Source organism: Struthio camelus, chromosome 3 (assembly GCF_040807025.1).
Source record: "Struthio camelus isolate bStrCam1 chromosome 3, bStrCam1.hap1, whole genome shotgun sequence".
Classification (NCBI taxonomy): Eukaryota; Metazoa; Chordata; class Aves; order Struthioniformes; family Struthionidae; genus Struthio; species Struthio camelus.
This window is the reverse complement of record NC_090944.1, coordinates 89,500,252-89,566,485: the sequence shown is the minus strand read 5'-3', so window position 1 is coordinate 89,566,485 and position 66,234 is coordinate 89,500,252. Positions and strand designations below refer to the sequence as shown.

The window sequence follows — 66,234 nt, the reverse complement described above, 5'->3', positions numbered from 1 at the left end:
TACCCATCAATCACACAGACAATTACCACATCCTGACATACTGCAGAAGTGGCCAGTTTTTAATTCCATGTTTGTTTTAAACATATAACTTATGTTTCAAAAGGCAAATATTCAAACAGAACAAAGCTTTAAGCATTTGTTCCTTCTTTTTTTTTTTCCCCCTGAGATTAAAATCCATTCATTTCAATCAAGTCATTCAGAGGAGGGCTGTAAAATGAATGACATAATTAGCCACTTAATATAGTGCATATGGAATCTTAATTCCAGCTGAAAATCAGAGAGGCTTTTCTGAGGCTGTTCACTGGCGAAAAAAAATAGTGGCATTTGAAGACAGTTTTTCATGTTAGGGCTGCTTTTCAGGTCCGGATTCCCTAGTGCTCTAAGCATTAATGAATGAATCTTCTTGACTTCCATGGGAAGGTAGCATACATGTCATTACAGGTGGAAGAAGTGAGGAACACAGTGAGACTAAGGAGCCAATTTTGCCAGGTTACGTTACAATCACAAGGAACTGACTGTCTACTCTTCTTATTAAATACTTTGGGAGCCAGTTTGGGGGACAGTTTTTCTGAAATTCCTTCCAAGCGGCTCAAGAGCAACACTCAAAAATGGAGGCACCTCCAATGAGTCAGTAGTTCTGGAGGTACTAAGTCATACACCCAAAGCGGTATGAATAAGGTGTATCTGATCCAGCAACAGTTTTCACCAGCGCCTGCTGACCAAAGCAACGGGATGTTGTGAGTGGAGCTTAAAAATTAATCAGGATAAACAAATAAAACACCCCTCACAGGAGAGCTTGAAGGCACCTGGGCAGTTTGCTATCTGATGTACTTGACTGTCTTTGTAACCGGTCCATCCTGTCTAATCCTGCTGCCCTCACCCCCACCCCGTTTCTGTTCTGCTTGTATTGACATACTCTGCAGGCTTTTAACAATGTTACTGAGTCAGGTAACACTAAAAGATGACCCATTAGCCAGTTAGATTAAATAAGAGACACTAAACAGCAGATAATAGCCAAAGGGTAGGGGATGAGAACAAGTCAACATTACTCAAGGGGTTAGCAAGATGTTCCAAAGTGTAATCTCAATGTTCATTTAGTTAAGTAAACATACAGTCAACCCCCATTTGCCCAAGCCTTGATTACATGAAGTAATCATTTCTCAGGAAAAAGGCCACATTTCACCAGTGTGGATCACTGCAATGAAATACTCTTCCCCAACACACCTCTTCCCAGCTTCTGGTAGCAACTCCATTTACCTGCACTGCTTTCACTACTCATCCATTTCTTTCATATATATTTGTCGTTATTACAGGGGCCCCAGTAGGAAGTGCTACGGCTTTGTTGTAAAAAAAAAAGGCCCAAGAAAATGATGGAGAAAGAGGGAAAGGTTAAAAAAGCATGGATTTAAAGAGTCTATACCCCATATTACCTCAGTTGTACTCTTTCCTTTCTTTCTTTTTGTGTGTGTGTGTGTGTGTGTGTGTGTGTGTGTGTGTGTGTGTGTGTGTGTGTGTGTGTGTGTGTGTGTGTGTGTGTGTGTGAAAACCAAAATAGCGATATTAAAATTATGCTTACTGGTACAATTCTTTCTTTTTCTATTCCTTTTATATGCAAGGATTGAACTGATCTTTGTAAACCTGATCTGCTCTTTATATTTGGGCTTGCACATGGCAGTTTTTATTCTTTCCTAGTGTCCCATCTCGTTCTGAGTGAGGAGGTGAAGAGGAACTTCCTGATCCAGACTCATGGAAACCTTTGAGGGTTCCCTTATTCCACATTATGTCAATTACACGCACTTTACTAGTTGTGTAACTCCAGTCACTGGACATTGTTCCCTGAACAGCCTAACCTGGCACCTCTAGACAGTGGGAAAAAATTTTAAACTGAACGTGCTTAGCAAAGCAGCAGCAGGTCTTTGTAGAGATCAGGAGCATCTAAACTCTGTTCATGGGGCCACTTTCCCAAAGAGCTGTCTGAGTTGAACATAAGGAACACAGCATCCTGTATCACTAGTAGCACATTCAGGATGGAGGTTTTTCTTCCGTGCCCCATGGGCAATACAAATCAGCAAAGTTGTTGGCTTTCCAGGGGAGAGGTACAAGCCTTGCAACACCACTGGAAGCCCTTTTCCAGGGCACTTGTGCAGCAGCTTAGGCCAGCAATTTATAGGGTCACGTGCCAATCTTCTACTGTGATTGCTACACAGGACTGATTGGGAAACAGGAGGGAACAGTCCTGTTTTTCCAGTATTCCAGCTCTTGGCCTCTTGGGGACTTGGAGCCACTGCTCTGATCTTTTGTGTAACCACACTGCTGGCCTTGCACTCAGATTCCCTGTTAACCTCTCAAGTCCCTCAGCATTTCACATTGCAGCTCTCTGGTACAGTCTTCACCTGTTAATCAGCAGGCATCATTGCACTGAGAGTGAAATGCAAACATTTTATTTTTAGATATTTAGAAAGGTCCCATTACAACATCCTTCATATAACAATCAATAACATGCACAGCAAAGGCCTGCGCACAATTAAATAGACTCACTACGGAGTTAAACTGTACAAGACCTCCAAAGTCATCCGTTCTGACCAATGCCTGAGCCAACACAGAGGCTGGCATCACACTCTGATGGTCAGCTTATTTGGAAGCAAATGCGAGACCCGCCACCAATGCCTGGCAGTCTTGGAGGTACAATATTACAAAGATTCATAAAATGCATCTCAGAGTGTCTTGCTTCCACGCACCATTTTTTCTTCCCTTTAATTATTTGATAGCTTTGACCATAGTCAACAACTCTGACCTTGGAACGAGAATAACTGTGTCACAGAGAACACGGTCCTTCTAAAGTTAATGTGGCTACAGCGTTGCTCTCCCACATCTGTCACACACTGTGCCACTGCACATGTGGGTGGCCCCCGTCTTCTTTGTGCATGCCCTTTTCTGCTGACGGATCACCTTGACAGGATGCTACCCTCCACCTAGCTGCTGCTGATCAGCCATAATGGCACCTTTCCAAGAAGAGAAACTGATGAGCCATCATCTTTCCCCAGGCAACATCAGCAGGGCCCTGGCTTGATTGCCCTCTCAGAAATGCTCTGCCCAGATGGAAATTCCCATTTGGAGAAAACTCTCCAAACTGCAAGTATCTTAAGGACATTACTGGGCAAGAACAAATGGCCGAGTCTGTCTCCTCACTAACTTGACTTCAGGCCTAGTTATTCCTATTGTGCTTACTGCAGTAGCTTACCACTGTCAACAGGAGGATTTATCAGGGCAGCCAAGAGCTGAGTGACTCAGCACAGTTGGAGTTTATGGACTCCATGAGGATGGACAGACAAAAATCGGAACGGAAGACAGCGATAACAGCGGTCAGCCTGAAACTGCTGCAGAGGGCAGCTCTGCCTGCCTGGTGGGTAACACTCCCCAACCCACTCTATGAGGTACAAGACGCATGCAACCTGGCAACGTCAAGTTTTAACATGTTTTCCCGCAGTATTAAATCTTGAACTACAGGCCTTGCTTGCCACCCTTGCACCACACTTCTACCCTCCACATTACATACCCACAGCAATCTCCTAACCGCCCTCCTGAAGAGGTCAGCAAAATGGGGATTAATTTAAAAAACTGTAGAATGTCTTGCACAATTCATATGCTTCTCATAATGGCAGGTGTAAGGAAAAGTAATAGAAAAAGTGCATGAGGTACGCTCTCAGTACTGGCTGGCTGGAAGGACACTGCTCCTGCATATTTTCCTGGGTTGCCATTTCAAACAAGATGCTTTTAGTGGGATTTGTATCAACCTGCTTTAGATACCTACATCTGAGCCAGTCACCCTTCATATTCAACGAAGAGAAATAGGCATGTCTGGGGTATGAATCATCTGATTTACTTTATACATCTTCTTTAGACTAAGGTGAATCACACCCTAGAACTGCTTATTTTTCTCCATTGACTGTAAAGAGAATCAAGATGAATACTCAGATACAGGCATCTACCTTTGGTCAGATGACTCTAACTCTGCATCTTGTGCAAACCAGCTTCAGGAAACATCCTCTGCACAGGCAACCACTACCCTGCCTCTATCCGTCACTCACCCATCCCATAGCCTAAAACCAGCACAGTTGTTCACTCATACACTCACCCCGAAATCCATCGCCCACCCAAAGCCAGCACAGACATCTGAACATCAGACTTTGCTAGAAGAATCTACATCAACTGATGGGAGAAATTAGTAGGAAATATATTATTGTATTGAAGGAACTCAGAATGGAAAAGTCAAATTGGAATAACATGCATGGAGAGAATTATCTTAATTGACACAGAAGGCCGGATCCTATGAAAACACTAAGTTTGGGGGCATGGGGAGGTGGCTGTTGTTTCCATTGGCAACTGTAAAAACAAGCTCACACCGCAGTTTTTTCAATGAAATAAAATGGAAATATTATCTTGCTTATGATATATTCATTACCCACAATTAACACCAGGCCTCATAATACCTCCCTGACACTACTTCCTTTACCTGTCAGGGCATTTTCATAGACATCCTTTATGGATGTCCTTAAGGTTCAGAAAGTCTCCCTGCATTCTGCTCCCATACATGCCCTCCGGAGCACTCCCTTACCCTCAGAGGTGTCCAAAAATACTGCACACACTTCTCACGAGGCATGTACTAGCCAGAAATAACCGGTGTTTCCATTAGGAATGGCTATCTACCCCTTGATCTTCCAAGCATTCACTGTACCCACATTATTCAGTTACACAAGGGAACATTCATTTGCTCCTTTCTCCAGCGTAAGGAGCCAGCAAGAGATTTCCTAAGTCAGGGCACAGGAGGACGAGCTGGATTTTTGAGAATGACAGAAGGAGTCATAGCACCGTTCATATCTATTAGCACGCACCTATAAAACATCCAGGACAAATACAAGTTTTGGTTAAAAACAAACAAAAGAAAATGTATAACTTTGATGAAGTATTAAAAGATCCTTTTATTTTTACAAAGACAATTTAAAACATCTGGAATCTCAAATAAATCTCTGTATGCAACATTTTAGCCCAAGTTCCATGATATCCATGGAATTTCCCCTGCACTTACCTCTTAACTCAGCTGCCTGGCTGAGGTGAACCAGACTTCTTCTCCGTGTTAGGAGGAACAGCTGGACACAGACCTCTGCTCTGTGTGGACAAACACTGTTCGCTGATGAGCCATTTTTTCCTATGAAAACATTTGGCTGAGCAGCCATCCCAAAAAACAGGTCTAAGTTTCTAATTACTCTGGCGTCATGAAAGGACATACGGAGGCCACTGTTTTCAGGCCTGGCATCGCACTCATGTGCTGCCATAGCACCTGTCACCCTCTCTGTGAAATGTATGAGCTGACCCATTTGCAGAGGACCGGTTTCAAAGTATACTCTGAAAACAAAAGGCAATATGGCCAGTGCTAGGTCTGTAGCTCACTAGTACAGTAGTTGCCTCCAGCACTATCACTTTCTCTTCCACCAGAGAGGGAGACAGGTGAACCTGAGGCATCTCTCTGCTTCAAATTCCAGCCGAAGGACCTGTGCTAAACAGCAGAAAACCATTCCTTCCTACCTTGGCATTTCCTTGGGCTGCTTCTGACCTTCTCTGCTTATTAGCAGCAGAAAGTTGCACCTTATGACACCTGCCCAGAATACCGAGCAACTGGCTTAACAAGAGGGAGTGATGGGGAAATGCTGACTACCACTAAGTCCCTGTGGAAACCTCTCCCAATGGACGTACCTGCAGACGCTCTAGCAAATTGGTGTGAAGGTACATAGCCTGCCATAGCTGCATCCAGTGCTAATCCAATGGAATTTTGCTGCAACGCAAATAGAGGCAGGGATATTGTCTAGTCTTCCAATGACCAGTTTCAGTGGGCCATTTCAGACCGTCCTGGAACAGATCAACTCCCATTAAGCTGGTATACTTAGACCAGGTAAAAGAGCATGATGTGACAAACACATGCCAAGCTCTGAGGACAGCCTGCTTCAGGCAGTCATATTTAAAACCTGGTCACCATACACCCTGAAGCCTCTCCCAGCCATCCTGGCATCACATAGGGAAAGAGGAGATAAAACATGCAGATTATACAGGGCTTTGTAGATTGCCATCGATGCTGGGAGGCCTACTCCTACGTCCACTGAGGTCAGTGGCAAGGTTTCCACTGACTTGCCTGGAAGCACGGGCAATGAGTGTTGAACTGCACCCAGAGACAGGGAGGGAGCACACTCAGAAGGCTAATAGGATGAACACAGCTCAAAAGCAAGCTGGCACCCACCTTCTGCTGCTGTAGCTACTCAGTTACTCTAAGTAGTACTCTTGTGTGACAGAAGTTTCAGAGTATCACTGGGATTCTCAAAGCCTAGCTTTCAGTGGTAAAAAAGACCTTAACTTGCAGATTTCTGGCACTAGGAGACAGTTCATAAAAATTCAAATCTATTCAAGAGATGACCTTCATTCAACTATCTATTTGAATAATGACACAAGCAATCAAGATAGAGCAATTGTGTTTTCAAGGCTCTATTTCTGAAGGTTTTGCCATGTATTTAACTTTACCTCAGAAAATGCCCTTTGTAGAATACAGGAGTCTTGTGTTATATATAGAAGTGCATGATAGCAAGAGACAGACAGGAGCCACAGGGCTGACAGTAGGGAAGGGTCAGGGCTTTAAAGAAAGATTTGGGGTTTGTCTCACTCGATGATAAATCTGGGGTTTATAATAAGCACATGAAGAGAAGGAAGGGGGTAGTTCTGGGAGGGATGAATTATGAGCTCTGTCTCAGAAAAGGAACCATTTCACTTTTTCTTGCCTGCTCCATGCCACTGGCCCTGCTGCAGGTGCTGCCCCTCCTGCAGGTGGACCCACAGGGCAGAGGGAATCCCCCCAGCAAGGGACCGGAGCCCTGCAGCATCTCCTCCTCCACTAGCCTCTGCAGCAGCCAAGTAAGGCAAAAACAGCTACATCTGGAGTCAGTCCTGCCTGCCACATCTCTGTTCACTGTGGCAAGCCCAGCTGCTCAGCTGGGGCCCTGCTCCTCTCTCTTGCCAGGTGGGTAACCCATAGCCAAATGCCCCTCGACTTGGAAGTCAGCACTGTCCACCTGCCTCCAGCATATGACCCTGTCCCAGTTTTGGATTACTCCCGTGAGCCATGTTTTTTCCACCTCCCTTTCCATCCTTTCCAGAAGAGCAGTGCCACTGTCAGAGGTAGCATAAGGACAAGGGTGCAGCAAATGCCCATCAATAGCCGTCTCTGACATCGAGCAGCAGCAGATCCGTAGTGACACTGGGGTGAGGACCAAGCCGCTGAGCAATGTTTATTGCTGTGTGGCATTCACGCATCACTGAGCCCATGGGAGTGCCAGTTCTCCACCCTCCCTCAGACACCAGGGGCAAGGTTTCAGCCATACTGCCTGGGGCTGCCTCCCTCCTGCTGCAGCCCTATAGTGAAGGTCCCACATTGTCTCACGTAAGGAACAGGCAGATTGAACTGAGTCACCAAGTCTATCTAGAGTAAAACTAGGCAAGCAGTTGGAAACCAGCCAGGTGGCAATCATAAGCACAATCAAGCACATGGCTTAGGTGGGAGCACTGGTCACTCTTGGAGATGTATGTACATGGGCGCATGCAAAAAAGCTCGGCTCCCAGTCTGAAGGACTCAGAAGTTTGCTCGCTGCTAAATCAGGTAGCTGAGGAAACCCTCTCCTACCCTGCAGCCCCGATGTAGCTGCAGGCAGAGACCTCCTGCCTCTGTTCGGCCCCCAACGAGTACCTCCTTCCCACTGCTGCCTGGCCATTTCAAGCATGCTGACACCCCATGCAGCTTAAGGAAACAGCTCTCTGTGGGGTACTACGCAGGAGGCAAATTCCACCACTGGGGTCAAATTCCTTGAGCAAAGAATTTGGAAGTCCTTCAATATTAGATAAAGACTGCAAAATAACAGAGCTCACAGTCCCCTTGGCAGGAGTGAGTTTTAACCAGCAGAGCTTCTTTCTGATCTGACCGTCTTGGTCAGTGGATTGTGTGAAATGCATCTGACAGTGATAAATTAGCATGAACATTTAGCGACACTCCTTGACCAAAATTAAGTTACTCGCCAAGTGATTTCTTAGAATGACTTCTTCAGCTTGTTCTTCTCAAACTATTAAATTGCAAGTGCGTGATTAATTACTACAGCAACTGCACAGCAAACTTAAAATTGTCACCTAAGGAAAAAAGGTCTTTAAGATAGGAGATGTTTACTTTCAGCTAAAAGGACACATGTGCTAATTTGGTAAACTCTACCTTACTTGCATTTTGATTTTTCAAGTAGAAAATAGCTGCTGACTACACAGAAAAGCAGAAAGGTGAAAATGTCGTTGGATAAAAACTCCAGCTATTTCTCAAAATTGGCACTAACAAATGTTTTCCGGAAGCTAGAGGTCACTGCGCACACAATCCTAGAGCTTTCAGGCACTAACCTGAAGTTATTGTATTTAACTTGAATTCCTAAAGCAAGGTCAGATCGCCTATTCCAAATGTTAGCAAATTCCAACTAGTCTAACATGCTTTCATTCTCTCCGGTGGGACGCTTCAGAGGCAAAAAAGGAGTGGTTTCATGCAGGACTGTTGCTTTCTCGGTTCATGCAAACAGCAATCACATTGCAGACATGCTTTTTGCTTCATCCAGATCTGAATGTAAAGGCCTTTTTGTAAAGGCCTGAATGTAAACGACCTTCCCCCAAAATATATTGAGCATGGTCTACACAGATGTGTAATTTTTTAATGTATAGGGCAACGGGAGACACCAGATACCCTGTCACCTAAGTGTTTTTGGAAGAGGAAAAAGAGCTATTCAGCATTAAAGATTCAGGAATGTCTGTTGACATATTAAGGAAACAACCTCGGGGGACAGCTGACATGGCTCCAAGAAGCATTACCAAGGGAACAGTGACGCAAATGTGTTCCATTTTTACAGGCTGGCAGCTCGCCAGGTTCTCTCGCCTGATGTCTGATGTAATGCTAATCCCTCTCCGGGTTAGCGCTCAGATATCAAGCATAGCAGCTCACTCTACTGCAATCAATATAGCACACTTTTTATAGAAGAGCCTATAAAAAAAATTCGGCTCTAATATACTAGGAACACGTACAGTGGAGTAACAGCAGGGGAAATCGAATGGCTAACCCGGAATTCACCCAGTGTGTGCACATGCGTGCAGACCCAAACTACACCACGAATGAATGATGGCAGTCTAGCAAGGGCCACGCATTTCAAAGTGGGGGCTGTTCATCACATTTAACAAGCACCATCCAATTCCTTTACTAAAGTGATGCATAAGTAGAAGAAAACAAACAAAATGGGCCTGGAAAATAAAATGTGCTACCAGTTACAGCACTGAGTAAAATGATCCTTTGTGTAATGATGACAACACTTTGCACTTCTGTGAACACCAAAGGGCTCCATGGATATTAATGAAGCTTCATGGCAACTCTGCAGGGCGGACGGTAGAGCCAAGGCACATAGCACTGAGGCTGAGTGAAGGACTCGCAGCAAATCACTTCATTCAGCGCTCAAAACCTGTCAGCCTCAGAGTCCATGTGACAATTTCTTTGTTAGCTGCCACCAACACCAGTAACTTAAGACAAGAAATGAACAGAGAAATATTCAGTTGAGGAATTCAGGGATCCTGAATTACCATGTAATTATCTGAGGAGTAATTTGGCTTGCTCATAAGAGAACGACAATGAAACCTTCAGTAACCTCTAGTGAATAACATCCCAGCTTTACACCTGATACAATGGAAAGTCCTTCCAGTCCTTAACTGCACCCTAAAACCTCTCTACGGCACTGGCTTGGTACTAACTGATGATACAGCTTACTGGATCATCGACCTACCTCCTATAAGCAATAGCCTCACACCAACTTATTTCACAGGACACAGCTCTCATAATTGTGAAGGTTTCTGAAGTGTCTTTTTGCCTCAGAGAAAATTTTGAGATAAACTGTGGGTAAAAAAGTAGACGAATTCCAGCCTGTATCCAACACTTGGTGTGATGTGTACCTTTGCAGGCCAATGCATTGCTTACTTCTACTACTCCTTTACCAGATAAAAATTTAAGGGGAATTTTAGGAAAACAGCACATTAAAATAGAAGCTAATGTTCCAGTAATATTAGTCCTTTCATTAACTCCTGGCAGACGTGAAAATAATATTCACTTCCTAATTAGAGGTTTCCTGAGGAGGTCTGCTTCACAGACCAGCCGGCTAGCTGAGGTGGTATTGTGCTACTTACAGGAAAATCCAGCTTCACGGCCTACAGAGACTGAAAGGGCAACGTGCTCAGCCACATCCTTTCCCAAGCCACACTCAAGGCAACTTTTCCATAGCAGCCAGGGTCTATTTGACCAAGTAGCTGCCCCTGCCTTTCACTGTCACCAAAAATGGAGAGAATCGGTGTCCTTCCACATTAGCCCACAACTATTCAAAGCCACTCCGTGACGTCGAGCTCCCCTGACATGCTTACCAGCACCCAGCTGCCATCTCACACATCTGTCAGGCATTTCCATGCATTTCTGTCTCCCTTTTGCCAGGAGCTGCCATGGCATGATGCTGTTTCTGGCTGCCCCTCCTTCTGTTGCGTTATCCCCTGCCAACTGGGCACCAGCCAAAGCAGCAGTAGCTGCGGGCTGCAGGTGGGAGGCTGGGAAGCGTGGAGGGTTTTTGGGTCCCTCCGACAGGCAGAAAGATTCAGGAAACAAAAGAGGGAGGGCAAGAGCTGGGCAGAAAGTACTGATAAGAGCAGGGCAGATGTGGGGAGGCAAAAGCAGGGGGAGGATAGCGTTAGGCCTCGTAACCTCCTACTACTTGACATCTACTCTCTCAAGCCCCAAGAGACACAAAACCTCACGTTCACACTCTTTTCACCACGTCCTCTTCTCCCTCGCAACCCCAGTCCCTGCACCCATCACCAGCACAGCTCCTGTTTACCACTCTGCCTCCTTCAGCTTCCACACCTCCATGTGTGTTTGACATGCACGTACATTCATCCTTCCATGACTTCTTTAGTCATTGCATAGGGAGGGAACTCTTTTTAGATGGAAATAGGATTTCCTCTCCAATCAGAGATATGTTTCACAGAACTCCACAAAACACAACACAAAGTCCAAGCACCACTGTGGTCCTGGTCTGCTTGAAGGTGGCCAGGCCAGGGTGATGGCACATGCTTCTGGGAGGGCCAGGGGAGCCAGCAACGTTGCCTGTAGGCCAACTACATCTTCTCAGCGGGGTTTCCCAGCGGAATGAAAACAGATGCATACTCGTTACAGTGCCTCTGAAGACAATCTCCAGCCTTTAGCTGTTTCATAAAAGCTCCTTCCATATTGTGCCAGCAGGACTCCTGACGGAACCCATGAAGAGCATGCCCAAACCAGCCCTTTGCTTTTGGGAATTTCTGAATTTCAGAGAGAACAAAAAGTGGCAACTGTCTGTAGTTTTCAAAAATAACATACTTTAAATGAATCAATAGTCTTAGTGCAACAGCCTCATAAAACAGACAAGTGGAGAACATTAATATAATTATATTACCCTCTCTCTAATTTGTGAGGAGGCAAAATGTTTGATAACCAAAGAGCCTTTACTTTTAAACAAATAACTGAACTGGTTTTGCTTACACAAAAGTAATGGAGGAGCCAGAGTATATTTCCTTTTCAAAAAAAGTAAGAAACAGGTAAACAGGTTAGAATCTTTCAAGCAAGAGAAGACATAGGTTAGTACACCATATGCGCAACAATGCTCCAGATATGCCTTCGGTTTGTAGCATATGCACACGTGACAGTGAGGGAACTGCAGGCCCAGTCTTCCTCACTGGCAGTCAGAGATGACCTCATGGAATTGTGCTACAATGCCAATGAGCAAAGAAAATCCAAGCCCTTCCTATACAATCTATAGGACATTTGCACAATTTTTAACATATGTGTTTATATTTCCTTGATAGTTTGTGAAATGCTTAAGAACAAACACATTTTTTAAATGTTGATGTAATTATAGTTTGCTGTGCTTGAATTCTGAATGGAGAACAGTCTCCATTATTTTTTGCACATGTCCATACTACATTATATTAAAAACATATTCTATTCAGTCAGACGTGTGTTGTGTGCTTTATAAATACTTTGTGCCGTTGGAAACATTCATGCTTAGCATTTAACATATTGGGGCAAAAATCTGATTGCCATCAACAAAACGCAGAGAACCTCCTTTGCATTAAATGGTCTACGTTCTGATCATGGGAGGTGATCAGCAGGGGATCATGTGTGGCCAAATGGATCGGTTCTGGATGGACATGCAGCTCAGCTGGGTTCCTCAGAGCCCTGCAGAGTGGTGGGCTCTCTTCTCTAGGCAAGATACAGAGTCCAACTGAGAAGAATGAAAACAAGTTAATACTCGGGTCTAGGTGAAGCTGTATAATTCAAAATACAAGATACATATCAATTAGTGTGAGTGCCCTGCAAGGTTCGTTGCCTCCCCAGCCTCTCTCACACTTACAGTGTGCTCCGGTAATCTCTGACAATCCAACTACTGTGACTCAGGTGTTACTGCACAATCTTTCTTAGTCAAATCACCCCACTTCATTGGTGTAGTCCCGGAGTTATTCAAAGAATTAAAATAAGCTCATCATAGAGGGTCCTTTTTTTAAAAAATGTTCATGCAAGGCTGATGTTCATAATTTCTAGTGAACAATTAGTAAAACTCAGTGGTTTTGCAAGGCAAAATCCTTAGACAAAATTCACAGGACTGAGAAGATGGCAGCTTTTCATTCTCAAAGCAAAAATGGTCCTATGTTTTCAATGCAGGAATCATCCTCACCCAGATCACTCCATGCAGCAGCTGGGGATTTCCACATTTTTCCTATGCATAAGCAAAATAACTCTGGGGTGTGGATGGGTCTCCTCTTCCAAACCTTCTGATTCTGTTCCAAAACGAAGGCCCCATCAGGTGCAAAATAAACTCCACTTCCCAACTAGAATAATATGTGCACTATATGCGGAGCCCGAGTCCGTGAGCAGGTGGATGGATTCCTGTTGGTTTCATATTAACGGACGGGGCAGAAAGAAAATGCTAGAGTGTTATGTAGAGCTTCCCTTTAGGTCATCCTATGCCACATGAATATACATGGGCAGCTTGTGAGTGATACAAGTCATGCTTCAATGCTTGATGACATCTTGATGCGACAACAGCATGGTTCGACAGCATGAAGGAAATACTGTTGATGGAAATAGGCATTTAGCAAATGAAGAACTCGCATTTTTTTTCCTGAAGAACACTGAAATGTGAACATCGTTTCATGAATTCATGGGACTGTGCCTCCTTTTATTCTTGATGACTATTGTGTGGCAACTGACAATAGTTTTCCTCACTGATTTTCATATTATGCTCTCCTTTTTGGCATGTGGTTCCCTGTTCCAGATACACAATGGTTGCGGGCAGGGCTGAGGCATCTGAATCCCCCTGTGAGCCCTGCCAAAAGCAGTACCTGCGCTCCCAATCAGGTGATGTGGTCATGGTCTGTGCAGGCTCCCCACCCTTTCCAGCTCATCTCTTTCATACCAGGGCTGCATCCATCCCCACATGTTCTGCTGGATGGAGAACAAGGCTTTTCCGAATGTGGAACAGGAGGATCACAGAACCTAAAAGTCCTGTTTCTACAGCTAGTGAAGAATCTGCTTTAGCCCAGAGCACTTAGGTCTGGGTTTTATTTCACACTCCTGCACAAGCATGAACTCCCTAGAGAGAGAGTTGCTCATTCTGCTACAACAAGATTCATGCAACAGTAAATGAACTAACCTTGGTCTTAACAGTAGTGCCTGCGTCAAAAGGTATATCTCTTACTGTCCAAACACCCAGCAAGGAAACCACTTAGCCATATGCCATAAATTTAAGGCATGGCTTGCTGGAGAGCTGCACTGAGAACTGGCCTAGTGAAAAATGTCCAACTACATTCTCAAGGAAGCCAAAGAAAATGACACTTCCTTGTCATACCTATTATGCATTCTTGCTCCGGTCTGCTGCATGTGACTGCACTATTAAGTTCCCCGGCCATCAGAGAAGCCGTGCACCCATCTGACTAGTTGGAGCCACTCCACCCTAGGTCGTTACACTATGCAATTATTACTCCAGACTTAAGTGACACAATAGAGGTGGGAATCAAAAGCACAAAAACTCCTAACCTCTGATCCTGTCTCTAAAACAGAATCCCTTGGCGGTTTTAGGCAAGGTACTTAACATCTCCGCCTCAGTTTTCCCATTTGCAAAAGGGGGCTAATAATACTCAGCCACCTATTCCACCGCGGAGTTCTGAGGATTCATTACTAGTGTAAAGCAGCTAGAAGATGAAAACTTGCATATAAGTGTCAAGTGTTATTACAGTTACCCAGTATTAGCTTCAGTCTTTGAGAACTGCTTTCCTTTTTAAAGTCAGGGAAAATATTCCTTTTAGTCTACCAGAATTAGTGTGTTCTGCACTGCATTTCCTACAAAACTGGGAGGGAGACTTGGGACTATGAGAGAAATGGGGAAGAATACATCCCCTTGGATCCCAATGTACCTTCCACATCCTCGCTGGAAGCTGATTTGAAAGTGCCCAACACTCGGTGCAATATGCTGCAGTCACAAGGCAAAAACTTTATTCTTTCAAGAACGTTTTATGAGCCCCAGGATTAAATCAGCTCTAGCAGGGATGGTTAAGCACAATGTGGAGAGTCTGATTTTCCCCAGAGGCAGAGGAGTCATTCCAAGCTTTTCTTCCATTTGGTCATGAAACTTTAACAAGAAAATACTGAGACCCCCCTTATGGCACACCGCTGGAATATGTACATTAAGACAAACCAAGGGGAGCATTTTGTTTGACCAAATTATTTCCTTCTATCTCAAGTGAATTAAATGTTAGATTTTAAATGACAGTTCCAGCACGGCAAATGACGTTTATGGCAATGCAGTCAACATTATGCTTGGTCAGCATCTTTAAACAGACCCACGTAACCATGTTTGATAATATGACAGTGATGGAGAACAGGAGAACTGGTCATTCTTATACCAGCTGTGCTGTGAGTACAAACTGCAGTAAATGAGTGCAACAAACAAAAGGACCAGTTCAGTATTTGCAAATGCTAAGATTTTTGGAAACAAAGGAAACGATTTTGTCACCATAAAAAAAAGGCCTTTTATGATTGCTCTGAAAAAGCCCCCTGCTATGAACTGCTGCCACTCCTAAGAATTCAGAGTATGCAGCTAATGCATATGGCTCTGCTTCCAACTTCGTTAATACGAGATTTTGGCACTGCAGGAGCACCTCATGTACACACTGAATCCAGATCTGGCCTAAGCACACAACTGTGTTTCTGTTGAATTAGCCAGAGCGCACAATATGGTATTTATGCTGACTGGAGGACAGATGTTACCTATTCGGTATGATATCTGCCAGAATTTGTCAAACGTTTGAACCAGCACATTAAGTTTGTGCTAGTTCAGTGCTTTGCAATGCGGGGCTATGATGTTCTGGTTCAGCATAGGGCACTTCATGCCAGATTTACTGTCCCATGGAACTGTAGTTTAAGACACACAGTGCAGTTACCATGTCTTGCTTACATTAACTAGCTGTGCCCCCTCACTGTAAGATACTGTTTAGTTCCCATATGCATAGCAGGGATTATATAATTCCAGAGAAACAGCTCTCCTTTGACAAGTACCCAAGGGCTCCAGGTTTCTCAGTGATGCAGTAATTGCCAGGTCCATGTGCCTCCTGGATTTAAAATGTTTCTGTCTCACTTGAGTAAGTAAATAAAAGGCACCGAGTTAAAATAAGCAAGGCATGGAAAGAAAAGGGTCAGATCAAAACAGAACTCTACTGTCCACTCCAGCTTTTCTGACTTCCCATTGAGTGGTGCGTAGAGCCAAGCCACCCTGCACTGAGTTGCTCCACTTTCAACAAACATTGGTCACATCTCGGAGGATCAGAGCCAGCTTTGGGATGCTGAGGCGTGCTGGCAGGAATACTCTGCCGGGATCCTCCCTTCTTCGGTGTCCCTCCCAAGCAGAAACAGAGCCGAGCACTGCAGAGCGGGTGGGGAGCTGCAGAAGTCTGTGAGCCCCAACAGCTTGCCCAGGCAACCCACAGGACAGCAACACGGACACTAGGGATGTCAGCATCCGAGATATTTTCTAGAAACAATTCCCTCCGAAGGGAGCAGCCCTTCAGACAAAGTGTTGTGACACACTCTGATGATTTTTAGTCTATTTTCTTTTTCTTTTCGTCTAATTACTTAGTCATGGAATCCAGAGTAATTGGCCATAGCTGGCCAAAAGAGCAACAGAAACAAAATGCCTCTTGGGACTTTACAGCACAATGTTGGACCAGTAAAAAGAAACTTCACTAACCTAAGAGCAGTGCAAGTCTCTCTGTTTCACCTGCTTTCTCCCATATCTCTGTGTTATTTTTCCTCCTTCCACCTCTGATTTTTCTCATCTTCTTCGTGTCGTTCTTGCCTCTCTTGGTTCTTATTCCATCTTCTAAAACTACTTTGTTTCTTTTGCTCTTCATGTCACTCCTTTTCTTTTCATGTGGTGTTACATACTTCTCTCTTTTTTTTCCCCAGTTGTTCCCATTCATTCCTTGCCATCATTCTCCTCAGTTTCTTTGCTCTTGCTTGCCAATTCTGCTTTGCTGTTCTCTCTATCCCATTCCCCCCTGCCTGGTGTTTTCTTCCCTTCAGTTTCTGACTGCTTTCCCCTGGAGAAATTCAGCTCTCTCACTCCAACTCTGATATCTTCCTGTTCCCCATTCTTGTAATCCTTCCCTTCCTTAAACTTTTTGTTATTGTCATTCCCTCTCACTTCACTTCCCTGCAGAACTCCCATACCTTTCCCCATGGGCTAACCGGCAAAATGTCTCCCAGAAGCCAGGGGCGCCACAGAAGACACAGTCAGGGGAGAGACACCTATAGTCAAGAGACTAGGCTGAAGAGAAGCTCTGTTTGCACAGGAGTGAATTCATGGGGAGGTTATTAATTGTATTTATCAGTTCGGTGTGGTTTTCCTAAGAACAAAGGGTGGGTCAGCAGACAGGAAAATGCCAAACTTCTCAGTTTCTCTTTCAGACAGCTATGCCTGTTACATCACCGTTATTAATGCTCCCCTGCTGTCTCAAAAAACATTGTTGGTGGTGCATAGACGACAGGCTGCCGGATGCCCCTTCCCTTGCCCCTCTTGGAGGTGGGGATGGTTGCTGCGGTCAAAGGCATGCAGCGGTAGAGCCAGATCCCCCTTCCACTTAGGCTGGTATGCAGCTTGGAGCCGCGTCAGCGCTTTGGATGAGATGCTCTTTCCTGTGGCTAGAAGTTGCATCAGAAGCTCACCACAGAGGACAGCTGAGCTACCAGCCATCAACCAGCTAGCAACTGGAATGGTGCTTGTGCCATCCTTCCACTGACCTTACACAGGTAGTTCCCTGCCATGCTGTGAGCTAATCCAAAACTGGGAGAGCCCCAAATGTAGAACCCAAGTATTGGGGCAGATTACTGGCCAGATAACAAATTATGTTCAATATGCTTTTAAGTTGCTATGATATATCCCCTCTGCTAATGGTCAGCTTCCACGCGCTCTTCAAAGTGAAAAAGTCTGGAAACTAGCCGAGCTAAATCTTTCCCAAGCGCAACATCACTAAGTCAACAAAGCTGTGGTGGAAACACATTTATCCCATTGTTAGGGATGGGAGAGCCAAAAATGACAGGGATGTTTAAGGGACAGCCACAAAGATCCCTAGACACAGGGCAGCCAAGTTGAAAGCTCCAAAGGCCGTTGCCTTGCAAGAGCAGAAGCCAGGCACAATTGAGCAACTTTGCTTTTCTGCTTCATGTCCTTCCCAGTCCTTTCCTTAAGAAATGTAGGGATTAATACTAATTCCTTACGGACGCAGAGCCTAAATTCAGGCAAACATATATGCAACTGGCAAACAATACCTCCATTAAATACACAGAGAAGCTCAGACGCCGAAACAACTCACCTCCAAGTACTTCACGTAAGTCTCACAGGGAGGCTATGGCAGAGCCCAAAATAGAGCCCAGACCTTCTGACTCCAAGCTGTGAGCCCTAACAAAAACACCAGTCCCCCCGCACCAGCCCTCTGTTCATACACTACACTGACCAGACTGGAAAAGGCATTCAAAATAAATAAAGCCCACTTCTTGTGCCAAGTTTTAAAAAACATTTTCTTGACATGGCGGGTTGTTTTTCTCTCGCTAGACGTTAGGCAGTCTCCACGCAGTGAGACAGCTTTCCTTTCAGAATCCTCCAGGAAACACAGTTGTCTCCCACATGTTACACTTAATGTAACTCAAACAAATGTTTTAGGAAATTCCCCCTAATTCAGTGAAATTGTTAGCTTGGCAGTGGTGCACTGGAAACAGGACTGCAGGATTGTGTCGGATTTCTTTTCTTTTTAAAATGTGCAGGAGAGCTCGGGCTTAAGACGGGCTGCTGAGGAAGACAGAAACTCATGTTACATATAAAGGATTTGGCAGGCCTGAACACAGAAATTTCCAGAAGTGTTTGCGTGGCAACAGCTCTGTGCCATTCCACATTTTTGAGCTATTCTGGCTGGGTGCCCAGCCGACAAGAGAGTCTTGTATCTCCACGCAGCTCACTGGCTTCCCTGAGGAGTTTCCATACTGCATGGCAACATTGGATAATCTTATTTGTGCCCCAGAAAAACTCCTGCTACTTACACTGTTACTAAATACCAGATGTGCTTAATAAAGAGTAAGTGGAGCCAAACCTAGGGTAATCACATAACCTATCATTAACATTTTCTAAAAACAAAAATGCAATTGGAACACCAGATTACTGTTTTGCTTTGTTTGCTTTACGCCCTATTACTGGAACCCCTAGGGTGCTGGGAACAGAGCGCGGTAGGAGTAGACAGCTCTGGCACGGCTGATGACATTGTTTACAATCACACTCCTGCACATCTGAAACATGTGTGAGAAAGTAAAGGCTAAGCAGATTTCCTTTGCACTCAGCACAAGAGCCGAGAGGGAGGGGAAAATTGCAGCAGGAAGTCTACGCCGAGTGAGAAAGTGCTGGAGTCATATTTCTTTATCCTGTGGAGGTGGCTAGGGGGAAAAGAAATAGCAGCAGCAGCACGAGTTTGGTCCTTCCTGACCTGCACATCCCCAAATCCCTAATGCACAAGAATGCAGAAGTGGGCCTTGTTCCTTGAGATTTAATGACAACCCAAATCCTCCAAGCCCCTTTAAAACACATTTTTGTGTGAGTCAGGGGCCTAGTCACCACACAAAACGTGTGCGCACATTTATTGTGGATTTAAATGGATGTTGCACATGTGCATATCTGATGCTGACCAGACCCTTGAGGAAAACAGTTAAGTCATGGCAATGGCGAGCGAATTCTGCTGGGGCAGGCTCTTAAAAGAAAGACACAAACGCACTGCAGCATTTATAGCCTCTGTGCAAGCCCTCAAAGCGGAGGCCTGGTGTGATTCAACTCAGAGCCTGGAAGAGCTGTGAGTCACCCTGTGCAGAGGGGGGCTACTCTGACCGAAACAAGATGTGGCTGAACAAGCCAGTTTCTCCCACAGCTGTTTCTGCAGTTGACATAGAGGAATGGAGTTAAATGAACAGAAAAAGAGTTTGTAACTTTATTTTAGCATCCACTGCTAGCCAGATGGAAGAGAAGCCTGGCAAACACACATTACCAGGATCCTCCCGAGGGAGGCCATCCCTCACATGTCTGCTTTCTTTGGGTTAGTGGAAACGAAGGTGACTGGGGACGGGAACAGCGAGAAGCCCAGACCTTGCTTATTATGTACACAAAGCTGGGGAGCAGTGAGTCATCCTCATGATGCAATACCCACAGCGGTGCCATCGCTCTAGTCCCTAAAGGAAAACTGTGACCCACATCAGTGGGAGTCATAGCTACGCAAGGGCAAGATATCTGATCTCAGGAGCCAGGCCAAGGCAGCGGGGTGAGGAGGTCACAGTGAGTGTCAGCCCGCCACAGCCTGGGGAGTAGGAAGGTGGCCACCCCCAGCACGCACAGCTCCCAGTGTGGCTTAACCCCAGGGCTTACCAAAGGCTGTCTTCTACCTGCAGGAAGAGAAAAGCCAGCAGGGCAGGGAAGCACAACAGACTTGATCCTGCCAAGGAAGCCAGTAGTCTGCCCCCTCCCCACTTGGCCCTATTTATTGTATGTGTTTTGCAAGGTCAGGCCCAGACTCTGTTTCACCTCACAAATTCAACAGCGCTGGTCTTAAAGGTTGAGGCAAAGTAACTTGAGTCACCCTGCCGTCCTGTGTTGCCCCAAGGCCAAAGAGATGGCATAATCCTCTGCTCCCCGAGAGGAGCCAGCTGCACAGTAGGAGAGAGAGAGCACCTGCTTCTGCTTGGTTCAGGATTTTGCCTGATACAAATATTGCCAGGTTGGCCCTTAGTCACTGGCATCGGAGGCTTCAGGCAGCAGACTATTCGGGGCAGCAAAACAGCTGTGTCTACACTGCCTACTTTGCCTACACCATGGTCCTGGAGGCCTGGGTGTGCTGCTGCCACCCCTTTGAGGTTGGGCTGAGGACAGGCCTGATCTGTGGAGGAGTGGAGCACCCTTCACAACAGGGACCCCAATCGCCTGGGTCCTCGCCCATGTTTCTCCCTTCCAGCTACATCCTCTTCCCTGTCCCACCCTTTCCCATGGCTGGAGTGGCCCTGGCTTCTCAGCCTTCAGGGGCAAGGCTCAGTTTTGCATATGCTCCAGAGAGGCCTTAAACAGGATATAAATATGGGCTGCTGCACATCCTTGTGTGGTATCATGCTTGTTGCCAGCACCTTCCCTGTCTTCACCACCTGCCGTAATTTCCTGGCTGAGCACAGCCCAGAGTTAGCACTCTGTGCGAAACAGCTCGCCAAGTCAGCACAACTTGAATCTGTTCACAGGACCATCGTTTCCTACCAAAAGTCCTCCAATCAGAGGTGAGTGGGTTTATATCTGCCCAGTAGCATACGCTCTTATGGCACTACAATTAATGTTGGACAGATAAGAATGTGCTCTCATCCCTCGCATTTCGTCATACTGAGCAGTATCCCTCTCCTCACCCAGTGCCAGTGAAGGCAGGAGAGCTGAGCTGGCAGGAGGCAGGCGGAGACCCCTGCTCTAGCCTGTATGGCAACATACATACAAGCACCCCAGACTGGCCAAGCCCAAGCACCCCCAAGGACTCCCACTACCTCCCTGCAGTACCAAACACTGCTGACGACAGTGATAGGTCTGAGGTGGGGTTCGGGGCACTCCTAGAGAGTGAGGAGAGCTGTGTGTGACCTGGAAGCCAGAATCACTCAGAGCAAGAGACAGCAAGCCTGCTCCACCCATAGCAGACGCACAGAATGACCAGCTTCCCCAAATTAAAAACCTAGGACACCAGTGAAATATCCAGTAGTTCACTCCCTTGGCTCCCATGTGCCTACTGCCTGTCATCTAAATGATTTGGTATCAGTAAGCTGCTGGTTTATGGGAACCTCACCCCAGCAGCTGTAGGCGGTGTGTAATACAGCCAAGAGGAAATTAGGTAGTGGCTCCCCAACACTACATCAGTGTTTCCACTTCAGGCTTTAAGGATCTTCTAAAAGAGTCAGGAAACAGCACAGCAGAACAATTAATGCAACTGCATAAAGATGCTCCTTCTCTCCCCTTCCTGCTGCCTAGACGCCCTGGTCCCCTGCTGGCCGCTCCATTACCAGCCACCTTCAGGCAGCTGCCTCCCTCTCTGCCTCCTCTGGGAGGCTGAGGAGACAAGGTGCAGACAAGGCACAGGGACTACAAGGATCCGGGTGCAGGACCTAGAAACACTGTGTCAAATGTCCCTGCCACACCACCCCTGCATAGACCATTGAGTTCAGTTTGTAGTTGAACCAACAAAAGGATGTTTTTCCTGCAGTCGCTTCCAGGATTCCAGCAATTGTACTGTTCTTTGGAGTTTGGTTTATCTGTTTTGACAGGGAATCCATCAGATAGTCCTGAAAGCAAATACCTAACTCCATCCCCAGTTGGCAATTGGAAGTTCAGACTCCTGCCAAGCAGTCACGGGGTACTCCACAAACAGCTTGCTTCACCTCTCCACTAGGAAACAAAGTCCACTGCCAACAGCAGACCCCATTCTGTGTCCTCTGGCTCCAGTTCCCATAGGCTCAGACTCATACGAGGTTAAGCCCACGTTGCTCAAGATTTTGGTGAAGGCCTCATTTCTTGGATTTAGTGTCTCTCTTTTCTGAAAGAGAAATCTTTCAACTTATTACTGACATACTGTCTGTCACTATAATCTCTTCCTTGCTATGCTTCATGTTCAAACTTGCCGCTCAAGGATCACGGGGTCCCAAGAGCCCATGGGACAAGCCCAGCCCACTTGATAGAAATATCATAGGCAAATTTAATACAGAGCGCTACTGAAGTTTACTTATCTTGAGTTTTACGGTGGAATTGGATGTGTATGAGGTTTTTATCTTCTACTGTGGCAGCGTGTAGAGGCCAGGCAGAAGTGGATCTCCATTTGGTAAGGCATTGTACAGATCTAAAACATGGGGCAGCCCTTGATGCAGAGAGTAAACTCTCGTGATACAAGATAAAAAAGAAATTGAACAAGGAAGCAGAGAGGACATAAAATGAGTTTGCAAATAACATCTTAGCGTGATCAAATAGGTTAGTTTTGAGGGCTTTATTAGGACACATCTAAGGAAGAGCTGTGAGGAGGTCATGGGAAGGAAAGAGCAGGGAGGGTAGATGAGAGGAGGCTTGGAGGAAGAGGAAGACAACACAGACAGGTCCCGCTGTATCTTCTTCTGTTTCCCAGCAGCCAAAGGGCAGAGAGGTACAAGGGGCACAAAAGGGGTTCCCTACATCCTCGGTTGAGATGCAGGGGGTGACTGCTTCATCACTTCAGTTCTCAGCTGGTGAGCCTCAGCTGACCCCTTCTTCCTCCTCGCCATGGGGTTCCACTATCTATTTAAGCAACTTCTGCTAGCTTCCATCAATTGGAGCCAAAGCTGGACAAGCGGGCAACACAGTGTCAGGAAACAACTCCAGACTAATGCACATAGGAAAGATCTGCTAGAGCTCTCCAACACATTGACAAGTTTTATCTTATCTGCTGCCAGTCAGGACAAAGAGCTGGAAGGACAGTGAGGGTCAATCAGGCACTTACAAGAGCTCAGAACAAGGGAATAGCCCACTACACCAAAGGACATCGTATCTGCAAATAAGGGTGAACTCCAAAAACATAGTAATGGAGAAAATAAGCTGTTTCTCTTCCCCAGCTCTGCATAAAAAAGGCTCCCCACTGGCCACATGAGCAACCATGTGGAGGTGTCATTCTCCTTCTTGAGTTCCCACTGTCTCCTGAAGGAGGGAGGATGAGCAGTAAGCCTGTAAGTATTTACAAGAAAATGGCTTAGTGCAAAGTGCTTCTGGGCACAGCTCAGTTGCCAGTAAAAGGTATAATGAAAAGCACACTTTCTTTGATGAAGCCTCAGTCGAGTGGTTTATGGGTAAAGGTGAATCCAGTATATATCATATTTGTCTGATGGTAAACAGAGACCATTTGTGAAATCCATCTGACTAGATCTTCTGAGAAAATCTTCAAGAAACATCTGTGAATTTTGAATCACTCCATTGTTGTCAGGGTTTCAGCTGGAAATTGTTCTGGATGTGAGAGAATGTTGGGTCGTTAATGGCTTATTTCTTATTAAATGCTTCAAGTTTAGGGGCTTTGAGCATATGTAGATATTTTTCTCATTTGCAGATTCACATGAAGCAAAATATTAGGTGAAGATAAATAACAGAGTAGCTTGTCTTTTGCCTGAGTAAAGACACAGGTTATTACTGTGTTACGAAAATAAGTTAAAATATGTTAAAAGTATTTTTGGCCCTCTAGAACAGAATGACTATTACTAATCCAGGTTAATAGGACCTCAGATTTACCTGCTCTAGGCCAAGAAGGAAGTTAGGCATTTGGGCTAGGCACTGGAAAGAGACTCAGGAAATCTAGCGTAAGCTCCCGGCTCTGTCCTTGACATCCTATCATTTTATCTCTATTGCTTCAATACAGCACAGTATTTGAGAGCACAAAAATGAACTGATTGTTTGTGTGTTTGCAATTAGATGTGCTGCGGAATTACCCTTTACATCCCATCAGAAATGGCAGGCATAATGTTTCTCTACCTCTGTGGAGGAGATTCAGCGCTACCTGGCTTTCCGTCCATTCAGCCTGGAGAGAGCAGCTTCACGCGCCAGAGAAACCCTGAAAGAAAATGCTGAAAAGATATAAAGGTTGCTTCTGCTAAACACCCTCTCCAGTCAGTTCTGCTCAGATGTAAAGCTTTACAGGTTATCTCTGAGACTTCATCGGGGCAGGGGGGAACATAGTTTTCCTAATTCAGTCTCCTCTTGTTGGACTTCCCACTAAGGGCCATCCATCAGAGCCCATGCCAGCTCAACCCTCTGTGAATTCAGCCTTCTCTCACTTAGTTATCTCAGCTTTTAAATGATAGTAAAGTCATGGTCATGACTTAAGCCACGGTGAAATAAGGGGACTTCTACTCTGAAACAAGAACCTCTTTGAGCACACCTCTCGAAATAACAAAAGGTGTGAAGTAAAACTAGCGTAGGCATTTGAGTGCTGTGTCTGCATGTCACGTAACTGTGATGTTGGCTTAAAGCTGGGAGTAGTAAATTCACTCATGCAAGCTACTAAATGAAGTTCAGATGCCCTCTATAAGAATTCCCCTCAGTCTCTGTGTCTTCCTTTAGTTAATTGGTGCACACCTATGGGTACGCCAGGCTTATTTCTCTTTTTTCCTCGCACACACAACCTTGAAAACAATCATGAGCAACCACCAGCCTCACCATGTGCTGCAGGGCATGGCTGGGAGAGCCCAGAGTCATCAATCTCACCCCCTCAACTCTGTGGCTCAGCCACGCATGCTACGGTACACTCACAGTGGCTGAGGGCTGATTACATCAGGGATTTGGGGGTGATGCATTCAAAGAGCTGTTTCACAGGCTTACCCAGGGATTGCCGTGGCTGACTCTGCTTGTTCACATCACCTGTCCTGCCTGGAGCTCAGCCCCTTGCCCGGGGCTCACTGTGATTCACCATGATGGCTGCTGGGACACAGATGCGCTTACAGCAACTCCACCAGGAATTTAACTGCACTTCCCCTATGAACATTGCCACGTGGAAGAAGCCACTAACAAGCTGCTCTCCTAGTGCCCGAGGGGGACAACAGGCTCAAGTCCTCATCCAGCTACGTCTCTTCAGTGTCACATTGGGAAAGAGTCAGGAGCCTTATTTTCTGCTCCCATCCATGGAGGTTCTCCCTCCCTTCCCCACTTCTGAGCTGCATCCTGCTAGCTATAAAACACTTGCAAAAAATGGTGTCCAAACACCTTTGAGATAAGCAACTTGCAACTCACTGGAGCAATAAGTTATGGGCGATTCTGCAAGATTTGGCCCAAACATAATCAATTGTTCTTGGGCTTAGTATGACTAAGCCCAAATCGAGGGCAGAACACCTACCATCAAGCAAGCTAACAAAGGCACAGTAAGAAAACATCCCACCTCTAAAGTTTAGCATTTAAAGAACCATGACTGGGGGAAAAGGAAATAGTTTTCTTCCCATGTTACTGAGGAGGATCTGAGGCAGAAGGCTATTGGAATCTCCCAGTATCACATAGGAAACATGTGGCATGAGCAGGAAAAAACCCAGATTTCTTCATTCCCAGGCTCACGGCAACCATCGTGCTAGTTCCTGCTCAGTATTGGCCATCAGGATCCATTCTGCTTTTTGAAATGGCGGCTAGTGTTTTGTGGCAGCTGCCTATATTGCTCCAATAAGCAGCATCTTTCTTTATTTTACAAACTCACTTCAAGTTTCCTTGAGTACCCTGCTGACACAGGGTGAATTTCTGAGACTAATCTTTCCTCGCTTTTTCCAGAAAGCAAACATCTGGGACTACTGAGATATCATCTTGTGGCATTGGCTGACTTTATTCTTTAACGAGTTTCTGTGTAACAACTTCATGATGTTTTTCCTGGGAGGACAACCGTCTCATCTAAAACCTTGCCTCACATATTCCTTTATAGAAGTACTTTTTATGCTAAAGCTCTTGAAAGAATTTCCTTTCGTGCTCTGTCCCCACCTTTCTCTGTTTAATTCGTCCCAAATGTCTCTCTGATGCTTAACCTGCAGGTCGTCATATTCACCAAAAACAAAGCAAAATGCTGGTTTGAATAAGCTCAGATACACAGATGTCATTTCTGGACATTAATGGGCCATATGATACTACCAACATCATTTGATCCTATTTGCTGGAGCAGTCTGAATTTCTCAGGGGCAAGTTTTTTGCCAGTACATTATTCTTCAAACCCACCAAGCAAATGGCAATGGAATGGGAGCTTGAATGGGCTTGTTTACACAACCCCAGAATCACAGAACGGCCAAGGTTGGAAGGGACCTCTGGAGATCATCTAGTCCAATCCCCCTGCTCAAGCAGCGTCCTCTAGAACACATTGCACAGGATCGCGTCCACGCGGGTTTTGAATATCTCCAGGGAAGGAGACTCCACAGACTCTCTAGGCCGCCTGTTCCAGTGCTCTGTCATCCTCACAGGAAAGAAGTTTTTCCTCAGGTTCAGATGGAACCTCCTCTGTTTCAGTTTGTGCCCGTTGCCTCTTGTCCTGTTGCTGGGCACCACGGAGAAGAGACTGGCCCCATCCTCTTGACACCCTCCCTTCAGATACTTGTACCCACTGATCAGATCGCCTCTCAGTCTTCTCTTCTCCAGGCTGAACAGGCCCAGCTCTCGCAGCCTTTCTTCAGAGGAGAGATGCTCCAGTCCCCTCATCCTCTTTGTAGCCCTCCGCTGGACTCTCTCCAGTAGCTCCATGTCTCTCTCGTACTGGGGAGCCCAGACTTGGACACAGTACTCCAGGGGAGGCCTCCCCAGGGCTGAGGAGAGGGGCAGGATCACCTCCCTCGACCTGCTGGCAACACTCTGCCTCATGCACCCCAGGAGACCATTGGCCTTCTTGGCCACAAGGCCACATTGCTGCCTCATGCTTAACTTCCTGTCCACCAGCACTCCCAGGTCCTTCTCTGCAGAGCTGCTTTCCAGCAGGTCAACCCCCAGCCTGTACTGGTGCATGGGGTTACTTATGATTGCTAACCTTGGTTATACTAACCTCGCTTAAAGTCTGGTACCTGAGCTCTGCCCACACCAGTACCCTCTTGTTTGCTTTTACTACTGGGACTGCTTTGGTAATAGCTCCGTTAAACCACTGTAGGGAAATGTTAGCCTGGTTAAATCTTTGGCTTCATGCTGACTGCCTTTGCCTGATGCAAGAAACCCTTGCGGAGGCAAACGGTCTCATTTGGGGGTGAGGGGGTTAATTGCCTGGCAAACAAGGTCAGGCAAGAGTAAACCCTGTTTTAAAGGTATTTCTCACATCCTACTTGGCACTGCTGGGAAGACCAGCCCCGGGGCCAGCTGTGGTCTTTCTCCGAGTAAGTGACATTCAGAGCAACAACCCACAGTCAAGCCCCAGTCTCCAGCCTTGGGATCTGCTGATGATACAGGTGCAGCTCTCTAGAGGCCTTATCCCTGCTGCCCTGGAGAGCTGAGGTATGCCCTGAACCCATGGCACCTGCCAGGCTTGGAAGACACGGCCCTGAACTTTGAGGATGGGATTGCCCCCGTGAGCTTAGGAGCAGTGCTGGGCTTGTTTACTCCCCTGTCTCCTCCCACGATCAAAATAAGGATTGAACCCACAGCTGGCGTGAACTGGCTCACGGAAATTCAATGCAGCCCTGCCAGGTTGCGGCAGCTGAAGATCTACTTTTTAAACATAAAACTTGCTGTTTTGCATGACCTTTGCTTTCACAGCAATGCCAGCAAAGCATCCAAGATGCGTTTCCCATATAGAAGTGTGAATGTAAGACGTTTTGCTGGATACTTGCATCAAAGAAGCGTTCAAGATAGATGACAGCTAGTATCTGTCACGGTGCCATTTTTACACTGAACAAACAGTGTGGGATCATGCTCTGTCCCCCTGCTCCTTGCCTGCTAAAAAACAACTGAAACTAATTACATACCAGAAATACCAGCGTCCCCACAAAGCCTCTGCTGTATGGAGACTCTCCCTCTCTCCCTTTTTTCCCTTCCGTCTGATTCACCAGGTCTTTGGCAGCACTCCAGGATTTCGGGGCCAGGGGGGAGGGGGAGAGGAGAAGGGGGGTTTGGGAGGGAAGTAACTTCCTGCACATACCAAGAGCCTCATTTTGATCTGTGATACTGCGCGCTCATTTCCACTTCACAGATGCTGCTGAGCTGTGCCACAGAGAGACAAATCCCAGAAGTGGAAGGGAGCCTGGTGGGGAGAGGAAAGATGAAAGCAGAAAAGAGCTGCATTTATTAAGCTGTTTTTCTTTTGGTGAAAAGAAGCATTTATCAGTGATTTCATATATCATGTGAGACGTGGCTTCCTGCCAATTTCTAAGGATCCAAACAGCCGACTGACATCATGCGCTAAATATAGAACAGCTCCTGCTTTAGGTGAATAAATAATGCAGATGCAAAAGCACAGGTCTTGAGTCACATATTTATTATGATGAGACTGTCAAATTCTTATAATCTAAAGAATAATGTCCAACTCCAGCAAGGAGTGATAGGTGAAGAATGCAAAACAAACAAGGGCAGACAATAGGTGATTAAGCAGATTTCCTTGTTCGCTGCTTTTTCATACAGCTACATTTTGTTTCTGCAGTAAACCATGTTACAGCTTTTCCAACACGGCTCTGCTGTGTCCCTCCCTTTTCCTCAAAGCCAAGCTGTAACGACAAGAATGGGTGGGGAGAAACCGAAACAATGAACACAGCCAAAATGTGGAAACTTCCCTAGGCGCTTAGTAGGGGGGGGGGGAAGGGGGGGCAGAAGAAAGAAAAGGCAAAAAAAAAGGGGGGGGGGGCTCTGATGAGACTATGCAAGCAGTAAAATAGCAGTATCTCAGTAGGAAACAGAAGTTTTCCATGCCCTTTCAGAGAGAGGTTTTAATTAGAGTCTCCCAGTGCTAATCATTCTTGAGTCCTCTAGTATTTTTAGTTCAGGCACACATTTTAACTAGACAAGCAAACCTGTAGCTGGTTCTACAGTAAAATCTATTAGGTCTCAGAAAATACCCAAAGGAGGAGTAGGATTCATAATAAAATCCAATCAATATTTCTTCCCTTCTTTTCCTTCAGATCAAAGGCACTAAGTAGGAAGAAGAGTCCAGACCCATTTTACTGGGGGAGAACGGAGAACTTAAGAGCAGGAAGTAAGAAGACAATGCACCATAAAAGCTGCCGCAAGGTGTTGGATCAATGACAACATCTGCATGAATTCTTTTCTTCACAGTCTTGGATACAATAGAAGTTGTTACTATGGAAACTGGTGCAAAAGCATCAGGCAGAAGGGAGAAGGCTATAATGAAAGGTGGAAAAGTGAGAGAGAATATTTTTAGATCACTTAGGAGGAATGCTACAAAATGACATCATCCTATCTCATTATTTGCACTAGTGCTATACAACACATTGTGGCGTCTGCCCCAGGCTGTTAAATGGAAAAATGTTATTATGTTTGTGAATTATAAATACTGTGGTAAAACTTGAGCTCGGAAGTTATTAGACATCACAATTCTGTAATAAAGAAGAACATTTAATACACTATGCTGCATGGATTCGCTGTAGGGTGCACGAAGCATTGTGTCTAGGATTTTAATATTCCCAGAAAGTAATTATGAGTCATCCTTTTATTGTTATTAAGAAGCAAAGTGCAAATAATTTTACACATCTGATATCGCACACATCAACAAGCCTTTTGCACTAGAGAAACATGGCCTAATTTTCCAGGGTGCTGCATGCCAACGTGCTCCGAGCAAATGTGGAGGTAGTTGTAGATCCTCAGCACTGCCAAAAATCCTACCATTCATTTCACATGTGAAAGCCTCATCAGTTTCAGAAACACCAAGCGTACATTTCATTAGCTGGATTTAGCTTGTTAGGTAGGGCCAGACCCCATTTAGAGTTCAAGACCCAGCAGATACCCTAGGTATCTACTAAATATAGCCTTGATTCCAAAAAAACCCAACCTCCTCCCCCCTAAAAATCCCAGTTCTGACACATTTGCACTAGCTTTCCTGAATCAGGGGGGCCTTTAGACGGAGCTGAGAACGATGAGCACGTGCAAATGATTAGCCAGTTAAGGCTCCCCCCAAATATACATGCATATGTACATGTGTGCATGTGTATGTATATATGTGTGTGTGTATATACATATATATATACACACACACGTATAGGCGCAGCACAATTCACGTGTGCCAGTTCCCAAATGTCAGCCCCAGCAACTCACAGGATTCAGCCCGAACATGTACACAAGGCTGACAGGTCCATGTCTTTCAGAAACTGCTCCCGACTGACAGGCAGAAAAGAAAGCCTCCAAACTTTAGAGGTGAAACAGGCAGGGACTTGTCTGCCTTGCATCAGAATGCGGGCGCCTGGAGCCCGCTGTGCTTGAGGGAGCCGAATCATTATTCTGGTCACACCACCACCAGTAAAGTTAGAAGGGTAAACCCAGAGGAATGTGTTCCTTGTGACTGCAAAACTTGGAGCCTGCTCACTGCACTAGAATAATGATCAGTAAATGCCATGCTCGGCTAGAGAGTACACAGGAGCTGTCAGGGCCACTGGAGCCTGTCATTGGAGATGGGCAGGGATTGAAATTCCCAACCCATGCAGATACCCATGGACACTGCCAAAATATCTCTGGGTGAGTGACAGGGCTTGCCCTAGCTTTTGCCCTGTGCAAAATAAAACACGTGGGTCCTCAACCATTTGTTTTCACACTTACAACTAAGCTCTGTGTCAGCAGGCATGAGCAGGAGCTGAGTAACCGGAGCCGCGCCGCGGTCCGATGCCAAATGAGCAGACAGGGGCGCAGGCAGTGTTATATAGCCCTGCTGCAAAGAGTGAGCTACACTGATGTCATTTTGTAGCGCTCCTCCTAGGTGAGCTAAAAATACTCTCTCTCACTTTCCCCCTTTCATCCTCCCTCCTGCCTGTGCCACACACCCGAAGGGGCGGTAGCTGCGAGGGTGGGCCCGGAGAGCAGGCAGAAGGATGCGTCAAGGGTGTAAGTCCTCACCCTCTGCCCGGCCAGCCGTGCCATAAAAGGCACTCATGCGCAGCCTGACAGAAGCACAAACCAACTGGGGAAACAGAGCAAGAAATAGCATAGAGCCTGATGGTGGATGGGTGGATGATCAGAAATACAAACAAGCCAGAAAGTTACCATCTGTCTTTAGGCAAAGACTGCTTAAAACAAAGGCAACAGGTAGCAAAACCGGATTCTTTTTCCCCTGTGCAATCATAACGTGCAACTCTTCTCTCTGTTTAAGTTCTCCCTCTTCACAAAAGATCTGACTCCTTAAGTATATAAAAAATAGTGAAACATTTGGATGTTTGTGTGCTACTTCCGATCCACCTTCCAGGAGAGCAGATGAACGCTACCCCATATAGCTAGCATAGCTTAGCTACCAGGAGTCCCACAGAACAAGTCTGTGAGGCAGGACCACAGAAAAAGGTGAGCGAGTTTAGCTGAGCTGAGAAAATATAAAAACATATTTTTTCCTAGTGTAAAGGCAGTCTTTTAGCTCTAACATCTCTGACTACGTTGTACCTAAATCTCCTGACTCAGCCAGGCCATGACGGAGACAGCAGCCTTTGTTATGATTTGATCAGCTAAATTGATCTGTTCTGCACATTGGCGACATTCAGCTTAACCTCAACCACTTTTCCTAGTCAGGATAATGCCCAGAACAATGTTGAATAACTGTTCCTTTCTTTCTCGCTACTCTTTTTTGGCTCTTCTTATTTTACTTGATTTTTGAGGAAGGAGGTTAGGTTTCTACATCTTACAATATTAGTGTTGGATATGGATGAAACAATGTTTCATGCAATTTATCATTTAATTTGTACTATATGTTAGCTTTGGCAGTGCAGGCATTGTCATCATGCCAGTAAAGAAACTTTGATCTAACTGAGTGTAAAACTCAGCCAGGCTTGAAGTATGGTTGCAGATAATAACTTAAAATATTAAACAACTGCCTATGGTTTTGGGGATACTGGTGCTGTCCATGCCCTAAATATCACACTTTATAAGAGGCACAACTTCTTTGCAAAAATCAAAGACCATTTTAGGACAACAAATGCCTTGGGACAAGGAGGTGCTTTCATGACTGGAGTTCACTAGACACATTTTGGGCACTGCCCCAGTCTAAATCACAGTGTCATAGACATGTATGGCCAGAAAGACCTCAAGAGTTCATCCAGCCCCTCTTCCTCTCCCCTTTCCATTCTTCCTGTCTTCCCTGATACTTGTTTTCTTAAATATCTTCAGCAACAGGGACAGCCCTTTGCCAGGGCTTTCCTCTCCTGCTAGTTGGAACACGTGTTTTCTTAAGATCTAACCTAGGTCACTCTCACCGACAAACACCTCACCTTCTTCTCTATCTACCTGAAGACTAGTTGGTCTAATGGCAGTCTTTACATATTTGACACGTTGCCATGTCTTCCCTTATCCTCCTCTTTTCTAGACCGGACAAACAAGTTCTTTTAACCTTTCCTTGCGAGCCATGCCTTCTAGACTACGGTCATTCCCTTGCTTTCCTCTCAGCTCTCTCCCATTTGCCTACACTGTCCCTAGAGCGTGATGCCCACAGCCGGACACAGTCTTCCATTTGTCTCAGTCCTGAGAAATGAGGAACGCAGACCTCCCGGGCCCCACATGTGGCATGCCTGCTAATATGTCTTGGCCTCCCCCTTCCCCTCTCTGAAACAGTGGCACACTGCTGATTCATATTCAGCTTGTGGTCCAGTCACCCAGACCTGTTCCTGCTCTATCGCTGTCAGCCTGGCCCTTTTCCGTGTTGAATTTATGCGCTCGATTTCTCCTCCCTAAGTGCGTACTTTGCACTCCCCTGCATTGCATTTCATTTTATTGATCTCCGACCATTTCTCCCATTTGTCAAGACCGCTTTGAATTCTAGCCCTCCAAAGTGCTTCCAAAGCGTGCTTTCCCATGTGGCGCTACCCACAGATTTTGTAAATGTACTTTCTAGTCCATTATCCTAATCACTAATGACAGAAATAATAGCAGCACGATCCAGCTCCTTCTGCGTGCTTGCTGCTCTCTCCTCTGTCCCTCCGACCTCTCCCCGGCATCCGGGCGGTGAATCCCCTGGCCTGTGAGCCGCAGGAGGCCGCCGTTTTGCCACAGGCCCTGACAGCCCCCTGAAGACAACAGGCTAAAGCACGTTGTCACAGGCACGTCAGCTCAGCTGGTGCCGGCTGCGTGCATTACAGCCATAATTATGCCTGATGTATTCGCGCCTTTTAGTCTGAAATTAAAAAGTCGCTCTTGACTAAGGAAGGGCCTTTCCCTCACACCTCACTGTTACGGGGGAAGGCCTTTTTTTACTCCAAATGTTTCCAAACAGCAGTGCATACGTAAAGGAAGGACCGCCCAGGGTTATGCAGCCCTGCAGGAGAAGGAGGGACGGCGCGCCGGCGCCCGCGCGTTTCCCAGCTGCCGTGGGTCGGTGCAGACGGAGGGACGGGGCAGCAGAGCTGAACAGCGAGGCAGAAGAGCAGCTTGGGACATAACAAACGGGGCCGAGTTTGGCTCCGCAGGACTGCCGAAGCTTAGGCTAACAGAAATATTTACTGAACCAGTTGGTGCAGCTTCAGGTCCGGCTTGCCAGGGACCCAGCTGAACAATTAAAGGAAATATCGGTTCAGTCGCAGACGTTGGTTACAGCACACTTACAGCCCTACCTTCTATGAATAAAATTAATCATTCTCACTGGTTCTCTAATCAACCCAGTCCTCAGAGGCGTAAATTACACTGCCAGATGTATAATCAGGCAAGTTTTCTAAATTAACCTTAAAAAAAAAAGAAAAAAACCCGACAACCCAGAAAGTCTCTCAACGATGGCTGATGGAAACAAGGGCTGTCTGAAACAACACCGAAAGGGGTGGCCGTACCTGTGCCTTGCCGAAGCGGAGCGAAAAACAACCGCGGTGGAAACGAGGGCATAAATTCAGGGCGCCGACGTCTACGCCCCGGCTCGCCGGCCGGCCGGCCGGCCCTCACCTCCCGGCCTTTCGTCCGGACACGCGGAGCAGGCGCCTTCCCCTCCCCGGGCGTGTGGAAAGCCCGGCCGGAGGCGGGCCGCTTTTGGGACAGCCTGGCGGCAGCGGCGGCGGTTGGTGACCCTTCCCCTACCGGAAACTTCTGCCAAAAATACCGGCGCTCTTTTACCAAGCGGCGCGCCACGCCGGCCGAGGGAGCAGGCCCGCCACCGGCCACCTGAAAGCTCTCCATCCGCTCCCCTGCGTCGGCAGAGGACGTGGGCCCACCTTATTTATCCTCCCGAGGGGTGCGGATTAGAGTGCCTGTGCTGACGCGCCCCGAGCGACAACCTCTGAACTGAAGCTTAGAAACGTTAAGCTCAGAGCCAGAGCCCTCAAAGGGGAAAAATGAAACAGCAAAACTCGAGTGATAAAGTCTGTCGCCTGTGAGACCTAAGGGCGGAGAGAGGGTTTAGGATACAGCCCGGCCTGCTGCTTTATGTACCTGCTGTTTTATAACGTAGAATAAAAATAAAATGGATTTCGGAAAATAACGGTAAATATTTGATGATACAATTACGCCTTATTAATGCGACGCTCTTTATTTTGCAAATTAAATTTTCACAGGAATTCATCACCCATTTCATTTTTATTATTCAGGCTGTATGTCACCGTTGTTTGCTGTGTATTTTCGTAACCATTTGATTAATATTAAATGTTTAAAATGAAAACTCCATTTATATTTTAGTTGTAATGGCCACGTGAAAAATATTGTGACTATGAGGGAGTATTTATGGCCCACATTAGTTCTTAGTATCACTTTCGATGTTTTTATTGCGGTATAGGACACACACAGTTCATTACATGAGAAAAATAGTTTAATTTTCAGCAGCTTTGTAATGATCTGTCAGACAAAGAGTTTTTAGCGCCACGGTGGCTCTGTTTTCCCTTCAGCCGCGCCCCAGCAGGCCTCGCAGCCCCTCCATTGCTCCCGCTCGCACCTCCGCTCTCGCCTCCTCACTGCCGAACCCCTTTGCCAACGTGCAGCCCGCTGCACGCGGTCTCTCCTTCTCCCCGAGCCCTTCTTAAAGCCCATTTTCCCCCGCCACCTAGAAGCCTTTGCAATGCACTAAGAGCTGGGGGCAGCCCGCGCGGGGATGCACAGCTTTGCCGCTGCACCGTCCTATGCTGCCGAGCCGGAGCACGTCGGCACGGACCAGGAATTGCTGCCGGCGCCGGACGGAGGCTGGCTTTGCTATCGGGGGGCAGAGGGAGCTTCTGCGGGAGCATTTGGGAGCAATGAAACTTTTCTAAGCGCTTGGAGCAAATGAGGTGAGTGACAGGCAGGGGGAGGAAGGGAAAGATGATGCAGGAGGAGGCGAGCGAGCACGCCCAAGCTAACCTGTCGGAGCGTGCGGAAGAGTGGGTCTATGAAAAGGCATGCATGCAGGACTACCAAGAAGTTGTAAGCTTTGGAAATCGTGACAACACAGGTGTTGTCTGCCTGGACTCAAACATCTGGACTATGACTGGGCAGGAACTGGGGAGAGTGTTAAGTATCAGTAGTTACTCTCCCTAGTCTGCAAGGCATCTTTCATGTCTGTTGGATGTTGTAATAAAACTAACCCTGTATGTTTTATAATTACCCAGTACAGAAAAACTCCTTGTGGCTACAGAAGGTGATCACTTATAGAATAGTAAGCGCTGTTTTGCTGTGGATTTTAATTTCTGAACAGGCCTAGTACGAAAGTCCCTGGTACCTAAGGCACAGGAAGCAGAACCATGTTTTCTGCTGTAGTTCCTCAGCCAGTTTTTCTCTGAACTGCAGAGAAGTGCTGTGGTGTCCATCAAAAGAAAAGCAGGAAAGCCCCCTGCATCCAACCCCCCTGCAGCTCTTTGCCAAGCCACCACGAATCAGGCAATACCATGCAATGTTTTCTGATGGATTGAAAATGCCACGGTCATTAGTATGCACAGGTAGGATGTTCATCCCAAAACAGGTACCTCCAAAGGCCTTATATGCCTTTTCCTACACCATCTTGGCATCCTACGGAGAAAACAGCTTTGACAACTCCCTTACAGATGTTAAATGTCACAGTATTTCATACCAGTCCCAGGATGTGTGCGCAGGGCGTCTACTATCCAATTCCAGTTATGCAGGATTTTACTGGCATGCTAACGCTTTGCCTGCAGGAAGAAAATCGGGTCCCAGAATGGGCTAAACATACTAATAACAATAGAAGACAGGGAGCTACAAATGACAACATCCTGTCTCCGCTATGACTTCCACTGGTGGAAAATTACAGGTCCCAGTTTACCAGGGACGATACTACACAGCTTTGCTTCCCTGACTTCTTCTTAAGGACTTTGAAGAAACACTCCTCATTCCAGGTTTCCTGAGCTTATGTGAAACAGTGGATTTCTGCTATGCACCTTGTACTCATTTACAGTGGCACAAAGTGAATATAAAACCTTCCCGTTTGTCACGATAGTTTCATATCCAGGCTGCCATTGCTACGGCTGACTAGCCAAGGCAAGCAGCTTTGACGACTGGTCCATGATGCAGCAGTATGGTCCTAACATTCGCTCAGCTATTCCTGTGTGAAGACCACTAACGGTGCCAGACTTACATGAGTTTAACAGTCATGATAAATATTTCTCCACTTTAAGCCTATTCCTCTGTTTCTGAAATGCTGCCAGACAGACTTCCTACTTCTGTTAAGGGTAATATCCCTTATGAGTTCACTTAGCAAGGCGAGCAGACAGTACACAGTCAGTAACAAAAGGCTTGTATTCTCTTCTGTGACTGCTGAAGTGACATTTCAAATAAGCAGAGGAAATGTTATTGAAGTTACAGAGATTTAAGAACTAGAGGTAAAAGCAACTGCCTCCCTCTCCCAGCAAGCACTGTTCTCAGGAGCTTGTCCTGATTTTCATTTCAGTGCCATGCACTTCGGAGGCATATCAGACATGGCGTTGCAGTGAGCTGGAGCCTCTTGTTTGGATGATGTGTAGCAAATTATTTTCTGCCTGGAGGTGGTTGAGGAATATCCAGGCAGCGAGAGAACAGGCAGGGTGTGTATGGTCCCATACACTTGTTTGTTACCAGTCATCTTTGTCTCCCTCTCACACACACACACACACACACACACACACACACACACACACGCACGCACGCACTGTCTCTACCTATGAAGACTGCTGAAATAGCACAGGATGCGCATAGCCATGACCTTTTTGTTCCAATCCATAGTGGATCACTCAGTCTGAAGAAGCAAATCCAGATCTCAGCTTAAGCGGGGGAGTTGGTGTCCCATTTCTAAGCACTGTTGAAACCGTTATCAAAGGTGTGGAGCAAGTCTGGCCTTCCCTTTTGTTGGCGTGCTCTCTGCTTTTTTTCTTTTAAACACAGAGATCTCAGAAAACAGTGGGTGAGCAGTGTAGGATCCTGGAGAGGAATGGGAGCACGGGGGGGCCTCACTGTAGCGCCAAGGCTAGTGCAGCGAATCAGCAGGACAGCAGAGCAACATTTGGAACAGGATTTGTGCTTCCCAATTCCCAACGCTGTGCTGTGTTTCCTAGGCTGCCTCCCTCCGTTAAGGGCAGAGTGCTCCATATTTCTTGGCCACCTTTGTAAAACAGGCTGGGGACAGAGTGTCAAAATGGGAAGCTTGATTAATTTGATCTGAGAGTAAGAGCTGCCATGCAAAATAGATGGCTGTTTGGCCCCGGGATCCCATCTTGCATCTCTGCTAACTTGAACAGCAGGCTGTTTTCCTCAAGTCAGAAGCTATGCTTGCCTTTGGCTGGGGGCTTCAGGATGTTTGAGAAGAAATAGAGCTCTGGTATGGAAACCAGCAGCAAGAGCTTGGGGAAACAAGTGAATTACTCTGTTAAAAATACACAGCCCTTTGGAAGAAATGAAAAAATGTAATTGCTTCTTACTGATTGCAAGAAAAGATACAGCCTCATTCTCAGCTAGTGCTAGACAACGCATAGGAGACACTGTACGATTGGCAAGGCACAGGGGAGTGACGCTGATCAAGCCTCCTCGTGCCCGTGCCATTCACAAAGGGCATTTCTGTGCCGCTGCGGTGCAGTTCTCTGCAACGGTGTCAAGGCCACAAGGCTGCCTCTTGCAAGCTCTGTTTGTTTCTGGAAACTCAAATACTTCAGCTTTGAAATCATGACAGGAGAAGGTGCTTTACTTAGGGTTGAAATTGGAGCCAAAATCTATTCCTGGCAATGACCTGAAGCTAAACGCAAGGTCATAAACCAACAAAGAGTTCCTACCCTATTGGTATGTGCTATTAGACAGATGCTGCTGTTGCTCTTTCTCTGACAGTGACAGATTTTAGGCTTACTATGCAGCCCTTTCATGGGTGTGTTAGTTTTCTCCTCCAGTCTGCATTACTCTCCTAATCTTTGCCCCCAACTCAAGTTTCACTTGCTTGTGCCCTCCTCCACAAGATGCAGTGAAGTGTAGATAGTGCAGATCTTTACAATAGCAGCAACCTTGTTTTTGACTATAGCAATGAGATGGCAATTTTACTTTTTCAACGTGCCCTGAACAGCCTCTGGTATCCAGAGGCTGGATATCCAGTGCAGTGAGCAGAGGAGTTCACATGCAGCCAGTCCATACGGAGCACTTGCACCGGATGCAGGAGGCCAGGGACAATAGCGGAGGACTCAAAAGTTGAATCTGGCCAGGCAGTCAACAACCAGCAGGAGCACAGGCCGGAGCTCAGCATTGGAGGACAGCTGAGGTGTCTGTGGAGACATGTCCTGCCACTGTCCTTTCCCAGCTGGCTGGCTGGCTGCAGCACTGCGCGCTAACCTTTGCGGTGGTTCTGAGGAGCACGGCCCTGGTTTGCAGCACTAAGGATTGGGCTCCTTTCCTTAGATACACAGTGGAGGTCCTTTTCAGGGGCACAGCCTGACTCCAGGTCTCCACACACTGTGGAGGGATTTGCGCTCCCATGGCACAGAGGCAGATTATTACCGTTCCCATACGGCCTTTTCCACTTGCTCTTCTCTGGGGTGAGATACCCATGTCAGTGCAAGACTGAATGAAACTCCCAAAATGGTTGTTCTGCTGCCCCACCCCAACTGTTCTTACTTCACTTCATCTCAAGAGGATTATTTTTCTAAGGCAACTTTCGGTGGGTATTTGGCATGTAAGGAGACTTCAGTAAGAAAGGCAACAAGCAGAGGGTTATGAATGGTGGCCATGGGATGGGCAAGTCAATCAGAGATAAATTGGGACTGAGGAAAGAAGAGCCTGGCGCTCTACTGAACCCCATGAGCAGAGACAGATTAGAGAGAACAGTTGCCTGTATTTATAACCTTCCCCACACCCTGCTGTGCCCGGAGAGGAGCGAGAAAGGATCACAAGACCCTCTCTGACTAGGTCTTGGGAAAGGAAGTCTCTGAAATGTGAACACTGGACATCCCCTCTGGGGTCGACATTTTCCATGCTGTCACTCCCGCTGTCACTCACGGGGGAGGGGGCGCTCTGGTCGGCTGGTCCTCGCTCCTGAGCCGGCAGAAAGACATTGCAGAAGCTCACAGAGCCAACTTGAACAGATTCAGAGGGAAGTTTGCTTCTCTGGTCCTTGCCCCTCACCCCCTGCTGCCTCGGAGGGCTGGAAGAGCTAATTGATTTATTGCTATTACAGCCCTTTTCAGTTTGGGTCTGTGTTTATATTTACTTTTAGGAGTTAGAGATGGTACAGATGGCTAATTTGTTTGTTCAGTATTGTTCTTTCTAGCTGCCTAGAGCTGTTTTTGTACTTCTGTATTTGTCATGGTTACCGCATACTCAAAATCTCAAGTGCCTCTTTTCCTCTATGGTGGAAAGCTTACGAGTGTCAGTTGAAAAGATCATGAGTTTAGAAGAATTCTCTCCTTCGTCCTCCTGTGCCTTCGTTCGTTGCTGCTCCCTCACTGTCTTGGTTTAGGTGGTGAGCTCTTGGAGGCAGACAGCTAGCTTCAGCTTTGAGGTTTCCCAGAAAATATGTACAAGTGGGTTTCCCCTGGCTGTGAAATCTCCGGAAATGGGTCAAATCCCCTGCAACTTAGAAGTAGTGCATAAGCGGAGACAACTACTGCCTCTTGATGAGAAAACTGAGGGGAAAAAATAGCTGTATTTGATCCCGTGGCAGTTGTACACAGTTGCTGCAGGTAGGGAAGAGCAAGCACACTGATTAGCATTACCAAGAATACCTTCAGGAGACAAGACTATTTTCAGTGGTGTCCCCTCTCCTGGCTTGTAAAGACACAAACGCTAAGAAGCCTAGAGTAGTTACTTCCTCCACCACAGGCAATGCATGGCTTATATTAGCACAATGCTTCAAATCCTCTGTAAGTCCTCCCAGAAAGGGAGAGTAAATATAGTTTGTCAAACAGTTATCTTTAGCACACTGTCTCGTCTGCCAGCATGGATCTTTCTGCATGACCTCTTGCTAAGTCAGGGCAATTTCTTCTTGTTTGCTTACTCCTGCCTGCAACGCTGTGCCCGGAGGGGAGCCAGGACTCCCTGGGCCTTGGGGAAGAGACCGCTTCCACTCCTGTCTCTGACCAATGTCGTCTACGGACACAGCTGGCTTACTGACCTGTAGACCCAGTTTCCCTTTCCATCCATTTTGAAAGGCAAAAGCGATTAGATGGGAGTTCACAGAGAAAGAGGGTGAAGGAAAAGACAGGGAAATCCTGCTCTGCTGGTGAGCCCTTTGAGCTGCTACGGACGAGGGACTTGGCAAGTCCCCCTTCTGTACGGAGGGAGTCCTTTCTAATTAAAAGATGGGGGCAGGAGACGAAAGAAAGGGAGGTTTCACAGCGAGCTGAAGCCAAACCCGAAAGCCAGGCTGCTGCTGAGAGAAACAGTTTCTCTTTCTCTCGGTCCGACCTTCCCACGGCTCCCTGTGTGCCACCACTTGTGCGCACACACACACACGCACACACGCAGGGTTTCCCTCGGTCCTGCCGGCTCCACGAGCCGCAGCGTGAACACAGCTCGGAGGGCGGGCAGGTCCCCTCTGCTGGGGTCGCGCGGCCCGCAGCAGCCGAGCGGGGCTCACAGGCTGCACTCTCCCACACGCAGGCTGACGGTCACCTCAGGGCACGGCTCTGAGCGCACCGACGTACCCTACCGCGCAGGGGAGGCCCGTGGCAGCCTCGCCGTGGGGCTCTGGCACTGCCAGGCACTGACTAAGCACCTCTGAAACAAGACCTCCAAGCTTTTCCTCACCAAACTGGGGCGGCCCCACAGCACAGACACCCATCCAGGCCAGGCGACCTTGGAAAGCTGGTACAGAGATCTTTCAGCTGCAGCTGATTTTCCACTTAGCTCTTTTGATGTCACTAGCAACCAAAAAAGGCCTAGCCTGCATGAGGTAGCAGCTATATTGGAAAGTCAGAGGCAGAGAGCTCAGTTTCCCCAGCGCAAGGTGGAGCTGCACCAAGGCAGCAGGTGCGCCAGCAAGAGGACAGTCAGCTCCAGCACGCTGTGCCGGCGGCGCATGCTGCGTACATGGGAGCCCTGGGTTTCACAGCGCATCTCCGGTGCTACTAGCTGCACTGCGTAATTGCAAGCAGTGACGTCCCTCCACACAAAGATCTGCTTGTCAGAGCCACTAATTTTCAAACAAATAATTTCCTGATTTTTTTTTTTTAAATCTCACTTGGAGTCTCATCTCTTCAGGAAACTGCCACAGGCAATTGGTGTAACACAAAGCTCAGCTGAGACTCAGACATAATGAAAAGGGGGAGATTAGAGAGTTAATGGCCACAGCTGCTACTATAAGCTTTACTCTCCCCCGCTCCACTCTTGTTTGAGAGGCATCATGTTGCAGCTACTTCCCTTGTGCCACTCTATCCAGCATCATTGGGGAACTCTCCAGAAAAAGAACAACATAGTTTTCGGTGCCGTCTGCCAAACTGAGGAAACCAATCATGCTCTTTCCTAAGGAGGCCCCCTGCTTCCTCCCGCACAACTGAATAAAGCTCTAGCAAATTCACAGAAGCCAGATCCTCATCTCTGTTATGTTGCTGTAAATCTACAGCAACTCCACCAATGCAACCAGCAGCACTGCCCCGGGTTTACGCCAGCAGAATTCGGACCATGATCGACCCCAGCAAGTTGCTATTTGTTTAGCAGGAGCTAAAGAGGGAACAGCTGCCACCCACGGAGGCTCGGGGTCAGCAGAAATTGCAGTTATGCCCTGGGGAAGGGGAGCGAACCTGATCCAGGCTCGCTGTCAGTACGGGGACAGCAGGAGAGGATCTATCTCCAGCATCCAACAGACTGCTGCAGGGGATTAAATCCAACAAACCTCCCTCTATTGGCAATAATTGAGGATAGCTCTATTAAAAATATATATATAAGAAACCTACCCGCTGTTGGGTGGCTAGCCAAGTGAAAGTCAAACATCTGCATGCCAGATATGCTGCGTATAACTGCACATATTCCATAGCTGAGCCAACTGCAGAAGCAACATAACTATTTTCTACAAAATGGGTTGCAAGAGAGGATCCATTTCATACGCTCTTTTCTTCTGTTTGCATCACCTCCATTTTCTTTTTCTCCATTAACTGCAAGTGAGCAAGAGAGGAAGGGAGCGCAGGCCCACTTCCACGCCTCCCAAGGGGCGAGGGGACAGCACGTCTCCCTGATGTCAGGGGTGTTGCCAAGCGCTCGTTTCCCTGATGAGACCTTTTTATCGCTGGTGAGGCGATACCGACTGCTATCCTGATTAACAAAGCACCTTCCCCTTGCAGTTCTCGCCCAGCCCCAGCACCCAAGGAGACACTCTGCCCCAGCTCTGGGCAGCCGTCAGATGCTTCCCCAGGTTGCCCCGGTGGGCGAGGGCCTTTCCTCATGCGCCCCGACATCAGGGCCACCCCACGGCCCTGATGCAGCTGTGGCATCGCCCTGCGCTGAGCAGTGTCAGAGAGGCGGCTGCGTTTCCCCGTGCAGAGGAAACGTCCCATGTGGCACCTGCCTCCGTCCCTGCCTCACCGGCTCACCGCCTCGTCACCCTGCACAGCTTTCCCAGCGAAACAGCAGAGCGCTAGGCTTTTTACGTGCTCAAAAAGAAACATTTAAAAGCATGTATTTTGTTTATACGATAGCAAAGCTTAAAATGAATTGAAAGGAGCGTAGTAGAGCCAATGCAAAAAGGCGCATAAAGAGAAATTAGAGGAAGAAAACCAGGCACAAGGCTCCTTCATTCAACACAGACAAATTCCAGCCAGCCACGTCATGGTGGCCAGCCTTATTCCTAAAGGATTTCCTGACTGTTGTGGTACACTAATATTTCCAGAGGTGCAAATGCACGTGTGCGATACAGACATGCCGGCAGCAAGAAAATCGCTTGGGGAGCGTATCAAGTGATTCAAATGGAGCTCACTGCTTCAGCCCGGGGGTTAGGCTTGTTCTTTTATTTTCCTCAACTTTGAAGCCGTAGCTGAGTTTATGGCACCTTCCAGTTGTCTGACACAGTTACATTTGCTGGCTGCCAGTGGGTCCGGCAGCGATGGAGCACACCCCGCTGTCGGAGTCGAGCTGTCTCCCGCCACCGTCCAGGCGAGCCTGGCATTCCAGGGCTAACAAATCTCCTTCCTGTTAGGACACTGCTAAAAATACAGCAACAGTAATAAATGGTGTCAAGAAACTCTCCCTGCCCTTCCTATTTATTATAAACCAGTGAGATGCCAGTGCCAATGAGCAAAATCTTAAAATGCATTAGAGATTCTGCTGGGAAACACAGCTTTTTCTCTTGTTATTCTTGAATGAAGGTTGTATTTAGCAGGTAAATTCACTTGAAACAAATCATTATAATTCCTTAAGTATACACTTTGAAACTTAGTTCAAATGTGAATTTTCCAGCAACCTTTCTTGCTTGTTTTTGTAAAAGGGCAATCAAGCTTGCAGTGACAGCAGAAAAAAACCTCCAGCATTTTACTTCAAGGCGCAAGCAAGCGTTGTGTGGAAAAGGCAGACCAATGAATCAGTAACAGTGTTAAGTCCTTCACTCATAAAGCTCTGCACTTCTTTTCTGTTCATTCTGAAAAGCAGCTGGGAGGTGAAATCCCCCAGGCCCTGAGTGGAGCAAGGAGGCCTTCAAGAGGATGGCACGCTTCAGCGTTTTCTTCCGTTCACTGGTCATTCACCTGCCCAGTTTTGTTAAGCACGCCCTTGTGAAAAAGTTCAGGACAGAGCAACTTTTGCCTGCTCAGGTCAGATTGCTCCTTCCTCTTGTTTGTACATCCCCCAGTACCCTGAAAGACTCAGGATTTCTTCTGAATAATTTATAATATATGGAAATGATAATAACATATAAATCTGCTATGATTTAATTAATTATGAATAAGTAATAAGGTAATGCTAGCAATAAATTTAAATGAAAGACCTATTTATAGTGAAATTATTTCTTATAAATAGTTAGAGCGAAACTGTGTGTTGTAACTCATGATTTACATTTAGGGCCTGATTCTTCCAGCACTTCTGGTGTGAGCAATTTTACTCATGGGAATGGTCTCATGGAACCAGTGAAGTCGATGACAGAGCTGTTTGCAGGATGGGATCAAATTTACATAGGTTATAAAGAGAACTGACTGCAAAAAAGTAGCTTTTTCTGTTTTGCTTTTTAAACCAGCTAAGGGCAGCCGTTCAGTCCCTAAAAGATCAGCTTTGCTTTTCACCTGGAGAGTAAATTCACCTGATTTTGCCTTCCTTAAGCCCGTCTTAAAAGAAAATAAATCCCAAATGATACTAACTCTATGTCATATCTATTCTTTAACATATCCTCCACAACCAAGTTAGCCTCAGCCACTCTTGTCCGATGCTATTGCAAGGACTGCCCCTGATCTGGGTCCTAATCAATGCACTCATATTGATTGTATTGTACTGTCCTGGGAGCAACAGGAGTTTGGTTGCTGAGAAGAGATGAGAGAGGTGTACCTGGAGGAGCGTGCCAGGCACCATTCAGCACAAGAAGGATTAAAATCAAGCTGTCATCACTAGTCTACTGTTGGTGCCAGATGAACCTCAGTTCAAAGGAGGGGTGAGCAATTCAGCTCCCACAATCAGCAGACAGAAGTAGGGATGGCACCCCATTTAGCCTTTTTTAAGTAGACTGTCTCAATGCAGTCCCCACTTTATCTCCGCTTTGAAATCAGGCTGTTTTTTAACTCTGATCAGGTGCAAACTGCTTCGCAGAAGCAACGCTGGGTTGTGTTTGACTGTAAACGGTAAATAGAAAGGATGCGTTACTGCATTCACGGACCTAAATCACAGTTTTGCTTAGGAGGGGAATTCAAGGTAAGCTGGAAAATACACTTTTCAGTCCGAACCCCAGCCTGGCTCCATCGCCAACAGCCTCGCGCCTGCCCCACACACCCCACCTTGCAGCCTCCGAGTTCCCCTGATGCCACTCACCGGCGCTCCAGCATCACACTAGGAATGATATCCTGCTCCCTATTTCCAGTAAAGCCTTAAGAGCATATTCCTGCCTTTTCTTTTCCTGTTTAAATGCATCCTGTACACCCACAAGGCCTGAGGCACTAACACCTCTCCAGCAATGGGGAAAAAACTCTTTACCTTTTGCTATTCTTACTACCGGAAACCTTAACTAGGCTTAATAAAGGAAGAGAAAACCCTGTTCCAAAAAAAGGCAGCAACCTTTGATAGGCCAAACGCTCCGTCGTGCAGAACGAGGGTGCCAGGCACTGCGAGGGCGGCAATCCCCTCGACGCTTAAAACGGGTCAGCTTCCAGGGAAGCTGCGGTGGGCTGGAGCCTCTCGGTGGCACGGGGTCAAAGTCACCTTGGAGCGAAGCTGCTAAAAAGGGAATCCAGATGATTGCTGTTCAGTAGCCTACACAAAACAGACGTATTGGTGTTGCTCCAGTGCTTAGTGGACTGTTATCCATCAAAACCGGCACTGAAATTGGCACTCTTTGTAGAAAAGGAAGGGATCCGCCCCAAAACACTAAATGTCAGGAAACTTTTGTGACACAGGATGAAGAAACACATGCTGCTCTTGCAGTTCAAAATGTTCCTGCTTGGAAGATAACAAACAGACAGCGTCGATCGGCAGGGCTGCCAGCCCCACACCTCCCTCAGCACAAGGACCACACAAAACCTGTGCCCCTATCGCTGTTAGTCCTCCTTGAGAGCTGGCCGAAGGCCAAATGACTAACTGCCCAGCAAGCACTCCCATTCCCAGAAAGGCTCTACCTGAAAAGCCTTGCTATAAAGATGTGGCTTTTGGGAAATGACTGAATCTGGGAGAAGAGGAGAGGAACAGAAGTGAGACCTCCACGTTTACAAGTTATTGTTAACAGGGTCGGACGAAGAAAAACAGGCAGAAAGCCACAGTAGTCCACAGAAGACCTGAGCAGAACTGGTGAGATTTAATAACTGCCTAGATTATAAAAAAATTATGGGAGATATGAAGTAGTCGGTCCAGTTATGGACACAAGTTATTTGTCTCGTCAAAGAAAAGGAAAGGACTTACACGAAGATAAGGGCTCTCACAATATGAAAGTAATCATCAAAACAGCCCCTAAAAAGCAAAGCTAAAAATCATTGTTCCGTGCTATTCATCATCATTCGTTTCCTATTGGAAAGCCAGAAGGCATAGCTCAGATGTCTAAGCAGAAATTCTGAACTAATTAGACTCCCTAGCATTACAAGTTACAACCCCAGCAGGGCCCATTCGGCCCTCTTCTTCTGAGGCATGTGAAAGTTGATACCCATCACAGTAACTGCATGAAGTATTTTCATTGTCCAGAGTCAATAAAGATAGCGTGGCACTTTCCGTAAGAAAAAAAATCCTCCCTTTGGTGATTTCTGAAGAGGGGGTTACCCTAACTGTATTCTCCTAGGAAGAATCATTTGCATTCATGAGCCATAATTAACCACTACAAAATTACAGGCAAATATATATTTTTTAATTATGAGAGCCCAAATAGGCCTTAAAAGCGCGATGGAAAAAGTGGCATGTTGGCTTCATCTGCAAATGCATGAGTCAGTGTGGAAGAGCTGATTTATTTCCTGATTTTTCTGAAGCAAAAGAAAGGTGATATTGAGCATCGTCTTTCCCTGCTCCCATTGAATGCCTTTCCTAGAGTATCTTCATTTTTGAGCTTTTTAACTATTAGCTGAAAGGATGGTACATCTTAAAGAATCATTTGTTTCTGCTGCTTAGTGGCAGCTGAATTAAGTAAGTCAACAAAAATAAAAAGAGTTGTAAATAGACTGGACAAAATTAAACGCCTCATTCCATTAAGCAGTTATTGCTTAATCTCTCTAAGTTCTCTTACTAATAGAGAATGGGAGAATATGAGAATATCCTGTAAAAAAGGCTTGGAGAAGGCTTGAATTTCTGGTGGAAAAAAAATAAAGGAATTATTTATTTTGACAAAAAGCCCTTCAGGCCTCCTTCAAATCATAAAGATGCAAAAAAAAAAAAAAAAAAAAAAAAAAGAAGAAGAAGAAAAGAAAAACCTCAAAACCATGAGAGGAAGAAGGGAAAAAAAATCAGTTTTCTTTGCTACGTCCCTAACTGGGTGGGTGGCACATTCAGGCCTCCGCACCTGGGGCAGCGCAGCCTGCCCACTTCCCAGCCGCCAGCAGCTCCCTGGGCTCCGCAGTGCGGGAACTGGAGCATTTTCCTGCTGCTGCGAGGAAACAGACCTGGTGAACCAATAATCCCTTTCATCTCTGTTTACTCATCTTTTGTTTGTTTTAAAGCGGTTGCCAAAAAAAAAAAAAAAGGGCATGAGGCAATTCTTGGGGGGGGGGAATGCCTACTTCACATTTTCCAGAGTGTGTATTAACAGCAGAAAGGGTGAATATCCTGCTCTGCAGCCACAGTGCCTGATGTTTCAGCAAAAACCAGAGGTTCGCGAGCATTTTCCAAGGGAAGCGGCAGCTTGCGGCGAGCCCGGGACACGGCCCTGGCCCCACGGAGGGACCCGGCTCTGCCCAAACCCCACAGCCTGCTTGCCCACCCCATCTCCCCCTTTTTCTTTCGGGGGGCGTAGGAGGAGCGGGATGCCCCCTGAGGCAGGGTCACCCCCTGGGGGTTGTCCGTCTCCCCAGGCAGGGTGGCGCAGGTTGCGGGCAGGTGAGGTGCTCCCTCCCCACAGCCCCAGCAGCCGGCTGAGGTGGGAACGAGGGAGCAGCAACGCTTGTCGCAGCGTTTGCTGAGTTAAGAGCAATGGGAGGAAGAAGCGAGTACTCAGCTGTGAAGCCTTCACGAACTTTTCCCGGCTTTTCCATGAGCTTGTTTTGTAAGGGGTTTCCACTCTGTGTAGTACTTTGGGGTTTAGAATTTATTCCGCGATACCAGTCTCTACCAAAATGGCTCTCTGGCAGCAGAAAGGCAGGCAAAGTTACGTGAAGCTTGTGTAAAGATAGCGGCACAGTTATCACCCTGTTGCGGGGCTCCACTGCACCTGTGCAAACCAAATAAGACAGTCGTGTGGCGGCAAACATGCATTTAGTATTTTCTAAACATCCTACTCGAGGCATCTGTATTTTTTCTTTCCCGGAAGGAAGGCTTCCATGAGTGTTCAGCCTTTTAGGGGGATGGAAATGATTAAAATTTGAAGCATGGGCTCAATACTAAAAGCTCAGGGTGTGCTCAGGAACCTGTCTGGAGGCAGCGAAAGAGTTACTCCAGAGCTACAGCCCCAGCGAGCCCGGCATGATGAAGTGGATAAATATGTTCTCCATTCATCTGCTGCACAGCCTGACCTTGGGCCACGGCAGAGGAAAGGCGGTCCCCGCTCCTGCGAACAAAAGACACGCGAAGGAGGGTGACTCAGGAGTCCTGGTGGCCCGCATGTGATGGATGGGACATTTCCGAACGATCACGTGGCCGGGCCGGGAATCAGGAAGTGGAACCCTCTGTAATTCGCTAACTGCGTACAATTAATCTATACGCTGCTCAGATACGCTTTCCTTTCAACCGCCACATTCAGAAGGAAAACAAAAAAATGTTTTGAGGGAACTCTTTTCTCCTTGCCTCGTTATCTCTCAGAGCGCAGGCTTGAAGTTGCAGTCTGGCCTGAATTGGATAGTTTTTTCTAAACAGAGTCCACTGCAGGGAAGGTTTCTTCTAATTATTTTTCAATAGCTCCAGATGGAGCTATCTAAATAAGAAAGCTTTGGGAGGAGAAGTATGAAATGCTCAGGGCAAAACCTTTTCAATTCCAATTATCAAATGTCTCCTATTAGTACATCCTGTGCTGGCGAAACATTCTCCAACGAAGCTTAAGCTGTAGGAATTAGGACTACAAACGTGTGGCAAACTCGTTTGCTGTTGGTGACATTAATTTACAAACTGTCCTCCGTCTGTCTTCGCAGGCGCTATTACCAGGTGGTAGCTACAGCTACTCCTCAACAGCCAGGAAGTTTTTAGGCCGGGATACGACACAGGAGCTCTCACGACGGCTCGGTAGCGAATTAAAGATGTGAGGTGGCTGCAACGAAGGCAACGCGTGCCGTCCTCTGGGCTAGCCGTTCCCAAGGAGCGCCGCTGAGCCTGGGGAGAGCCAAGCGGCCCGGTCTCCAACGAGAGGTCCCGCGGCCGGCAGCCACCCCTGCCAGTGGGACGAGCCTTGGCCCCGGTGCAGGAGGAAGGGATCCAGGGGCTCTGTTGACATAATAAACCACTAGAGAGCACTCGCAAATGTATTTATACCCCTTTCCTAAGTGCTAGTTCATAAAAACACACGGTTGCCATGGCCTGGTTTACAGCACATCTAAAAAGAGAGATCCAAAGCATACCAGGTTTTTTGAGGCCACCACAAAGGCTGTCAAAGCCGCCCTTGTGCTGCGCCTTTCCCACCTCCTCGGCCCTCTGCAGACAATAGGAAGGCAAAGGGAGGGGGTGGCTGCGGCCTCCAGCCCTGCTTCTGCCCCTCGTCTTGGGAGCAGGTCACCCACCACCCACTCGACTGCATTTCGGCCCTCCTCTCCCCTGCACTTGCCCCTAACGTTGGCGTATTTTCAACTGTGTCAGGGATAGCACGGAAAAAAAAACGCTGATTCTACCGCTGTGTAACTGCACTTGCACAACTAGCTTTTTTTTTTTTTTAAACAGAAAAACACGAGTGTTGAAAGCTCCTAGTTTCATTTTATTTAATGCCAGAAGTAAAAAATAGGTAAAAAATAGCAACGTGTTAGTTTAGCAGCTATAAAGGAAAGCATAGTGCAGGTGATATTCCAGTAAAAAGCAACTCTAAAAATAAAAAAAAAAGTAATGACAGTGGGATTTGGGGAAAAAAAAAATCACACATTCTTCATTAAAACACTTTAATACTACACAAATTACAATATCACCTTTTAAAAAGTAATATTAAACAGTAGCACTGTTGCAGCTGAAGCACTAAAATTAAAAAAAAAAAAGTTGTAGCCCAGAAAACAGTAAACTGGTATAAACGGAGAATCCACGGGAGTGTTATTGTAAGTCAGTAAAGCAACAAAAGGGAAAAAAGCAACATGAAGTTCAACAAAAATGAGATATGTATAAAAAAAACCTCACTGTTTTTAACCTTTTTTCCTTTTTTTTGTTTCCTTTTGCTATTATGAAGATTGATGGTGTAGATGAGAATTGACTGGGATATCAGGACTGGAAGTCAGCTGAGCAAATATAGCCACTTTCAGATACTTCTTTTCCAGCTATGTTGTTTCTGTGCCACCACCTAGTAGCACAGGCCTGAGAGTTTTCATCGTTTAAACTACTTCAAAGACCACATTGAAAGAAACAACTGGGCTTGTAATGTATCCGTACACTTCCTTCAGACACAAGGTGAAGTGGAAGGCCTCTCCGGAGAGTCACACCAACGTCAGCCCCAAAACAAGGATCTGATTTTCAGTAGCAGGGCAAGTTGCCCTTCTCCCCCTGACCTCAAAAGGCTCAAAGCTGGACCATCTGATAACATAGGAGGGTGTCCTTTTTATGTAGGCCTTTTTTTTTTTTTTTTAAAGTAGGGATACCACCTTAATCATAAACATGAGCTTCATACTACATGAGGTATTACGCCAAGCAACTTTGAAGAACTTGTTACCATCTATCAGCTCAAAAATCCATTTTTTTAATAAAGTGCCTAAATACACATTTACACAGATCATAGTGGTTCCAAAGAATCCTTTACAGTTTATATAGATATGTATATATATAGGTATATATATAATGTGCGTTTTCTTCAAATTGGCTAAATGTGTTTACATAAGACACCAATCTTGACTATAGGTATAAGTTTTAAAGCGTAATATTGACTCAAGGAATTTGTTTATCATGCAAATCTTATCTAATATTACATTGACCTGTAATATGGAACACAATGTAGTGGGTGTGCTCATTAAACACTTCATAAAAATTACTGTGCATGTGCAGTTCTGATTTTCAAATATTAATAATGACCATTTCTTTAAAAAAAAAAAAAATTCTTCCAAAAAAGATCTACTCTGCATTAAATTGCAGTCTGAACATTATCACCATAAGAACAGTGGACTAAAAAAGCATCCAAAATTCTTCAAATTATAGTTAGCTGAACAGATTTTTCCTCCTCGAATAGTGAAAGCGTTTATTAGTTTGTCCCAGGGAAGGGACAACCTAGCCACCCTTTTGCTCAGAAACAACTGCTCATAACTGTGTTATAAACACCTAAACATAAGGGCTTGTACAGCTGCAGTGTTGCCAACAAACTATAAACAGCACAAAAACATCACCGTAAGACTCAACTATTTCTAGTAACCGAAGATTTATTGATTTTAGAAGTCTGCTTGGAGATGCAGAAGCAGGATCAAAAGAAGTGGCTTTACAAAAGAGTTCTCCAAAGTAGCTTAAAAGGCAGGGCTATGGCCATTATGTGAAGCCCTAAATTGCTTTCACTTCAACCAGTTTATATTTTCATTTTCAAAGAATAGTATTAGGTTTGTCTCAAGCACACATATTAAGGAAATTACAGGTCTCCTCCACCCACGTTTGGGCTGTCATTGATATGCCCAAAGGCAGTCTGGCAGAACCTCAGTCATGGCTGTCATTGTACCACACTGTACCTGCCACTACTTGGAAATATGATGTAAGCGATAGTAACAATAGCAACAGTACTATAGGTGACTGATAAGCAAACTCAAAGTCCACCTGCACTATCTGAAAATTAAAATAAAGTAAAAAAATTTCAGTCTGTCCCCCAACCTCCCCAGCATAGTTCAAGCAAACAAAAAAAAGTAAGTGACGCTGAAGACCTTCAGAGATGGCAGTGCTCTACTGGTATCCACCAGTAATATAATTTTGTTATCAAAATTCCGTATCATAGCATGTAACTGGTGAATAAATGCAGTTTTGTAATCTTACAACTGATCACGTGAACTGCAGTCAACTTTGCCTTAAAGAAAAAAAAAAAACAAAAACAAACAAACCCAGAAATCGCTAACTCAACAGCGCCTCTCAGACACCTCTCCACATCCTACTCTGAATGCAACTTCCTTTGAGAAACACAGAGGAATTTTGGACTCGATCTGGCAGATTCGCTATTGCAACACGAGACGAACGTTTCCCCGAGAAACCCCTCGTGCTCCCTAAGCTTGCCTTGCCCACGGGATGCAACAACATCCCCACATCAGCTATCGACTCTCCTCCCCAGCCGTCTCAGACCAAGCCTGCATGCGACCAGCTCTACACAACAGGGGCCAAGAATAAGGAATCACAGACAGTAAGGCAATCTTTACAATGTCAGAAAGTGTATTTGGCATTAAAAAAAAAGAAAAAAAAGAACGAAAGAAACAAGTGCATACAAATACAGCTAGAAGCATTTCTGCTTTGCCAAGTGCTCTCTAAAAAAAGCAGCGCAAGTCACAGCCTACATTGAACAGTAACTGTCACCAGGGAAGCACAACAAACAGTTGCTATAACAAAAGGGGGGGGGAAAGAGAAGAATTAGAAGAAATGCCTTTATAATAAGTACATACCTTTTGTCTTCAAAAAATATAGAAACACAATGTATTCAAAAAAATCAAAATTATACAGCCATGTTTATGAAGTCTACATTTCCCTTGTCTTGGAGATATATATATATTTATATATATATATTTATAGATATATACACAATTCAAGCAGTTTTAGTTAAAGGTGACGTCGGTCGGGTTGTGAAACGGGAAAAGTCACGAGTCTCTCTCTTTTTTCACTTTCACGTCTCCCGCGAGAATGGTGGCGATCTCCCCCTGCATGAAGGCCCAGGGGACGTTGGAGCCGACCAGGGGGCACTTCTCGCCGCTGGGACAATACACCTCCCCGCTGGCGCCCTGCTGTTTGATACTTTGTCTGGAGCAGGGGAAGCAGAACTTGTGAGAGGGGACCGAGGGGCACTGCACAAAGTGGGTGTCTTCCAGGCGCTCGTGGCACAAGGTGCAACACAACGGCACGCTGGCGGCGAGGGATGAGTCCGGCAGGCTGGCGGGGTGCACGGGCTCCAGCCCGCCCGCCGCGTTCGCCCCCTGGCTCGCCACCTCCCTGCCGGGGCCCAGCCTCCTTTGGTTCATGGCGGAGGGCGAGGGGGGGCTGCTGCTATTCCTCCGCGTGGTGGAGTGGACCTGGTTGGCATCTTTGGAGGCGTGGTTGCCCCCAGCATTGTCCGCGACTAAAATGAGCGCGGCCATGGGGGACTGGCCGTTCTGGGCCGCCTCGGGCGGCGTGGTCCGGTTGGAGTGAGGCGAGGCGGTGGGCGGCGGGGGGGACATGAAGGAGGTGGCGGTCATGGGCATCTTCATCCCGTCCGACGAGGTGGGCAGCCACGGCTGCGCCTCTCCGTTGATCTTTGGGGGTCCCGCTTCGCCCTCCGGCTCGGGGGAAGGCTTCCTTTTCCGGGCTGCCCGGGCCCCTGGAAACGCAGAGGGAAGGGGAGGAGAAAAGGCAAAGAGGAAACTCAGTCACGACACACCACCGAGCGCCCGCGGCTCCGAAGGGGAGCTGCCGCGGCCGCCCCCATCGCGCAGGCCCGCGCTTCCCAAAGCCGGGCGCCGCCGCAGCAGGTGCGCGGGGCCCGGCGCGCCCCGCAGCGCGGCGCCGGGGTGGCGCCCCGTGGGGCCGGCCGGCCGCCCTCCCTGCCCCGAGCCCCCAGCCCGCCCCGCGCACCCGCCTCACCTGGCTTGGCCACGGCGCCGTTGGTCTCGTAGCCCAGCAGCCGGCCGCCGGCCATGCCCGGCTCCTTCTTGAACTTGCTGTCGAAGGGGGGCACGGCGTGGCCGCCGTGCTGGTGCAAGGCCAGCAGCGTGTCCCGCACCGTCTTGGGCTTGGCCAGCCACTCCTGCTCGCCGCCCGCCCGGCCCTTGCCCTCGGCGCCCAGCTCCGCCGCCGCCGCCGCCGCCGCCGGCAGGCTCTCGGCCGAGCCGCGCTTGTCCTTCCCGCCGCCGTCGTGCTCGCCCGCCGCGCCGCCGCCCGACGACGACGACGACGACGACACGGAGCCGGGGCGCTTGTGGCCCAGCTCGCCGGGCTGCCCGGCCGCCTGCCCGGCCGCCGCCGCCGCCGCCGCGGGCGGCTGCTGGGGGACGGGCACGGCCATGGGGGCGGGCGCCGCCGAGATGGCGGCCAGCGAGGCGGCGGCGGCGGCGGCGGCGCGGCCGCTGAGGCCGCCGATGGCGGCGGGCAACCCGGCGCCGTTGACCAGCGGCACCAGGGTGGGCGGCACGGCGTGGGTCCGCCGCGGGTTGGGGCTCTGCCGGTTGAGCTCGGGCGGCTCCTCGGGCTTGGGGAAGCCGTTGGGCACCAGGATGCCGTTGACCTGCCGGCCGCCGCCGCCGCCGCCGTACTCGGCGCCCAGGCGGGGCGGCGGCCGCTCGGCGGCGGCCAGCGGGTACCGCTCCAGGGGCTGCGGCGGGGGCCGGGCCGCCGCCTCCGCCGCCGCCGCCGCCGCCGCTGCCGCCGCCGCCGCCGCGCTGTGGCCCAGCTGCTGCTGCTGCTGCTGCTGCTGCTGCTGCTGCTGCTGCGCCAGGATCTCCTTGGCGGTGAGCGGCGGCTGCTTGGCGTGGGGCGGCGGCGGGGCCCGGCCCTCCTGGAAGCCGTGCGCCCGCTTCAGCTGCCGCGCCGTGTCGATGACGAACTCCACCCGGTCGGCGCCCTCGTAGTTGACGCAGCCCCGGCACACGGGCTCGGTGAAGTCCCAGATCATGGCCCAAGGCATGCGGGGCAGGTCGCACAGGTAGCACGACTGCCTGCGGGAAGCAGCCGCCACCGCCGCCGACGACATGTCCCGGCCCGGGGGCAGCAGCGAGCGCCCCCCGCTCCGGCTCCGGCCTCCGCCGCCTCCGCCCCTGGCCACCGGAGACCCGACGGCGAGGCTCGGGCTCCGCAGCCGCAGCAGGATCGTCCGCCGGCTCCCCTCCCCCGCCGCTCCTCCTTCCTCTCGCGAAAGCGGGCAGAAAAACACCCGCGGGGAGGGCCCCCGGCAGGCAGGGTCGCTCGGCGGGGGGAAGCCCCTTCCCTCGCTGTCGCGGCGGCGGCGGTCACCGGGCGGCGCGGGCGCTCATCGCCGCGGCTCGGCTCGGCTCACGCAGGGCTGCGGCCGCTGCCGCCCGCACGGCTCCCCCGCTCGCTGGCTACTACGGGGCGGCGCGGGGCGGCGGGGGCCGGCGCGGGGCGGGGCGGGGCCGGCGCTGGGGCCGGGGCTGGCGGCGGCGCCGTGCCCTGCCGTGCCGCGCCGCGCCCTGCCGTGCCGTGCCGTGCCGCGCTGCGCTGCGCTGCGCCGTGCCGTGCCGGGCTCCAGCCGCCGCCGCCACCTCTGCGCGCCGCGCCGCGCCGCGCCGCCGACTCGGTTCTTCGACAGTGCCGGGCCGCGCCTGCGCGCTGGGCCCGCCCCGCCGCCGCCGCCGCCGCCGCCGGCCCTGCCCGGCCGCCGGGGCCGCGCGGCGCGGGGATCCCTGCTGCGGGGGGCCGGGCGCGCCCCCGCCCCGTCTGCGCTTGGCGCGGCGGCCGGGAGCGCGGGGGGGCGGACGGGCGCCAAGGCAATGGGGAACGGGGGGGGGGGGATGCTGCTAATTAATTTTTATTATCATTATGGGTTGTTGTTGTTATTATTATTCTCATCCCACTCGTTGTTTTTCTGCACCACCGACGGGGCTTCGGAGCTTTCTTGAAACGCGTCACTCGCAGGGATGCCCCCTGCAATGCGGGACCCGCCCCCGCGCCGCTCCCACCTCTGGTGCCGGCCCCGGCCGTGACCTTGGGCAGACGGGCCCGGGGCAACAGCTGCCCCCCCCCCCCCCGGGGGCAGGGGCAGGGGTAGGGGTAGGAGCCGCGGCGCTGCCGCATCGTCCTGCCCGCGCCCCCTCGGGGCGGGGACCGGCTCCGTGCTCCGCGCCAGGGCAGAAGGGCCCATTATAAATAAATAAAACGATTACCCATTTCGTTTTTTTTTTTTTAAAGCTGTTGTCATTTTGTACAGGAAATAGGACATTCTAGATTTCCTGTCATTTTCAACCACAAACCAACGGTTCTCTAATACAGATTAGCAGAGTGCACACAGAATAAATAAACGCTGTCCAGCTCCCCCGCCCCCCCCCAAAAAAAAAAAAGAAAACCCTGCGTTTTTCTCCGTCCCGCTTCCACGCTCCGAAGAGCTCCTCTGCCAATTGCATCCACACCGGGGGAAAAGAAAAAAAAAACAAAAAACAAAAAAGTGCATTTGCTGGAGGGCAAAACACGGAAAGGCGACGTTATGCAGGGGGCCGGCCGGGGGAGCGCCGACGGGGACGCGCCTCGGCGCGGCCGCTGCGCTCCGCGCCGCCGGGGCCGCCGGGGCCGCCGGGGCCGCCCGGGCCGGGGGCGCTGCCGGGGCCGCCGGGCCGTCCCCACGCCAAGCGCCGCCTCCCCGCTGCTATTTCTGGGCCGGGCGCTCCCGCCCCGGCTCAGCTGTTACTCGCGGAGCGGGGACGGCGCCGCCCCCCCGGGAGCCGCCGCCCCCGGCCCCGACGGCTCGGGGAGCGGCGTGTGCCGCGGGGCCGGCCTCCAGCTGAGCCCCCAAAACCGGCAGGGCCCTCGCCTCTCCCCCCAACCCCTTGCCCTTCCGAGGTGAGCAGCGGCCCCGTAGCGGGTCGGGCCTCCGGGAGACGCTTTGCTCTTAAACGCCCCTCCGCTGCGGCTGCCCGGTGCCCTTGTCCTCACGGAGCCCCCCCCGGCCCGGGACACGGGCCCCGCACGTCGGGGCCGCGGCACCTGCCACCCTCCTGCCGGAGCCGCGGGGCGGCCGCCCCGCCGAGGGGACCGGCCGGGGCAGCCCCGACGTGCGCGCCGGGGAGCCAGGGGTTAACGCCGCCTGCTTGCACAAAGCACCCTCCTTTCGCATTGCATCAAAGTCCTTTAAAGCTGTTTCTCTTCCCCCCTCCGCCGCTGGAAAGACGCTTTATCCAGGCATGCTAAGTAAACAGATCTTTGTTTTCGTCTTCCACCCACTGCCCTCTTTCTCCAGCCCGGACTTGGAGGCTTGCCAAGCCGGCTGCAACGATTGCTGCCTCCACACACACACACACACACACACACACACACACACACACACACACACGGACACACACGGAAGAAGCAGGGTTTCTCGGGTGAGGCAATGCGCCTGCAATTGGCAGGGACAAGGCAGGAATTGTAATTGCACCTCATCATGTGATGGCTTATGAAAGAGGAAGTTAGGATGTTTTAGTCACGTACTCCTTTGCCCTCTTGCTTTAGCCTCCAGGTTCTCCGAAGGAAAAAATTACATATATTTATATATACTGGTGGAAAGCCAAGAAACAGTGTGTTTGCACATTTCAGATCATGAGCAGAGCTCCAGTGCTAGCCGAGGCTGCAGGGCAAGAAGAAGAAAGCAAAGCTTTCAGCTGTGACAGGCTTTTAACTGCAGGACAGAAAATGTGATCTGTATTTATTTTACTCTATTTCGAATGAAAACTAGATGGCTGGAAAAGTCAAAATGAGCAGTACTACGTTTTTGCTGCATTTGCTGCCTTTGAATTCATGCTGATGGGTAAGGGAAAAAAAACGTTAGGAAGCTGGGGTGTCGGAAAGCTGATTTAAAAAAAAATGTGTCAATGCTACATAGGAAATGTGGTTTATGTATCAAATCACACACACACACACAAAACTCCTCAAAGCTGCTGACTGTTGCAGCACTAACTGCACAGGAATCAAACAGATAGTGCATTTGTTTCTTGTTCCTTTTTTTTTTTTGGAAACAGAAACCAGCCTTTAGTGCCTGATGTCTGCGCAACGCCCCTTGCTATGACACGGCAGTGCTATATATAGGAACAGCGAGCGCTGGAGGACACCTGATGGGGCACAGGGCTGTGCAAGGCCAGAGTGGTGCAGGTGCCGGCAGGGATGGGCCGGATCCGGCTGCTTGCTGCCCCCTTCCCTTTCTGGTCCTGGGGGCCACCCCGGCTACCAGCCCCCAGCCGGGTTTGCCCCATGGCAGACAGCAACGTGCCCTCGCAGGGGCACTGCAGGGTGTCAGGGGCCTGTGCCTTGCCCCTAGCCCAATGCCACGGCCCCGAGGAGGAGAGGAGCGCTCGGTGCGGGGCAGCTCTTTAAACCGAACTCTGTCCACCGCCCCCCATCAGCGTCGTGGAGATCCCCTTCTCACCCCATGGTTTTGGCGTTTCCCACCCTGCCACGCCGGGGTCTTGCTGTTTCTCTGCTCCTCTCTCCCTGCAGGTTCTCTTTTCCCTTCCCACCACCCCTCCCCACTCATGGGAGCGTTTGCATGGGGTCCCTCATCCTTCCTTTCCTTGCCAGGTTGTGTGCCAGCCTTCGCTGCACTTGCCTGCCCGTCCCCATGTGGCTCTGCCTCCCTTCTCTGCCCAAACCCACTCTTCTCGCCTTTGCCGCTGGGCTCCTTCCACCTCCTTCCTGTGCCCTCTGCATTCCCGTTTTCCTCCTGCTCAAGGATCCTCCTCTTCCCTTCCCCGGTCAGAGATCGGCACCGCTTCCTCCACGCTCTTATTTACACTCTTCCATCGGGGCAAGAAGCTGTGCAGGGTATTAGCAAAGCAGCCAGAGCTGGATGGGAAATAAAATTACGGTGGAAGGGGCCACCAGCTACCCTTCTTTGATCTCTAGTGAATCACAGAGCCTACCGTCCCCTTTCCCAGAATCGATAGGGGAGAGGGGCTGAGAACAGTCCTGGAAATTTGGAATCGGTCACAGGCGCCTGAGATCAGGCCGAAGAGTCAACTAAAGAAGCGCCATGGTGACTGGCAGCGAGGCCGTGCAAGGTGAACCGGCTGAAACCTGACATCAAATTACAGCCTTCGCCAATGCACGGCCGGGAGTCCCGTCACTAAATATTTGTCATACTGTTTGTAGGGCCTCTGCTCAGAGGTGAGTTCAGATAGGAAGTAAGCGCCTATGTCTCCACTCCACGGTGCCTCCTCATTTTGTGACATTTCTGCCTTTTTCATTCTTACTGAAGACGGCAGGTTGCTCCCAAAAGGTGAATGAAATCAGGTTTCAGTGGGCTTCTTGCCTAGGTAAGGTTTATGTGGTATTTGCCTAACAGTTCAAAATCCCCTAAAGCAACTGCAGGATCTCGCTTGTAGACAGCTGCTCGTTTTTGCCTGGAAGAGTGAGTTAGCAGTAGCCATTTTAGAAACACTGACAATTTTGATTTTCATTTAAAACGATCCATTCTTTTGGAGGTGGGAAGGTGGCTTTTCACGTGTGGATTTGGAAATGTACAATTCAAACATATGCATATGATGTACTGCTTTCGTGTAGGTGCTGGTTACAAAGCCAGGCTCACAACACACTGTTTTAGAGTAGAAGAAAAGCTCCTGGCAAGAGAGATGCCAGCCAGATCGAAAATGTGTCAAACTCAGGGGAAACTGAACTCTCTAACCAAAGATCCAAGCCAGAGTGACAGTTAAAAGCACCACACTGAAACCACAGTAAATCTGCAAGAAGGCAAAAGGAGGCTTGCATTTCTTGTGCCACAGGTTTTTTTCAAATTATTTAAAATTATTATTTCAGCAAATATGTATAGGACAAATACATGCTTTAATCACCAGAATTCTTCTCTTGAGGAAGGTCAGCAGCATTATCCTTTCAGTGACCTCATCTAATAGTGTCTTTTTAATGCCATAGGAAAAAAAAAAAGACAATAGTACAAAGGACACTAGAATCAGGAGCAGCCTGTTGACATAAATGGTCTTTGGCATAAGCTTATGTTAAGCCACTGATTCTTCAGACATATACAAACACTTATAACTTTATGCATCGGAGCATCACCACGAGTTTCAAGCCATGTGCACGTACGCACTGGCAGGACCAGAGCACGTTCCCCTGAAAGCTGTTGGCCAGCAGCGTCTCGCCCGCGCCCGTGTCCTGCGCAGCCACGGCTCGCCGCGGAGCTGACTGATGGTGGCAGAAGCTAGCAGAGACATTGGCAGCAAAATCCGCCGCAAAGAGCAGAGGGAGGTCACTGCACACCAGCTCCATTTGAGAGAAGACGTGCCAGAGGATTGAGAGAGACTCGAGCAGCATTTCTGCATTTTGCTTTGCAGGAGGCCTTTTATTAACTCCTCGAAGACAGCTGGGCTGAACTCCACGTTCTGGTTCTAATTTCGTAGCAGCTATGAGACACCGTGTAAGCAGAAGCACTCGGAGAAGGGAAGCAGCGGAAGGACACTGATAAACTAACGTGTCATTAGTTCACAGCTAAATCCTGAAATGAGAAGATGCTAGATCTGCTTCTATTTTGATACGATTTTCACGTTAGAAATTTTAAGGTACACGTAACGTGTGCTAGTTACCCGGGAATCACAAAGCGAATGAGAGCCTGGATCCTGCAGCTTATGCGGTATCAGTGAGTGCTACTGTAGGCCATTTGGAGCAGAAATTACATGCTTTTTCAGAGAAGGAAACAATGCTGTTTTTGACTGAGCGGTTGACTTTACCCCCTCTTTTCTAATAGCAGTCGTAAAAAAGCAGCAAGGAAAAGATCGTGGAAATACGTGAGAAATTCAGGGGTTGCTACATTCCGAAGAGAAATAAAAACTTCCGAGAGATACTTCCAGATGCCAGAAGAAAGGGTAGTTGATGTGGAAAAGCTTCCACCCGTTATCCTCAGAGAGGGTAAACAGGCATGTCGAGTTATCCCATTTGCACTGCGCCGGGGCGCTTTGCGGTGCGAGCCACAATCGGCAATTGTTTGGGGCTATAGGGGAAGGGGGTGGGAACGCGCCTGCCGGGGCTTCCTGGGGCATAGGGAGAGCAGGCGGCCGGGTGACCCCTTCCCAAAATAAACAGGAAGCCCTGGGAGCCGTGACCCCTCCGCGACACCGCGCCGGCTCTGCTCGCTGCTCTCCACGCACCAGTTCAATAGGTTTCCCAGTGCCCCTCTGAAAACTGGACAAGGACAAGGCCTTCACAGGAAACGTTACAAAATGAGAGCAGAAACACAGGAACTCGGGCGATTATCTGGTGAAAAAATTGCAGAGGTTTTGAAGACTCCTTCTATTTGAGCCTCCAAAGAGCTGTACTCTGCGCCTGCCTTTTATCCTCTCAAGCCCCTGCCAACGCAACATGCAAAGCACCGACTCACTGCAGAGAAAGGGCAGAGTTTTCCTTTTTGCATACGTGGACAATCTGGTATGCCTGAGTAAAACAAGAACAGGACCCACAGGAAACATGTGCCAAAGTATTTCCAAAGCCATTTGGGGAATTTGGTCTCAGTAACACTTTCTGCAGGTTCTGGGGAGCTTGTGGCAAGGTCCTCACGGCTCGTAAAAGCGGAAAGCAAGGCCCAGGCCTCCTCAAGGCCCTGCCAGGACTGTTATAGCTGTTCTTAGAGTGGGAGTTGCTGTATTACCAAAATGTCCCCCAGAAGCAGCAAACAGGTATGAGCTGACAGCTCCAGCTGGTGGGTCACCTACCAAACCAGCCAGAAGGGACGGCTGTCCCCAAGGGCCTCTCTGTGTTGGCAGCCACCAATACCGCGGTTTTCAGTTGCAGAGGAACACCACCGACTCGAAATGCAGTCCAGGAGAAAGGTACTTTTGGGGACTAGTGACCTCAAGATTTCCTGCCGGGACCAGTGGTTTTGCAATCCCGTTTTTGTGCTGGGTTAGCAGCTGCCTCCTTCTCCCCACAGAAAGCCAGAGGACTCGTCTCAAGTATCCTGGGGCTGGGGTGGACATGCGCTGGTGGCTTCGGCTTCTCCACCTCCGGCATCAGGATCCTCCCTTCCCACGGCTGCCTTTCGCCCCCCGGCCCGGCCTGCCTTACCCTTTGGCCACCCTCCCAAGCCGTGGCAGCGGCGCCGGGGGCAGCCAGCCCTCGCGGGGCTCAGCCCCGCGTGCTGCATTGCCGGCCGAGGTGGGTTTGTGCCGAGGCCGAATGGGGAGCAAGGGCAACCGAGGCGCAAAAAATCTCTCTTTTGGCCCCGGGCTCGGCAGGTGCAGCAGCCCCCGGCAGAGGACAGGGGTGGGCAGCTGGAAGTGGCGACGTTGTAAACCGCCGCAGTAAAAGCTGCCAGACCTCCTGTGGCAAAGCAGAGATGACTGTCACTTGTGAAAACAGCAGCGGGTTCCTCCAGGGGCTTTTGGCAATGTCACGGTAAGCCTTGCCCCTCGCCGCCGCTGGCACCCGCGAGGGGTAGGTCCGGGTTGGTCGAGGAGGTCCGGTAGGTCGAGGAGGCACCCAGGCCGAGCCCGGACCTGCGCCCTGGGGGAGCAGAGCCAGCCCGCGCAGGAGCCCGAGGAGCTGCGCTTCCCACTCAGGAGCAGCTAGTTCAGTGAAACCTGTAGGGAGAGGAGAAGAAAGGGAAGGTGGACTTGCTCTTCGATGGCGCGCTGAGGCAATCGCTAGGGCAGCTGCCGTGACGCCTCATTCGGCTTTTGTTCGTGTCAGATCCTGAGCCCTGGCCCTGTCCTTGCAGGGTGGCAAGGCTCAGGGGCGCTGCCCTGACCCACAGCCTGAGCGGCTGCTCCCCCAGACAGGTCCTCGCGCGGCCCGTCCTCCACTACCTCCCCTCTTCCTCGGGGAGGTCTGCTCTTTCGGAGAAGCGCTGCGATGCACGGAGCTGTGCGCAGCTGCTGCAAGAGAGAGACTCTTGGATGGATCGGTCTTCTCTTCCTATAGCAGAAATTTAGGACATTTGCACCCCAGGGCTGCGAGCTACTGTGTTTGGTTGCAGCCGCTGTTCCAGGCACATTTCAGTACCGTTGATCTGCCCACACTGCTGCTCGTTATTGCACTATATGATTTCAATTTTACAACATGACAGGAGTTAACAGAAGTGTGCCCAAAAAGGAAAAACACGAAACAGAAGTGAAACTCGTGTCAGCCCCCCCACCTTTGCTTGCATTCCTCTCCCTTTCTCTCCACCAGATGCCCATGTTGTGTGTCCCCCACCCCACCGCAGGCAGGCAGCCCCTCGCTGGAGCTCTCCGGGCAGCCAGAGGTGAGCAAAATGTTCTTCTCTGTGCTCCAGCGCCTTGGCCTACCTGTTTGCTCAGTACTGTCTAACATCCTAAGTAAAAACAAGCAAAAGAGGGTCTTTTTACCTTATTGTATATTCTCTCTTATGTGTGGTATACTACTTTGTAGCAGTGCTAAGGAAAAATATTTGCAAGTTTAAGCACTAATGATACATTGTAAACTCTTAAACAGCAGAGCTATGTTGCATTACTGCGTCCTGTCCACTTTCACTTTCAGGCAGAAAGATCAAGCCCATCCCTTTTCCAAGTACCTATGTCCATGCTGTCCAAATGCTCACATTGAGCTCCAGAAAGAGGTGCCTGCTAGGAAGTCCAATTATATTCGTATTTGATCAAAAATATACTTGCAAAATTAGTAACTGATAGAACTATGCTGGAACTGGCAATTACACTCAGCTTCCTTTTCTGGATATCAGTCATTAAAACAACGTGCCAAAGACTGGGCCTTACGTATCACTCAGTCTTCCAAATGGGACTGGGTGAGGGATGGGGACCAGTCGTCGTCGTCACAGGACCTGCCGAGCCGGATGCTGCTGAAGGATGGCTGCATGCAGGAGCTCCCTTTAGCGCTTCCCAGGGCCCCTCCAATCATCTCAGCCACAGTGTAGACACGGCCTGAAAATTGGACTAAAGCCATCTGCTTCATTTCCCATAGGCCACTGTGCAGCCCTTAGATGTTAATAACTTCCGGATATCAACGATCTGGGAAGGATTTGAATTGCTGATCCAGAGGCAAAAGGACAGTCACCTTCATCATCCAATTTTCCCTCTGCCACTTACTATTGTTGTTAACTGCAATTCCACACATTATAATTAAGGCGAAAAAACACAGACCAAATGAAAATGGGTATGAGCTTCTCAAAAACATCTCTGTACTAGCTGCAGCCTGACTCAGTCTTCAATTAACATTCTCACTTAAAATAGGTGTGCTATACTGCTTTTGTCAAATCTTACATAATAGCAGGCCAAATCCCCGCCCAGGAGAGCCATGCTGAAGACAGGAGCTGAGTGGTCTCCTGGGCACCATCTGATTCTTCCTTTCATCCGGATGGCCTTGGAAATGGGTGAGCTATGAGAGGAGAGCCTACAGCACACCTCGAGCTGCAGCCGCAGCCCTCCCCTTCGTCCTATTGCCGTCAACTGGGATTTCCTACCAAGATGTGAAGAGATCAAGAGCTGAGCCCATACCTCACCCAGAGTGGGTCGATGAGTCTGCTTCCCTCTTGAACAAAGTGGTGAAATCTCTGCCCAGAGCTCCTGTTTCTCTTCACTGCGGAAGGAAGTCCTTATGGCTCAGTAGTGTTATAAAAAACATCGCACGCGCACATGCGTGAGTGTGCAGATTCCTATTAAAATTTGGAAAATTTGTGCGTGGGATGCAGGTATGAGGCAAGGAAGATACTCCACTTTATGTTTCAGTTTAGGGGACCGTGTTTCATTTTAAGCGATTACCGTCACACTTATACCTATGCAAACGCCTATGGAATCATGGAAATTTCAGTCTCGGCTTGCACGCCGCTGCCGAGGCAGTGCAGCGTTTTAAATGGAGAGAGGAAAGGAAGGAGCTGGGCTAAACCTATTATCACCTGCCACTTGCCATGAAACTGGTGAGCACACTGGGCATCATTCCTGCCTGGGGTAGCTCCACCACATGACTGAAGTTGCACCAGGGCTCCCTTTGGCCCAGAGCGATCATGCACAACACCATTTAACGCGAGGTCCTGCGGCTGAGGAGCTAACAGATCGCCACCGCGTTTGAGAATATCACGCCTCCTCGGCGAGGCTCAGAGTCCCAGCCCAGGACATCCGACCCGCCATCTGCACTGACACTGCGTGCCGGGGAAGGACGTTATTCACCACCAGCACAATCTTGTGCTGAGCAGCTTTGAAAACTTCTATGAACTACAGAAAAATCACACAATGGACCAAACCCCTCTTCCGCTGGAAGAGCCCACCGTGGCACGCAACCTGAAGAGAAGTGGGTTAATACAATCGAGGGTCTTTCTTCTGAATTTTGTTTTATAACAAGAGTTACGTGTTTTGGCAGACTTTTTGATGAATAGGTCAGCAGGGTATGGAAATGTATTCTAAATCTTTCTGCATCCTTGCAGGTGATTTTAGTTGCCAAGGGTATTGCCTGCTACCTCTCTTGGAAAGGTTTAAAAGAAAATGCAAACGGTAGGCAAAGGGCAGAGATATGTTTTTTGTAAATACATTTGGCATGGGTTTTAGACATTCCCTTGTCATTCATTAAACAGCAAGAAAGAACCCCCAGTTGACTTTGTAAGTTATGAAAACGCCAGTTTCTCTGTTTACAGATGGTAAAAACCCATCGCAACCTGCTATATTTACACCCAGATAGCATATAAAAATATCCATAAAATTGTCTTTGCCTCTGAATTGGTACAGGGCAAGTACGTGAAGCATTGGGACTTTTTCACATCTTCTTCCAAAACTAGCAACAGTGA

At 48.6% G+C, this 66,234-nt stretch overlaps 1 protein-coding gene and 1 long non-coding RNA gene across 2 annotated transcripts; both read right to left on the bottom strand.

Moving 5' to 3' along the window:
* Nucleotides 1-22,427: 22,427 nt before the first annotated feature.
* On the bottom strand, nucleotides 22,428-34,607 carry LOC138066791 (uncharacterized). Its single transcript, XR_011140291.1, has 4 exons — nucleotides 34,181-34,607; nucleotides 28,366-28,467; nucleotides 24,261-24,339; nucleotides 22,428-23,741 (listed from the first exon to the last, which is right to left on the bottom strand). It is a non-coding gene; the product is annotated as an uncharacterized lncRNA (long non-coding RNA).
* Nucleotides 34,608-51,247: 16,640 nt separating this feature from the next.
* IRF2BP2 (interferon regulatory factor 2 binding protein 2) lies at nucleotides 51,248-55,887 on the bottom strand. Its single transcript, XM_068938997.1, has 2 exons — nucleotides 54,429-55,887; nucleotides 51,248-54,165 (listed from the first exon to the last, which is right to left on the bottom strand). The coding sequence occupies exons 1-2, from the start codon at nucleotides 55,531-55,533 to the stop codon at nucleotides 53,450-53,452; spliced, it is 1,821 nt and encodes a 606-aa protein (XP_068795098.1). The 5' UTR covers nucleotides 55,534-55,887; the 3' UTR covers nucleotides 51,248-53,449.
* Between the last annotated feature and the right edge of the window lie 10,347 nt (nucleotides 55,888-66,234).

Bases quoted from the DNA above. Each gene is read 5' to 3' on its own strand.
- IRF2BP2 (XM_068938997.1), bottom strand. From the start codon at position 55,533: ATGTCGTCGGCGGCGGTGGCGGCTGCTTCCCGCAGGCAGTCGTGCTAC. The intron at 54,166-54,428 runs GTGAGGCGGGTG...CTGCGTTTCCAG, and splicing joins CGGCGCCGTGGCCAAGCCAG to GGGCCCGGGCAGCCCGGAAA.